The sequence below is a fragment of the Microcebus murinus genome, chromosome 12 (assembly GCF_040939455.1).
Source record: "Microcebus murinus isolate Inina chromosome 12, M.murinus_Inina_mat1.0, whole genome shotgun sequence".
NCBI classification, from domain to species: Eukaryota; Metazoa; Chordata; class Mammalia; order Primates; family Cheirogaleidae; genus Microcebus; species Microcebus murinus.
The window spans coordinates 13,865,535-13,937,623 of NC_134115.1; the positions used below are offsets into that span (position 1 = coordinate 13,865,535).

A 72,089-nucleotide genomic window follows, 5' to 3' on the forward strand; every position below is an offset into this window, starting at 1 on the left:
CTGATGGGTGGTGCTCAGAGTCTTCTGCCAAATCCCTGCAGCATAAAGTCCAACAGTGGGGACAGAGGAGAGCTGCATTCTCAAGAAGGCTAAATTTGTGGGGGAGAGAGTGTGCCATCTTGTGACACTGGGAATATCAAATTTAGGGACTTCTAGTTCAAGGTGATGAAATGAAGTGTGAAATCTAAATCTATACCCCACAAAACCTAAAACAAAGAATGGCAAATATGAAAAACTAGAAGTCAATCCCAACAGCAATCTAACAAAAGAAAGGGCTTCTGTTCCACCACAGGGAAAGGTAGAAATTTCCAGGAATCCCCTCAGGTTGGGGTAATGTCTTATCACAGTTTCTGCCCTGCATTTGATGTAAACAGTACAGAAGAGAGGTTAGAAGCAAAATTCTGGAAACAAGGTCATAAATAGCTTCCAGCTTGGAGAAATGCTACCTAGGCATGGCTTGGATAGGGCTGAGAACTCACTAGAAAACTTCCACACAGGGCAAACTTCCCCCAACTACTGCCATTTCCCACCACAGCAGAGTAGTAAAAGCAGAAAGGTCACAAAAGTACATGCAATTATCCCCCCAAATTAAATAACAATGAGTCAAATAAAATTATCTAAGTCAGCAGGAAGTAGAATAGAATCAGAAAAGAACCAAGTAAGACCACGCTGCCCAGATTTTGTAGGTTTACTGTAGGGCCCCAGCCTGCTTCCATAAATCTTTCCAGTCTTCTGGTCCAAGTGCACCTAAGGCCATGCTGGAGAGGGGAAGCAAATGGAGAGCAGGGAAACACACCCAGAAGCCTCTCTCTCCCCAAAGACAGCTGGAGCTGGGGAGAAAGAGTTCTCAGAAAGCGGAGGTACCCCGGAGTAGAAGAGAGGTGTTGATGGTGTCTCTACCCCAACCAGGCTGCAGGAGGCTGGATGCGGGACACTGGAGGAAAGTTCGGGAAAGCCAGCTCAGCCCCACCATCCACACGTGAACCTCCTGAGGCAGAAAACACAGAGGGAATCCAGGGAAAGCTCAGAGAAACCCTAGAGCTCAGTGAGGAAGAGAACCAGGTTTCAGAGAGCATGGGGAAGGCAGCCGAAAAAACTGAATTGAGACAGATTTACCCAGACAGAATGGGCCATTTTAAGCATGAGCAACACGGAAAAAATAATTTGGTATTTACACCCACAGTACAACATAAATAAATGAATTGTTAAATGATTAAAAGAAGAAAGAGGGAAGATAAGAAAGAAATAAGAAATATAATGTGAAATGGCACCCATAAAGATCTATTTCAGAAGGAAAGAACCAGCTGAGATAAAAATTTTGGATCAAAACATCCCCAGTAGGCCAGGCGCCGTGGCTCACGCCTGTAATCCTAGCTCTCTGGGAGGTCAAGGCAGGAGGATTGCTCAAGGTCAGGAGTTCAAAACCAGCCTGAGCAAGAGTGAGACCACATCTCTACTATAAATAGAAAGAAATTCATTGGCCAACTAATATATATAGAAAAAAATTAGCCAGGCATGGTGGTGCATGCCTGTAATCCCAGCTACTCGGGAGGCTGAGGCAATAGGACCACTTGAGCCCAGGAGTTTGAAGTTGCTGTGAGCTAGGCTGATGCCACGGCACTCACTCTAGCCTGGGCAACAAAGTGAGGTTCTGTCTCAAAACAAAAAACAAACAAACAAACAAACAAATCCCCAGTGCACACTTGGTAAATGTAAATGAAATTGCAAGAAATATAATAGGCTCACTGTAAAGATAAGTCATTAATGAACAGGTAAGTCTAGAGGCCTTCCCCATGAATGCAGAAGGAAAAAGGCAAGTAAATGAACACAGTTAAAGAGGAGCTAACACTAATAGAGAGCAGGCTCATTGAACATAAAAACAAATTGTTGTCCATGCATAGGGACCCTATGAAGGTAACAGGAGGCTTTTCAAAGACACAATAGAAAAAGACTTCTCTAGACCTGAGGAAGAACAGATTCTGAAAATCTCAAGAACAAACCGTGATTTCCCCCAAATCTGCACATTATCTACAAAGACACAGGGACTAGTTATGTTTTTAAATATAATTATAAAAATTAACAATTCTTCATGCATTCTGGTAGGACAAAACAAAAAAACTGGTAAGAGCAGAGAAAAAACAACAGCCTGGATTCTCTCATCCCAAGAAAACAATGAAGTAGCATATAACACATTACAAGTGTTGCGGAAAAGAAGCTGAGAGCCAGGATACCACATGCAGGCAATATTTAATTCAAAGATAAGTCATGAGGTGGAACAGCTCACACAGGAAATAATTCAGAAACATATTACTGTCTTAGTCTGTTCAGGCTGCTATAACAAAATACCAGAAACTGGGCTGGCATCTTTCTATTCAGTCTTCAAAATTTAACCAGAGGTCACCTCCTCCATGAAGTCTTCCCTGATGAGCCTTCCCACTGAGAGTGAAATCACTTCTTGCAGTGTGTCCAGTTCATGCATGCCACATTGTGTTGTAGTGACACTTCCTTACTGGAGCTCCCTCAAAGCACAGCTATAGTATTATCAATCTGCCCCCAGTGTTACCAGAAAGCCTGAGAAAGCAAATGCTCAGGAAATGTTCTCCTACTGGAGCAGATTAATAAATCAACTTGCCAGTGGAATTCCAATAGCCCCAACATGAGGGAGACAAGCCTTTCAAACACAATGCTCAAAAAGAGCTGCTTGGCACTGCATTTTTGTTTGAGAATTCTGCCCTCAGCCTTGGAGAATTGTTCTGTATAGTCAGAGAAGGACTGGGAACAAAGGCCTTTAGGTTTCTTACTTTGCCACTCAGTAGCCATTATTTACCTGTGGCAACAATACTTAAATTTTGCTTTAGTGGAAGCAACTCTAGGTCCCTGGGCTACAGATGAAGATGACTCCACCCCAGAATTTCCCAGCTACTATGGCCAGTGACAGGTTTAGAAATGCCCACAGCCAGCACACACAGATCAAGGAGACAAGCCCAGGCTTGGGCTTGAGCAGAGCGGTGTGCAGGAAGAAGTTAAGTCTGTCTAGCTGAGCTCAGTTGTGGAACTAACACAGAGGAGGCAGAACTAGGAGATGGACCCTGACCCTAGGCCTGGACCTTTTTAGCTGTATGAACTAACAGATGCCCCTTTTCATTTACGCTTGTTTGGACTGGGTTTTCTGCCACCTGCAACAGAGAGTCCTAACAGATTCAAGTAGTTAAAGACATGCTGGGTTGACCCCAGTACATGCATACAGACCTGCATACACATGTAGTCATATAATAAGGTACAGATAAGTACAACTGTCTTTTGTGCTCTATTATCTTTCAGGGCAGTCAGGGTCAACAAAATCTGTTGTGCTGCCCAGCTGCTGACATCATTTTGCCCAAATAAAGGGCTACAGTCACTGGAAGCACCAAGAAAAACAGGGGAAGAAGGGGAGGAGGGAATGGTTTAGCTTCTTCCCTGTGAATAGAAATGGTCCCAAAGACTCTGGAGAGGAAAGGATTTTAGCCCACAGAGCAAAAGGCTGCTCTGCCTGTCCCTGTACAGGTATGTTGTGGACGGGCCAGATGATGCAGGTGAGACCTGCGAGGCACATAAGCGTGGCAAACAGGATCAGCGAAAAACTGATCCTCATTAAAGTTGATTTTTCCAAATAAGAAATGTAAATTGATACTTTCATTATAAATTATTACATTTTTTGACATACTCCTTTTAAAGTCATATATTTCTTCAGAAATTTTTGTCATTTTCAATCACATGTCCTGCAACTTAAGCAGATAAACACAGATCTTCTTCTGACTTCCAGACTTTCTCAGTCGGGCCAATGGGGTAGAGTCACGGGAAAGGGTGGGACAGGCAGGGGGCCGTCACATGTGGAAGGCTGCTGCTACTGTGGCTGCCCGAAGACAGAGCCACGAAAAGAAGTGCCTCTGGGGAAGCGGATTTGGCCTGAGGTGGTTGCTCTGGTGACAATCTTTGTTGAAGTAGCTGGAGTTCTCTGCTGAAGAATAGTGCTGTGGAATTCAGAAAATAAAAAACCATTACAAACACAGAATATAAAAATTCACCATCACAATGTATCTATCATACACAGTACAGAAAATCAGGTATAATCAATCCAGATCCAAGATGTATTTTACAGAGCTTAGGAGCAAAAGGTAAGTTAAGTGGGAAAGGGTATTAAAAGAATAGTATGTAATGAGATAAAGCCTCCTAGAGTTTAAGGGAATAGTGAATATATATTTTTAAGGACAAGGTTAATGTCAGGAAATTCTAGGGCAGAGAATGGCTAACTCAAGCTTTTCCCCTTTGCTTCCCTCTCAAATTGTCTAAACACAGGGAACTGTGCCAATATGAAAGAAATAAAGAACATGCAGGCATACTCGAACAGGCAACTAAAAAGTTTTAGAAACACACAAATGATATGAATATAAAACTCCACATGCTGAAAGCAACTTGGGGAAGAGAACAAACGTCTTATACCCTATTTATGTGAGAGGGATGGTGTCCTCTAAGCTATGCATAAAACAAAGCCTATCGTAAGATATGTCCAATTCAACTCTAAGTGGTAAAGTGAATACATAACATGACCATATGTGCTCTCAAGCTTTTCCTAAAATACACTGACATAGTTTAAATGAGCTATTATAATAAGGTCATGGGTATAGAAGCTAGTCATTACATAACACAGTATCCTATGTTGTTTTAAGATAGTTTAGAATCTTTTTACCCAAAGGAAATTTACAAAGAATTTTTTATAAAGACTCCTTTTATCCTTTATAAAGAATAGTCAAAATCCCTAAGGAGTCAATAAAGACTTTTTCTTCAAAAAGGAAAAACTTGTTAGAAAAAATTAACTGCTTACAGACACAGAGGTGACAGTGGCTGGAAGTCTGCAGTTCCACCTGGCACAGACAGCTACTGGACACAACTACCTGCAGGAGTCTCACCAGGACCACACTATTCCTGAATTCCATCTAGCTCAGTCATCGTGACCTCGGAATTCTAAAGGTATAGTTTCTTTCATTTAAGGAGAAGCAGGGATTTAGAATTCAGATCTTATTATTCTAGTGTCTTTTCTGAAGAAATCCTTTCAAAGGATTTCTTAGAAGCCGTAAAACTTAGGAAACCAGCAGGTTCTTCCTTTCCCCCACTTCTCATATCCAGACCAACCACGACATCTTGTTGGTGTCAGCTTCCTGACAGCCTTTCAGCTGGCCCGTCCTCTCCATTTCTACTGCCAACGTCTCCGCGCAGAGCCTCAGGCCTCATCTTCACTGGGCTCCCTGCCTCTGCCCCCACCTCCAGTCTATCCAATCAACGGCCCAGTTAACTGGACCTTGTTGCTCATCTGCTCAAAACTTTTCTAGAAGCATGCTGAATCTTCAGGATCAAGTTCAGACTTCTCACCCTGACATGCAAGTCACACATCCTTGGGGCACTGCAGTCTCATCTCTGCCATCTCACCAGGCTTTGCCTTCCATGATGGCTCTGGAAACTTGACTTTCTGGCCCTCCTGGTGATGTGCGGTCCCTTGGTAAAGCACCAGGTCAGAAAACGCTTGCTGAGGCTATTCTCTGTGCCTGAAGGGCTGGCATCTTTCTGCTCACTCTTCAAAATTCATCCAGATATCATTTTCTCCTTGAAGTCTTCCCTCATGCACCCTTCCACTGAGTTAAATCACTTCTTGTGTGATTTTAGTTCATGCATGCCACATTGTATTGCATTGCATTCTTTGCTGGAGCTCCCTGAAAGCACAGCTATAATATTGGTAATGTGCCCCAGTGTCAGTAGAAAGCCTGACTAAGTAGGTGCTCAGTAAATATTCTCCTGATAGAACAGATTAATCATCTTGCCACTGGGATTTTGATAGCCCCAACATGAGGAAGACAGTCTTTAAAATAAATTGCTCACCAACATTTATTGTTTTGGGGCTTTTTGATAAAAGCCATTTTTACTGGAGTTAAGTGATATCTCACTGTGGTTTTGATTTGCATTTCCTTGATGATTAGAGATGTTGAGCATTTTTGCATAGGTTTGTTGGCCATTAGTCTGTCTTCCTTTGAAAAGTTTCTGTTCATGTCCTTTGCCCACTTTTTGATGGGATTATTTGATTTTTTTCTTCCTAATTTTCCTGAGTTCTATATAGATTCTAGTTATCAGCCCTTTATTGGATCTGTAGCATATTTTCTTGCATTCTGTAGGTTGTCTGTTTGTTCTGATTACAGTGTCTTGGCTGTGCAGAAGCTTTTTAATTTAATTAGGTTCCATTTGTTTATTTTTGTTGTTGCGGTGATTGCCTTTGGAGTCATCTTCATAAATTCTTTCCCTAGGCCAATGTCTATAAGAGTTTTTCCAACATTTTCTTCTAAAATTCTCATAGTTTCATACCTTAGATTTAAGGCTGTGATCCATGAGTTGATTTTTGTGAAAAGTGAGAGGAGCGGATCCCATTTCAATCTTCTACATGCTGCTCTCTGATTTTCCCAGCACCATTTATTGAATAAGGATTCTTTTCCCCAGTGTATGTTTTTGTCTGCTTTGTCAAAGATTAGATGGCTATATGAGGATGGTTTTATATCTGGGTTCTCAGTTTTGTTCCACTGGCCTATGTCTCTGTTCTTGTGCCAGGTACCATGTAGCCTTGTAGTACAGCTTGCAGTCTGGTAAATTTATGCCTCCTGCTTTTTTCTTTTTGCTTAAGATTGCTTTTGCTATATGGGGTCTTCTCTGGTTCCATACAAAGTGTAGAATTATTTTTTCTAGATCTGAGAAAAATAATGTTGGTATTTTAATAGGGATTGCATTGAATATGTAAATCCCTTTGGGTAGTATAGACATTTTAACAATGTTGATTCTGCCAACTGATGAGCATGGTGTGGTTTTCCACCTGTTTACATCCTCTGCTATTTCCTTCCTCAGTATTTTGTAGTTCCCCCTGTAGAGATCTCTCACCTTCTTAGTTAAATATATTCCTAGGTATTTTATTTTCTTGGCTGCTATGTGAAAGGTATTGAGTCTTTGATTTGGTTCTCAGTTTGACTGCTGTTGGCATATAGGAATGCTACTGATTTGTGTACATTGATTTTGTAACCTGAGACTTTGCTGAATTTGTTTATCAATTCTAGTAGGCTGGAATCTTTGGGGTTTTCTAGATATAAGATCATATCAGCAAAGGGCAATAGTTTGACCTATTCTGCTCCCATTTGGACACCCTTGATTTCCTTCTCTTGTCTGATCACTCTGGTTAGGACTTCCAACACTATGTTGAATAGAACTGGTGACAGAACCATGTCTGGTTCTAGTTCTAAGTGGGAGTGCTTTCAATTTTCCCCCGTTCAGTATGATGTTGGCTGTGGGTTTATCATATATGTCTTTTATCATTTTTAGGTAAGTCCCATCTATGCCTATTTTGTTAAGTGTTCTTATCATATAAGGGTGCTGAATTTTAGATAGAAACACCCATACACTGCTGGTGGGACTGTAAACTAGTACAACCTCTGTGGAAAGAAATATGGAGATACCTCAAAGAGCTACAAGTAGAAATACCATTCAATTCAGCAATGGCATTACTGGGCACGTGTCCAAAAGAACAAAAGACATTCTATTAAAAACACATCTGCAATAGCATGTTTATAGCAGCACAATTTACAATTGCAAAGATGTTGCACAATCCAAGTTCCCATCAATACATGAGTGGATTAATAAAATGTGGCATATGTATACCATGGAATACTATTCAACCACAAAAACAATGGTGATCTAGCACCTCTTAAATTATCCTGGATAGAGCTGGAGTCCATTCTACTAAGTAAAGTATCACAGGAATGGAAAAACAAGCACCACATGTATTAACCATTAAATTGGTATTAACTGATCAACACTTATGTGCACATATAGTAGTAACATCCACCAAGTACTGGGCAGGTGGGAGGGGAGAGGAAGGTGGAGGGGATGGATATATTCATACCTAATGGGTGTGGTGTTCACCATCTGGGGGATGGACACACTTGAAGCTCTGACTTGGGTGGGGCAAAGGCAATATACGTAACCTAAACATTCATATCCCGTCATATGCTGAAATTAATATATATATATATATATATATATATATTTTTTTTTTTTTTTTTCCTCTAGGATCCACCTTGACTTTTCTCTCTCCTTCTCAAGGCGGGGTTTGATATTATAAAATAACACTTAAACTTAAAAGTAAAAATAAATAAATAAAATAAAATTGCTCAAGAAGTATTGGTTGGCTCTGCATTTTTGTTTGACAATTCTGCCCTCTCCCTTGGAAAATGGATCTATTCTATATACTCAGAGAAGGACTAGAAACAAATGCCTTCAGTTTCCTTTGTTTGCCACACGGTATCCATTCTTTTCCTGTGGCAACAATACTTAAATGTTGCTCTAGAGAAAGCAACTCTAGGTCCCTGGGCTGCAAATGAAGCTCATTCTACCCCAGACTTTCCCCAGAAACCTGGGCCAGTAACAGGTTTAGAGATACCTGGAGCCAGCACACACAGATCATGGAGACCACCCCAGGCTTCAGTGCTAGTAGAGCCACATGCAGGAAGAGGTCAGGTCTAAACATGTAGAGCTCAGTTGTAGAACTATCACAGATGAGGCAGAACTAGGAGAAGGACCCTGACTCTATGTATGGACTTTTTTAGTTGTATGATCTAACTGAGGCCCTTTTTTATTTTAGCCTGTTTGGACTGGGATTTTCTGCCACCTGCAACAGAGAGACCTTAAGTGATTCAAGTAGTTAAAGAAATGCTGGGTTGTTCCCAGTACGTGCATACAGACTTAAATATACACATGTACATATAATTTTAAGGTACAGATAAACACAACTGTCTTTTGTGCTCTATTATCTTTGAGGGCAGGTCAGAGGTCAACAAAATTTATCCCTCTCCCCACTTGCTGACATTTTCATAAGGAGCTCGGGTCAACGGATACAGCAAAGAAGATGGGAAGAAAGCAAGGCAGGAGTGCTTTAGCTTCTTCCCTGTGAATACAAGTGGTTCCAAATACTCTGGAGAAAGAAAGGATTTTAGCCTTCCACAGAGCAAGAGTCTGCTCCATCTGTCCCCATGCAGCACAGTGCCAATGGCCACATGGTGCAGATGAGACACATAAGCATGGCAAGGAGGGGACAAGGAGGCACATAAGCATGGCAAGGAGGGGATGGACAGATGTCTCACAGTGAAAAATTGATCCTCATCAAAGAGACCTTTCTAAATAGGAAAAGTTGATATTTTCATCATAATTATTAAACTTTTGACATACTATTAATAATTTTAAAGGCAAATGTTTCTTCAGAAATCTTAATCATGTTATATCACAAGTTCTACAAGGGAAGCAGCAAAACAGATTTGTTTTTCTGACTTCTACAGTAGGCCTAACACCTTGATGCAGGAAACAGTAAATGTAGCAACTATCTGCTGAATTTTAAGTCTGTACAATCAAACTCACAAAAATCCTATTTATAACAGACAGCCCCAATATCATGATGGCTGAATATTCTAAAGCTTCATCAAGTTGGTTGTTATGAAAATTTGAATAATATTTTGAATAATATTTTTCCCCCAGAAGTGTTCAAAATGATGGTTATATTTCACAATCTAGCACACAACAATCTATATAAGTAAAACAACTGCTGTATTACATTTGAATCTTAATTTGAAGAAACAGCAATGCTTTTGTTAAAATTCAGTTGTATAAAGTTGAATTTCTATTAATCTCCTTAATTGCTTTGTATTAGTAACTGATTATCTTTTTTTAAAACTCTAATTCACTTGAAGTTCTTAAAGGACAAGCACTGTGGATTTGTTAGCTAGAACATCTAGCCCATATCAGACCATTTTGATACAAAATGATTTGGCTGCTGATTAAAAGCATAGTCAGTGATGGAACAAAAGCAGACTTAAAAATATAGTCCAAAAGACACAAGTGTTAACTGTCATCAGTCCTCCTCTGCTTGGTCTGTGGCTTAGTGCAACGCAGGTGGATGCATGGATAAAATAATAATGAAACCACTTGACAATTTTAAAATTTTGCCAAGGATATCCAATATGTGAAACTTCTTTGAAAAAATTCTCTTGTGTTTTATCCTAACACCATCACATTTCTTTTTTGGGAGGTCTTTAGGTGAATGTAGTCTGAACAGCCTCATGCAGATATCTAAAAGCATATGAAAAAGTGGGGCGGAGCGGCCCTGCTGTGTAGGTTGTTCAGCAACATTATCTTGAGAGATTAGGTATACTTAGTGTAAGCTAAGAAAACTCTTCACATTCTTGTCTGAGCAGTTTAAAATTAAGAATGAAAGCTAAATTTTGTTGAGCACTGTCAGGTATGTGCTCAGTGGTGTACAGAATCATACAATTAAAGATACAATCAAACTTTCAAAAGCCTAAGCCTAGTTCATATCGACTGATGGTTGGAATCAGGCCACGTTTGGAAACGGATAACAGAAGTAGAACAGTAGCATCACAAGGATTCCAGCAGAAAGTAGGCTGACCGTCAGCACACCTGGTTTCAAGATGAGTCTTATGCAGAAATCTACTCAGAGGTGCTTGTGCCAAAGCAACGATTTGCCAAAAGCTATGCTTCCCTGTCCCTCATAACAATGTTAACTTTATTTTTCCCTCATTAAAGGCTCCTTTAAAGCGCATGGAGCTTTTAGTTCAAACTCTTGCACAGTTTTTATCAGCCATGATCATTCTCATGTTGGAATTCTGTATAAACATTCACATATAGAAGAAAAAAGTCCAACATATTGAAGGCTGAAAATGGAACTTAATGCTTAAATGTGCTTGTTTCAGAAATTAACATAGGTCCAGGCATCCTGTCACTCACTAGTATTTTAAATTAGTGAAGGAATACAATATATAATTTGGAGAGAAGAGAAAGCAATAATCTGCCTAAGAAGTAATCTGTTCAGAGAAGGTGTACTCCATCTAATTGAAGACTCAAGCATCATTTTTTGGAGACCAGGTCTTGCTCTGTTTCTCCAGCTAGAATTCAGTGGCATCGTCATAGCTCACTGCAACCTCAAACTCCTGGGCTCAAGTGATCATCTTGCTTCAGCCTCCGTAGTAGCTGGGACTACAGGCCTGCACCAATATGCCCAGCTAATTGTTCTACTTTTGGTAGAGGTGGGGTTTTGTTCTTTCTCAGGCTGGTCTTCAACTCCTGACCTTAAGCAATTCTCCAGCCTTGGCCTCCCAAGTGCCAGATTTACACATGAGCCACCACACACAGCTACAAGCATTATTTTTAAGTGACAAAAAGTTGTCACACTGTCTTATCTGAAAGTAAAAATATGACCACTAGTAGTTCAGCCCTCAAACCCAATTATTTTCCAGTCTTTCAATTCATTTTTCAGACAGGAAAAAAAAGGAAAATCCAGACATTATTAAAGCTGTGGGCACGGTCTTATAAGTTTTTGAACTGAGGCTCTATTCAACTAAAGATAAAGACCACACCTTTAGAAGCAAAGTATTTCAATCATTCACGGTAAGGGAACCAAGGAGGCCCAGGTCAGAACCTGGAGACATCAGCTTCTGTAAGGGAGGTGTCTGCAGGGGGATCACAGAAAGGAAATGACTCCAAATAAATTAAAGAAGCCTTAAAAACTGTTTTCAAGTGTGAAATGAGTAACTGTAAGAAAGGGGAATTAGAAGAGCGCAGGCATAATGTGCAGTGCCTGGAGTGTGTGCACCCACAGACACAGGACGGGCACCAGAGGACACCGCTGGTGTGCACACCTGTAAGAAGTCTGACTCTGCAACTCACAGTCACATATCCTGAAGTTCAGAAGGCGCTCGGTAGAGCACTTCAACAATGTAGACGCTTTTGTAAAAATAAGAAAGGACATGAAGTGACAGTTCTCTAGTCCTGTAGACTGAAATTTGCCACATTAGACAGTCCTAATTAAGTCTTCTACCAACATCTTCTAAGTCACTTTTGAACTAGAAGACATGATGGAGAATAGAACTATAATAAAAGAAAATCTACCAAAGAATAAACCACTAATAAGAAATAACTACATAATCATTATCGGCAAACTATCTAGCCCAGTTACCATACTCAATTAAGCTCTTAATAGTTTTTAATCATAAGGAAAAAAATAATGTTAAAACACATAGGCATCAGAAAAAAGAACACTGGGAATGTAAATAATGCTAAAGTTCACGGAGTAATAAACATAATCTTACATAACAAGCCTTACTCCCCATAACAACTTCAGTAGTCTATGAAATAGGGAAATGATAAATAGTTTGGTTTTAGGGAGGAAGGAGGAAAGAAGAATCTGTGCTTAGACTGTCATATTAGTCAGTGATCAAACATTTCGTTTGACTAAAGAGAACAAACAGAAGGCTATGATTAAGGAAACAGAAACCTCACAATGCAATTTCAGCAAGTAAATGGCAGAAGAAAATACAAAAACAATTTTGGTGCTAGACATGACCAAACAATGTTCAAATTAGGAGGACAATGCAAGCTTATTTTTATAGATTTTTACTCTAGGACTCACTTAGACTTCTATCTCTTTATTTCTATCTTTGAATTTAGTTGGTACGAGACTCTTCTGAAAACAAAGAAGGAAAATCCATGTCAGCCTGGGAAATTGGTTTTATACAGAATAAAACATATTTAACTACTCTCTACCAATCCACTTTCTGTCTTTTTCTCCTCTCCTCTCCCCACAACTAACCCTACCCTCATGTTCTCCGAACCTACCTAATTCTACTTTACCAATTCTATTGATTTCCTATTTCATATCCTCAAGAAAGTCATCCGCATATGATGCTGTCTTTATTGACAGATTACTTTATTAGTATTTGAAATCATGTTCATTCTATGTATGCATGCTTGGCCCTCACGCAGATTAAAACCATTGAAAAGATTAGGCTCTCCATTTCTCTTGGATGCTCAAGTGTCTCTCTTTCTTAGGTAGAGACTGTGTTACTACGTGGCCATCTGGACCCTTTGGCAAACTGAACACTCACTCTCTCTACCTTGCTCTCTATGTCTCCCAGAGGTGTGGCTCCTGCCTCAAGTCCTCATTCTGCTCCCCCCCAGCCTTTGCTCAAGTTATTAATGTACACAAGATAATCTCTATTTTCCTATTCACTGTTCTACAATGAAACCATGGCTTACTTACTACATACCTCCTCTAAGAAATTTCTCTGGTTTAACTCCATCCTTTTAATCATCATATACAGCCAGCCAGCCAGGACAACAGTGCCTAGGACATGAATTTGGAATTCTAGCATCTTGCTAAAAATTAGCACTCTAATTTAACTTACCTTCAGAGAATACTTACTGTTATTACCTGAATTTTGATTTTAAAAGTGAGAAATAAATAATATGCTCCCATTTCTCTTGTGAAAAAACAAATGTCTTACAAACAGGTAAAATTTTATACCTTTTTTTTTTTTTGCCATTCTGAATCACTGAGTATCTATCATCTGCAGTTCTCTCACTGCAGACATATGTATTTCGCCTTGCCATTCCTCCAGGTGCTTCTATAAAAACAGGCATTTTTGTCTTAAACTATTTGGTAAGTATTAGCACAATGAAGAAAAAAAAGATGTCATCTACATAAAAAGGAATACTCAGTCTTTAAATTAAACTGTACTAAAACATTCATAGTAATGGCCAAAAGATCAGAAAAGGGAGCGAGGACAGCAACCTCTGCCTTCTCTTCTGGTAGAAAAGAACATGAAAAACAGCTAAGATAGGGTGACTATCATAGCGATTTATAATAACCAGTAAAGTAACAATTCACAGACTACTGAAATCAAAGTTGTTGAGATCACTGCTCGGCCTAACCTTAGCGAGAGGAAGACTGCTGCTTGAACTACAATCATTAGCGTGCAGCTAAGAGAAAATGAGAAAAACAACAAATCACAACACAAACCCAAATAGTTTATTAGGAAACTAAACTTCTCATAACACACAGACCTCTCAGAAACAGTTCATTTGGAGAGATGTGGAATCACAGTGTTTAAAAGTGACAACCATAAACTCAGACAAAATTATTTTTCTCACTGCTGGAAAAAGTCACAAAAGGTGATGTATCTATGATCTTCTTTCCAGGCTTTTCCAAATAACTTTAAATGTTCTGTTTATTTATTAAGGGTTATTATCTCAAAGTTAAAATAGTAGCTTATAATGATTATGGGAGTTAGATTTGGTATTTGCAGGTAAATTTAAAAAATGATATATTAAATATATTAGATATATCTAAATAGTAAAAACTAAGAAAATAGTTTAACATAAACTGATAATTTACATGAAAGGTATTTCAGCTCTTCCTCTCTGATTACTCTTACGTCAAGAGATTTTTCCCTTTAGTAACATAGTTTGTAGTAATTTCATTGTGTTGCCATTTTCTAGGAGAATGTTCCATTTCTTCTTCTTTATACTCCATTCTCAACAAAATATCTAAAAAAGAAGGGTAAAATACAGTTTATGTGTTTTGTTTGGGTAAGAAATCATTCTGTTACAGGATAAAATAATTTTGTTTATTTGACCTAAAAGATCACACATTTTCTAACACAAATGAGCACTAGTTTCTGAGTTACTGGGTGCTATTGTAGGAAACTACATTTAGTTAAGTTCCTAAACATGACAGAACAGATAAGTTGATTCATTGTATAACTTGTGCTTAACGTTCCATTATTCACATTTTAGGCATATACATGAATCAAAACAGAAATATGTTACTTATACAAACACAGGCACACTTAAGGATATAGGCACAGAGTAATTGCCAGTGCATTTCTGATCACAGATGTCTACTTCTTCAACATATGGTCTAAGTTTCTCTTCATGCCCTTTATTCAGCCACTGGTCTTTTATAATTTTGTGAAAAGGTGAACTGTTCACTAGCAGTATAAAATAATATATTCTGATAATAACAATATTTAGGAAAATTTATTTGCAACATTTCATTGACTATCTTCAAAGTATAACTTAAATTTTTTTTTAATGTCTCAATTCCTGCTTAAAAAGTCCCAAGCAATTCTATTTCTTCCTGATTGAGCCTAGGGAGGCTGTGTGTTTCTAAGAATTTGTCCATTTCCTCCACATTTTCAAGTTTATGTGCATAGAGGTTTTTATAGTATTCATAGATATTTTGTGTTTCCATGGCATCAGTTGCAAATTCTTTTTCATTCCTCATGTAGCTTATTAGAGTTCTTTTTTCTTCTTAATCTAGCAAGAGACACGTCAATTTTATTTTTTCAAAGAAGCAACTTACTATTTTATTAATCTTCTGTATAGTTTTTTTGTTACAATTTCATTTGGTTCTGCTCTGATCTTTGTTATTTCTTTTCTTCTGCTGGGTTTGGGTTGGTTTGCTCATCCTTTTCCAGTTCTTTGAGATAATTCATTAGATTCTTGATTTGTGTTCTTTGTGTCTTTTAAATGTAGGCATTTATGGCTATAAATTTTCCTTTTAGGACTGCTTTAGCCATGTCCCACTGATTTTGATAACTTGCATCTCCTTTACCATTTAGTTCAAAGAATCTTTTGATTTCCATCTTGATTTCCTCCTTAAAACAATAATAATTTAGCAGAAGGTTGTTTAGTCTCCATGACTTTGTGTAGAGATGAGAGTTTCTGTTGGAGTTGATTTCTAATTTTATTGCACTGTGGTCTGAAAAGATGCATGGTATATAATTCCTGTTTTTTAAAAAAAATTTGAGACATATTTTGTGGCCTAGGATATGGTCAGTCTTAGAGAATATCCCATGATCTGATGTGAAAAATGTATATTCAGTGGTTTGGGGGTAGAATGTTCTATAAATATCACTCGGGCCCATTTGTTTTGAGTTCTGTTTAAGTCCACTGTTTCTTTGTTTATTTTCTGTTTGGAATATCTGTCCTGTTCTGTCAGAGGGATGTTGAAATACCTGGCTATTACAGTGTTGCTGTTTATTATTTTGTTTAGATCAAGTAGGATTTATTTTATGAATCTGGGCACACCTGAGTTAGGTAAATAAATATTTAGAATTGTTATGTCTTCTTGTTGAATTGTACCCTTCACCATTATATAGTGGACCTTCTTTGTCTTTCATTACTTTTGTTGATTTGAAGACTAAGTTATCTGAAATCAGAACTGCCATTCTAGCTTTCTTTTGGTTTCCGTTTGCTTGAAATATTGTTTTCCACCCCTTCACCTTGAGTCTGAATACATCCTTGTGGGTTAAATGTGTTTCCTAAAGACAGCAGATACTTGACTTGTGTATATTTATCCATTCTGCCAGCCTATGTCTCTTTAGTGGGAAGTTCAAGCCATTCACATTTGAGAGAATTGATAAGTGGGGCAGATTTCTGTTCATCCTGTTGAGTTGAACTATGTTGCCTTGTTTTTGCTCTTGAGCCATTGTGGTATCTGGTCTTTGACCTTTAGCTTGTGGATGATTTTACATTGGTGAGTGTTTATTGTGCTGATCCATGCATGACACAATTGCAGGGATATGGAAATGGCCCAAGTGACCATCAATACATGAGTGAATTAGGGAAGTGTGGTGTATGTATACCATGGAGTTCTGCTCAGTCACAGAGAGCAGTGGTGATCTAGCACTTCTTGTATTGTCCTGGATAGAGCTGGAGCCTATGCTACTGGATGAAGTGTCACAAGAATGGAGGGACAAGCACCACATGTACTCACCATCAAGTTGGTATTGACTGATCTACATTTGAGTACATATAGTTGTAACATTCATCAGGTGTCAGGTGGACGAGGGGAGAAGGGGATGGGTATATACACACCTAATGGGTATAGTGTGCACTGTCTGGGGGACAGACACACTTGAAGCTCTGACTTGGGTGAGGCAAGGGCAATGTATGTAGCCTGAACATTTGTACCCCTGTAATATGCTAAAAAAAAAAAAAAAACGTAAAAAAAAGTCCCAAGCAATAGTTCAGTAGGCCACACAAACCAAGCTAAGTTCTAAAAATATTCTAAAAACTCTCCAAAGTTATTACTTATTTCCACTAATGGGATTACCTGAAGAGCAGTTCATTTAAGTGGATTTACCACTAGAAAATGTTTCAGAAGTTTTTTACACTCTGCTGACATATAGAATGGGATGGTATATATCTCTTTTGTTATGTTTGCTTATAGTTCCTTTGGGGAGGGAGACAGGAAAAAAAAGCAGTGAGTCAACTTTTAGGTTAAAAACAACAAAAAAATCACTGAAACCCCTAAACCGATATAACATTAAAAATATAGACCCATGTAAAACTCCTTTTAGTTTTGATGCAACTGCTTCCTATACCTTAAAGTTTTCCTTATCAAAGGGAAGGGTGTCAATGACAAGCAGGTAGAGGCTCCAGACATCAACCTCAGGGCCATTACATTTCTTGCACTGGAAGAGCTCGGGGGCTGTGTATGGAGTAGTGCCGTAAAAGGTTTCCAGTTGAGTGCCCAAAGTAAATTCATTGCTGAGGCTGAAATCTGTTATTTTGATGTTATACTTATCATCTAATAACAGATTCTCCGGCTAGAGGGAAAACATCAAGACAAAAATAAAATTTACACTGTGAAGACACAATCAGCAAAATTCAGACTACAGGAAACTCTGTAAGATGAATGACACAGAGTCTTCCACAACAATGTCAACAACAAAACAAATTGTACTAAAGACAAAAGAGAGATGGAAGGACAACCTATAAAATAAGAGAAACAAGACAATTATGAAATATATCAACCAATGTCAACGGATGGACCTTATTTGGATCTGCATTCAAAAAGCACACTGTGAATCAGGGAAACATAAACTCTATCTGGGTATTTAATGATATAAAGAAATGGGCTGGGCATGGTGGCTCAGACCTGTAATCCTAGCACTCTGGGAGGCCAAGATGGGAGGATGGCTTAAGGTGAGGAGTTCAAGGCCAGTCTGAGCAAGGATGAGACCCCATCTTTACAAAAAATTGGAAAAATTAGCTGGGCATGGTGGTACACACCTGTAGTCTCAGCTACCCTGGAGACTGAAGTGGAAGGATCATTTGAGCCCAAAGTTTGAGGTTGCTGTGAGCTGTGATGATGCCACTATACTCTAGCTCAGGTGACAGAGTGAGACACTGTCTCTAAAAAATAAAGAAATAACTATTCATTTTATTTTAGCTACAATAATAGAATTGGAGCTATTTTTTAAAAACAGAATTCTTATATTTTAGAGATACATATTTGAAATATTTAAAGAAGATATGATGTGGTCTGAGATTTGTTTTAGAATAATCTGGGAAAAGGTGAGGGTGCAGATTAAATACCACTGACTGTGAGTGAGTAAATACTAAAGCTGGTGATGGGCACAGTATTCTCTCTGCTTCTGTATATGTTTGAAAGTTTTATGATAAAATAATTAAAAGCATGGATCTTTCAAAAAAATAAAATTTAACTGAAATTAGGCATTTCATAAAAAAAGCTTTTGTAATGATATAAAATTAGTATCTCCTAATTAATGAAATGAGAAAACTGTTTTTTAGAGGGGAAAAAAGGGGAGATAAATTAGAACTCCTAATTTTATAACATTAATAATCAATAATAGACAAGAAGTGCTAGAATAATAATCATTAATTCTTATACTAATTTAAACATCAAATGCCCCAAGAGCAAGAAAAGTTTTGACAGGCTTTTTTCATTTGTTTGTTAGAGACAGGATCTCACACTGTCATCCAGGCTGGAGTGCAATGGTACAAGCACAGCTCACTGCAAAAGCAACCTCCTGGACTGAAGCAATTCTCCTGTCTCAACCTCCTAAGTAGCCAGGACTACAGGTGCATGCCACCATCCCTGACTAATTTTTTATTTTATTTTTATTATATAGATAGGTTTTGCTATGTTCCCCAGGCTGGTCTTGAACTCCTGGCCTCAAATGATCCTCCCACCTTGGTCTCCCAAAGTGCTAGGAATACAGGCCTGAACCACCACTCCCTACTTATTCTCTTAATACAAAATCTTACCCATTTTCTGGACCAAGATGAGTAATATTTCTTTTAGAGGGAGATCTCCCTTGTTTAAAATGAAATTATCTAGGGAGTTTCTTTTATACCAAGCTCAACATTTTTATATGTTCTTTACACCAGATTTATATTAAATACTTATGGATTAAGCAAGAAAGACTAAAATAACTCTTTCTTTTAAAAAAATCTGAGTGTTTTGGACTTCCACATTTAGCTATGAAGGAGTGACTGGTTTTGTATTTTCTCTTTAACCATGAACAATTTAAATTCTGAACAAAATATATGAAGCAAATGTTTTTAAGCATTGGATGACAGAAAGCATGGGCTATAATCCTTTAAAGAAGGGGAAGAAGTGAAGTGAACTCCAAGTTTTCCTCTGTTTCTGCCCATGGATGCTCTCTGGACTGCAGAAGATAGACCACAAGTTGAGAGTAAGAGGCTTCTGAAGCAGCTGAGAAGGTTGGAATTTGTGGGACAAGGAACCACTGAGGAGGCACTGCACTCATGAGAGAAACGAGGAGAGAAATGTTTACAAGGTAGTTCCTCTTGGCCCCTTGGCTGAGGTTGGATGGTATGTACACAGGGCATGGATCTGCAAGACCCAGCAAAAGCAAAAAGTGATAGGACTGGAAGGAGAAGTAGACACGTCCAAATTATAGCTGGAGATTGTAATCACTCTTTCACCAACTGATAGAACAAAAAGACAAAATAAAATCATCATGGATATGAAACGTTTGCTCAGTACTATCAGCCAACTTGACCTATCTGACATTTAGAGAACATGAACCCAACTGAAGAGTCCACATTCAAGTACACCAAGACAGACTACATGCTGGGCCATAAAATGTATCTCAAATTTCAAAAGATTGAAATCATAGAGTATGTTCTCTCTGACCACAGCAGAATAAAACTGGAAATGAGTCTAACAATGAAATATCTTTAAAAAATAAAGCCCAGATATTTTGAATATTAAACAATAGACTTCTAAGTAACGCATGGGTCAAAGAAAAAACCCCAAGAGAAATTTTTAAATGTTTCAAACTGAATGCTAATGAAAACACAACATATCAAAATATTTGAGATGTATGTAGCTAACACAATGCCTAGGGAGAAATTTAAAGCCTAAAATGATTATTATTAGAAAGGAAGAAAAGTTTAAAATCAATGATCTTAGTGTACACTTTAAGAGGTTGGGGGAAAAAGCAAATTAAAAAGTGAGTAGAAGAAAAGAACTAATAAGAGTACCAATAAAAAAGATAAGTCATAGAAACAATAAAACAAATTATTAAAGCAAAAAGTCAATTCTTTGAAAAGATTAATAAAATTAAGAACCACTGATAAAGAAAAAATAGAGAAGAGACAAATTACAATTATCAGGTATAAAGAAGAAGACATCACAACAAATCCTATAGGATAAAAGATAGTAAGGAAATATTATAACAGGCTTTATGCCAATAAATAGGACAAATTAAGAAAAATGTACAAATTCTTGAAAAGAACTACTTTTACCAAAACTGATACAAAGAGAAATACAAAATCTGTACAGCTCTATAATGGCTAAAGAAATTGAATTGGTTCTCATAGGAGCATGAACAAATAAAAATGAAGAAAAATTTAAATAATATTAAAAAATATAAAAAACAAAAGGAAGGAAGGAAGGAAGGAAGGAAGGAAGGAAGGAAGGAAGGGAGGGAGGGAGGGAGGGAGGGAGGGAGGGAGGGAGGGAGGGAGGAAGGAAGGAAGGAAGGAAGGAAGGAAGGAAGGAAGGAAGGAAGGAAGGAAGGAAGGAAGGAAGGAAGGAAGGAAAGAAAGAAAATGAATTGGTAATTTTGAAAAACCTCTCAAGAAGAAAACATAGGTCCAGGTGATTTCACTTGTGAATTCTGTCACAAATCTAAGGAATAGGCCAGGTGGTGGCTCACACCTGTAATCCTAGCACTTTGGGAGGCTGAGGTGGAAGAATCACTTGAGGCCAGGAGTTTAATACCAGCCTGGGCAATAGAGCAAGATCCCACCTCTACAAAAAAATGGAAAACTTAGCCAAGTGTGGTGACGAGAGCCTGTAGTCCCTGCTACTCAGGCAGCTGAGGCAGGGGGATTGTTTAAGACCAGAAGTTTGACATTGCAGTAAGCTCTGATGACGCTACTGCCCTCTAGCCTGGGGAACAGACTGAGGACTGTCTCCCAAAAAACAAAAACAAAACAAAACAAAAAACCAGTTGATTGGTTTAGTATTCAAAAGTCAATGTAATTCACCATATTAACAAAATGAAGGGGAAAAGTTATATCTCAATAGATACAGAAAAAGCATTTCAACAAATTCAATATCCTAGGCCAGGTGCGGTGGGTCACACATGTAATCCTAGAACTCTGGGAGGCCGAGACAGGCGGATTGCTCGAGGTCAGGAGTTCGAAAAATTCAATATCCACTTATGAAAAACTTCAGCAAACTAGAAAGAGAATTTTGTCAATCTGATAAAGAAAATCTACAAAAAATTATAGCTGACTTTATACTTAATGATGGAAAGACTGAATGCTTCCTCCTGTGACTGTGAATAAGACAAGCATCTTTACTCCTGTGATTCTATGCGGCATTGCATTGGATGTTCTAACTAGTTTAATGAAGGAAGAAAAAAACTTTAAAGATTTGAACAGAAGAAGTAAAAATGTCACAAACATGATTGTCTGCATAGGACAAGATTCCTAAGGAATCTAATAAAAGAAAAAAACTATTAGAAATACTAAGTGAATTAGCAAGGTTGCAGGACAAAAGAGAAATAATAAAAAATTTCTATTTCTATATTATGGCAAAGCACAACTGTAAGTTAAAAAATCAGTGTGATTTAAAATATCATCAAAAACCATGAAATTTTAGGGATAAATTTAATGAAATAAGTGTAAGACCTATATGCTGACAACTAGAAAGCACCACTGAGTGAAATTAAAAACCTATTTAGGATATATATATACATGGTCAGAGACCGACAGACTCAGTGTTCTTAAGATGTTAATTATGCTCCCCCACTTCAAGTTATCTATAGATTGAAAGCAATCCTTATCAAAATCCCAGCAGCCTGTATGTGGACAATGACCAGCTGATACTCAAATTTATATAGAAACACAAAGAACCTAGAATAGCCAAAATCATCTTGAAAAGGAAAGTCTAAGTTGGAAGATTTATACTTCCTGATTTTAAGATTTATGGTATTACTACAGGAATCAAGATGGTGTACTATTCTTATAATAATGATTGAACAGAATATCAACTTCAGAACTAGATCTTCACATACATAGTCAACTGATTTTCAAGGATCAATGCAGGATAGTCTTAAAGGTTGCTGGATCAAAATGAACATACATACATATAAAAAACCATACGAGCTTTGCCTTATACCATTTATTAATATTTCACTAAATTATTTTCTTGACTCAGTTTTACCATTCATTTCTCTGGAATTTTCCAGGTACTTTGTGATATCATCTGTAATTAGAGGGAGTTTATTCTTTTACCTTTCCTTACTCTTACAGCTCTAATTAATTTCTTTTTATTTTTTTTATTTCAGCATCTTATGGGGTTACCAATGTTAAGGTTACATATATTGCCCATGCCCCCCCCCTTTGAGTCAGCTTCAAGTGTGACCATCCCCCAGTCGTCGCACATCTCACTCATTATGTTTGTATACACCCATCCCATTCTCCCCCCTCCCACCAGCCCCACACTTGATAAATGTTATTCCTACATGTCCACTTAGGTATTGATCTGTTAATACCAACTTGCTGGTGAGTACATGTGGTGCTTGTTTTTCTGTTCTTGAGATACTTCACTTAGTAGAATGGGTTCCAGCTCTATCCAGGAAAATACAAGACGTGCTATATCACCATTGTTTCTTAAAACTGAATAGTACTCCATGGTATACACATACCACATTTTATTAATTCACTCATGGGTTGATGGGCACCTGGGTTGTTTCCACAGCTTTGCTATTGTGAACTGTGCTGCTATAAACATTCAAGTGCAGGTGTCCCATTTGTAGAGTCATTTGATCTTTCGGGAAGATGCTCAGTAGTGAAATTGCTGGATCAAATGGTAGATCTATTTGTATCGCTTTAAGGTATCTCCATATTGCTTTCCACAGAGGTTGAACTAGTTTGCAGTCCCACCAGCAGTGCAGGAGTGCTCCTATCTCTCCGCATCCAGGTCAACATTTACTGTTTGGAACCTTTTTGATGAAGGCCATTTTTACAGGAGATAACTGATATCTCATTGCAGTTTTGATTTGCATTTCCTGATGATTAGACATGTTGAGCATTTTTGTGTAAGTTTCTTGGCCATTATTCAGTCTTCTTTTGAGAAGTTTCTGTTAATGTCCTTTGCTCACTTTATGATAGTTATTTGATTTTTCCTTGCTAATTTTCCTGAGTTCTAAATAGATTCTAGTTATCAGCCCTTTATCGGATGTGTAGTTTGCAAAAATTTTCTCCCATTCTGTGCATTGTCTATTTGCTCTCTTGACAGTTTCTTTGGCTGTGCAGAAGTTTTTTAATTTGATCAGGTCCCATTTATTTATTTTTGTTGCTGTTGTGATTGCCTTTGGGGTCTTCTTCATAAATTCTTTGCCAAGGCCAATGTCTAGAAGAGTATTTCCAACGTTTTCCTCTAGAATTCTAATAGTTTCACACCTAAGGGTCAAGTTTGTTAACCAGCTTGAGTTGATTTTTCTGAGAGGTGAAAGTTGTCGGGCCTGTTTCAGTCTTCTACATGTGGCTATCCAGTTTTCCCAGTACCATTTATTGAATAAGGATTCTTTTCCCCAGTGTATGTTTTTGTCTGCTTTGTCGAAGATTAGTTGGCTATTGTTTTATATCTGGGTTATTTGTTCTGTTCCACTGGTCAATGTCCCTGTTCTTGTGCTAGTAACAACCCGTTTTAATTACTAGAGCCTTGTAATAAATATAGTTTGAAGTCTGGAAAATTGATACCTCTTATTTTGTTTTTATCGCCTAGGACTGATTTTGCTATATGGGGTCTTCTCTGGTTCCATATGAAGGGTTAAATTATTTTTCCTATATCTGTGAAAAGTGATGATGGTATTTTAATAGGGACAGCAGTGACACTGTAGATCACTTTCGGTAGTATAGACATTTTAACAATGTGCATTCTGCCGACCCATAAGCATAGTATGTTCTTCCACTTTTTTTTATTTTTTTATTTTGGCATATTATGGGGGTACAGATTTTAAGGTTTCAATAAATGCCCATTTCCCCCCTCCCCCCACAAGTCTGAGTCTCCAGCATGACCATCCCCCAGATGGTACACATCTCACTCATTATGTATGTATATACCCGCCCCCCGCCCCCCTCCCACCTGCCCAATACCCTATTACTGTAGTACCTATGTGACCATTTAGGTGCTGTTCAGTTAATACCAATTTGCTGGTGAGTATAGTGGTGCTTGTTTTTCCATTCTTGGGAAACTTCACTTAATAGTATGGGTTCCAGCTATAACCAGGAAAATATAAGATGTGCTATGTCACCATTGCTTCTTAGAGCTGAAGAGTACTCCATGGTATACATACATATACCACATTTTATTAATCCATTCTTGGATTGATGGGCACTTGGGCTGTTTCCACAGCCTTGCAATTATGAATTGTGCTGCTATAAACATTCGAGTGCAGGTGTGTTCTTCCACTTTTTATATCCACTACTATTTCCTTCTTCAGTGTTTCATAGTTCTCCCTATTGAGGTCTTTTATCTCCTTAGCTAAATATATTCCTAGCTACTTTATTTTCTTTGTTGCTATTTTCAAGGGAATTGAGTCTTTGATTTGGTTCTCACTTTGACTGTGGTTGGAATATATGAATGCCTCTGATTTCTGTGTATTGATTTTGTATCCTGAGACTTTACTGAATTCATTTATCAATTCAAGGAGTCTCTTGGTTGAATCCTTGGGGTTTTCTAGGTATACTATCATGTCATCAGCAAAGAGCGAGAGTTTGATCTTCTGCTCCCATTTGGATGCCCTTAATTCCGCTCTCTCGTCTGATTACTGTAGCAAGGACTTCCAGCACTATGTTGTATATAAGTGGAAATAGTAGACAACCTTGCCTTGTTCCAGTTCTAAGTGGGAATGCTTTCAATTTTTCCCATTCAGTATGATATTGGCCTAGGGTTTGTCATATATGGCTTGTATCATTTTTAGGTAAGCCCCATCTATGCCTATTTTGTAGAGCATTCTTATCATAAAAGGGTGTTGAATTTTGTCAAGTGTTTTTTCTGTGTGTATTGAGAGGATCATATGGTCTTTGTCTTAGCTTTTGTTTATATGGTGAATTACATTTATAGATTAGCGTATGTTGAACAATCCCTGCATTCCTGGGATGAAGCCCACTTGGTTGTGATGGATTATGTTTGTAGCAAGCACCTGGATTCGATTGGCTAGGATTTTGTTGAGCATTTTTGCATCTATATTCATAAGGGATATTGGTCTGTAGTTTTCTTTCTTTGCTGCATCCTTTATTGGTTTTCGTATCAGGGTTATGTTCGCTTCATAAAATGTGTTGGGGAGAATTTCATCCTTCTCAATGTTGTGGAATAATTTCTGCAGGACAGGCACCAGTTCTTCTCTGTAGGTGTGGTAAAATTCAGGTGTGAAACCATCTGGTCCAGGACTTTTCTTTTTAGGAAGATTTTTTATTGCTCTATCAATTTCAATACTTGATATTGGTCTGTTCAGGAATTCTATTTCTTCCTGATTGAGCCTAGGGAGGCTGTGTGTTTCTAAGAAATTGTCCATTTCCTCCACATTTTCCAGTTTGTGTGCATAGAGGCTTTTGTAGTATTCATAAATTATATCTTGTACCTCTGTGGCATCCGTTGTAATTTCTCCTTTATTGTTCCCGATGGAGCTTATTAGAGATTTTTCTTTTCTGCTCTTCTTTAGTCTAGCCAAAGGTGTGTCAATTTTATTTTTTATTTTTATTTTTATTTTTTTTTGAGACAGAGTCTCGCTTTGTTGCCTAGGCTAGAGTGAGTGCCATGGTGTCAGCCTAGCTCACAGCAACCTCAATCTCCTGGCTCAAGCAATCCTTCTGCCTCAGCCTCCCAAGTAGCTGGGACTACAGGCATGCGCCACCATGCCCGGCTATTTTTTATATATATATATATATATATATATATATATATATATATATATATACACATATATATTAGTTGGCCAATTAATTTCTTTCTATTTATAGTAGAGACGGGGTCTCGCTCTTGCTCAGGCTGATTTCGAACTCCTGACCTTGAGCAATCTGCCCGCCTCGGCCTCCCAGAGAGCTAGGATTACAGGCATGAGCCACCATGCCCGGCCTAATTTTGTTTATTTTTTCAAATAACCAACTTTTTGTTATATTAATCTTCCATATAGTTTCCCTGTTGTCAATTGCGTTTAGTTCCGATTTGATCTTAATGATTTCACTTCTTCCGCTGGGTTTGGTGCCAGTCTGTTCTTTTTTTGCCAGCTCTTTGAGACGATTCATTAGATTCTCTATTTGTGATCTTTTCAACTTTTGGATATAGGCATTTATGGGAATAAACTTTCCTCTAAGGACTGCTTTAGCTGTGTCCCACAGGTTTTGCTAACTTGTGTCTCCTTTGTCATTTAGTTCAAAGAATCTTTTGATTGCCATCTTGATTTCCTTGTTTATGAAGTGATCATTCAGCAGAAGGTTGTTCAGTTTCCTTGACTTTGTGTAGAAATGAGAGTTCCTGTTAGGGTTGATTTCTACATTTATTCCACTGTGATCTGAAAAGATACATGGTATAATTTCTATTTTTTAAAATTGTTGGAGACATGCTTTGTGTCCTAGGATATGGACAATCTTAGAGAATCACCCATGAGCTGATGAGAAAAATGTATATTCAGTAATTTTTGGGTAGAATGTCCTGTAAATGTCAGTCAGGCACATTTGTTCTAGAGTTCTGCTTAATCCATTATTTCTTTGTTAATTTTCTGTTTGGAGGATCTATCTTGTGCTGTCAGCAAGGTGTTAAAGTCTCTGGCTATTATGGTGTTGTTGTTTATCCATTTGTTTAGATGAAGTAGAGTTTGCTTTATGAATTGTGTACACCTAGGTTGGGTGCAATTATATTTAGAATTGTTATGTCTTCTTGTTGAACTGTACCCTTCACCATTATATAGTGACCGTCCTTGTCTTTTATTATTTTGGTTGATTTAAAACAGGGGTCTTCAAATACGTCCCATGGGCCACATGCAGTCTGCTCAGGATATTTATCCAGCCCACCAGGTGTTTTTGCTGCCACTGCCTGTCCTGCTTCACAGCCAACTGGTCACTGGCCCACAGTGCGCATGTGTGGAATGTGCTCCGCACTCTCCCACGGCCCTCCAATATCTGAGGGACAGTGAACTGGCCCCATGCTTAAAAAGTTTCAGGACCCCTGATTTAAAAAGTTATCTGAAATCAGCACCACCACATCAGCTTTCTTTTGGCTTCCGTATGCTTGAAATATCGTTCTCTATCACTTTACCTTTAATCTAACAGCTTCCTGGCAGGTTAGATGTGTTTCCTGAAGGCAGCAGATACTTGGCTTGTGTTTTTTTATCCATTCAGCCAGCCTAGGTCTCTTATGGGGAGTTCAAGCCATTCACATTTATTGAGATAACATAGTTGTGGCAGATTTCTGTTCATTATATTGGGTTGAACTTTGTTGCTTTGTTTTCTCTCTTGAGCCATTGTGGTATCTGGACTTTGATATTTAGCTTTTGAGTGTGTTTACATGTGTGAGTGTTTATTGTGCTGATCCATGGGTAACACTGTTTTGAGTACTTCTTGAAGGGCTGGTCTTGTCTTGGTGCATTCCCTCAGTCTTTGCCTATCTGCGAATGTCATGATTTCTCCTTCATATACAAAACTGAGTTTTGCAGGGAACAAGATTTCTAGGCTGGGCATTATTCTGTTTCAGAAGAGTGAGAATGGGGCCCCAGTCTCTTCTTGCTTGTAAGGTTTCAGTAGAGAAGTCTGGCGTTATTCGGATTGGTGTTCCTTCATATGTTACTTGCTTCTTTCGTGTTACAGCTCTTAGAAGGGCCTCTTTAGTTGACATTTTGGTCAGTCTTTGACTGCATGTTGTGATGTCTTACTGTTTGCACTGAATCTCCCACGGGTCCTTTGAGCTTCTTGAACTTGTATCTGGAGATTTTTAGCAAGGCCTGGGAAATTTTCCTATATTATATCTTCAAATAGTTTATCCAACCCTTGAGTGTTTTCTTCTTCCCCTTCTGGTAACCCTATAATCCTCACATTCGGTTTCTTCACATATTCCCACATCTCTTATAGCCTTTCTCTTTTCTCTTGTTTCTCCGCTCTATCTCTGTGACTGACTTATTTAATTGGAAGGTGTTATCTTCAATCTCTGAGATTCTTTCTTCTGTTTGATCTACCCCGTTCTTCAGGCTTTACCTGTGTTTTGTAGTTCCCTGAATTGATTCTTCATTTATACGAGTTCAGTTTGATTTTTCTTTATTATTTCCATTTGTTTAGTTAATTTTTGTCTATGTCCTGGGATCTTTTTGCGTTTTCTTTGTGTTGGTTATCCAGTTGTTCTTGCATGTCATTGAATTTTCTTACAATCATGTTCTAAATTCCTCTTCTGTCATTTTAGTTGTCTGATTGTGGTTGATGTCCATTTCTAAGGGGGTTGGTGTTCCTCTCTTGGGGTGTACTTTCTAATTGAGTCGTCATATTTCCTGAGGTCCTTCGCTGATTTCTTCCCATCTGGATCAGTTGTTGCTTCTTGCCTTTAGGTTTTCGTTTCGATAATGACATGCCCTGTTTAGTCTCTGAGTCAGTACATAGTGTTTCTGGGTCAGATTCAACCACACCCTGTATGATGAGTCTGTAGATGCCATAAAAGGGTGAGCAGAATGACCTCCCTGTCAGTAGGTGGCGCTTGCTGGGAGGAGCAGGCTTTGGTGTTGTTTTGGGGTCCTGTATTTAGCTCTTGTTACTCTGGAGAGGCACTCTAGTGCCTCAGGTAGTGGGTGGGGCCCTGGGACTTCCAGGTTTGTCTTTATTCTCCACCTTAGTGAGGGTTGGTCTGGGAGTGAGTCTGGGCAGAGCTGGGTTGGGTAAGCCTGCCCTCAAGTGCCATAAATGCTGTTAGCAAGGGTCAAAGGTCTGTTCTCTGCTTCTGGGAAAAGCTGTCAGGGAGAAAGCCAGAAAGTCTGCATGTGGGGGTGAGGCTGCCTGTGACCTGCAGTCTGGAGCGGGCCTCGCTCCTTTCCACCTTCGTCAACTCTGAGGCTTCTCCTGGGCCTCTGCCAGCAGGCCAGACCTCACACCACCGGGTCTCCCCGTGCTGTGATTCGGGCCCGGAGTTTCCCTGAGCAGGATCACCACCTGGGCTGGGCACACAGCCCCCCTTGGGAGGAGGGTTGCCTTCAAGGTCGCTGATCTGCCCTGAAGGCACATACACCTCAGTAGGCTCGTTCTCGAATATCCCTTCTATGCCCTGGGCAATGCAAGACCTCGGTGCATGGCATCTGGTCTGCAGGTCTGACCTCTGGGCCTCAGAAGTCAATCCCTGACCCTACCAGGGAGAGGAGAGCCAGTCCTAATTCACCCATGAGCAGCCCAAGCTGGGTCGATGTCTCTCAGCCTCAGGATCTGCCCCTTTCTCCTGGAGTCACCAGGCCAGAGCACCAGGGAGGGCTGGTAGGTAGGGAGCTCATCATCTGAGTACCCCTCAGTCAGCTGTAGGGCCCCAAAAGGGAAGGTCCTGTTCTCTGGAGATGCCTCCAGCTGGTGGCTATATTGTCTCTCTTGGTGGCCACGGATAGGGAAGGGAAATATAGCAATATGGCACCTGCTTAGCAGCTCGGGTCTGTGCACACAGAGGTGCCCCGACGGAGTTAGGAGCCTGGTGCCACGTCTGCTACAGGCTTATCACTCACAGGCGGCAGCTGTCTCTGGGTCGGTGTCCACAGGTCTCTCCAGATGCTGGGGAGACCACCAGCAGTCCGAGATGCAAGGGAGGGGAAAGTTAACTCCTCCACCTACCCTTATTACTGGTCTCCAAGCTACTTGGGAGCTCACTTCTTCCAGTTCTCCTCTGCAACCTCCTCCCATAGAGTCTCCCATAGTCTCAGGTACCCCAGGCCCTTTGACCCTCGTCCCATGTATGCTCGTCTGCCTACTTATCTCTTCTACTTTCTTCTAAAATCTGTCTTTTTTGCAGAGACACTCTGGCTGGTGGTTTTCTTCACCTGCCATCTTGCTCCCTTTGTCTCTAATTCATTTCTCTTGTCAAACTACCTGGCTGTCACCTACAGGAAAATGTTGCAAAGTAGTGGAGAAAGTAGGCATGTTTGCCTTGCTCCAGATCTTAGTAGAAAATGCCTGTGTTGGTTCTCTATTAAATAAAATACTAGTTTTATAACAAAGCTACATGTATTTCCTTTTTTCACACTCTGTCACCTGGGCTAGAGTGTAGTGGTGTCATCATAGCTCACTGCAACCTCAAGCTCCTAGGCTCAAGCTCACCTCCTGCCTCAGCCTTCCAAGTAGCTTGGGACTACAGGCACTTGCTACCATGTCCAGCTAATTTTTTTCTATTTTTAGTGGAGACGGGATCTAACTCTTGCTCAGGCTGGTCTCCAACTCCTGGCCACAAGTGATCCTCTCTCCTCAACTTCCCAAAGTGCGAGGATTACAGGTCTAAGCCACCATGCCCAGTCTCTCATTTCTTCTTAATCAAGTTACTTAATATTTTTTCTATTTCATTTCTAAAAGCAAATATTTTTATTAATTAGATTTATTGTTTTCCTAGCCTTCTCTTCATTAATTTCTTTTATTTCCTTCCCAATTCTTCTTGTTTACTTTGTTCTTTTTGTTTTCTAAACTGGAAAATTAACTCACTTATCTTAACTCTTTCACTTTTATTAATAGGTGTTTTTTGCGCAGACTTCCTCTAATCAATGATTGAAATACATCCCTTATACTGAGATATGTAGTGTTTTCAATATCATTATTTTTTTTAACTCTGTAATTTCAGCATGTATTTCTCCTTTTGCCTAGAAATTATTTAGAAGTTTTAAAATTTCCAAGTGAAGGACTTTTCTGACTTTTGTTAGTAAATCCTAGGTTTACTATATTGTATTACTAACTAGAGTGTTATTTGTAATATTTCCATTTTACGAATGTCACTGATGTTTCCTCTGTGACCTAATACATAATCAACTTTTATGAATATGCCATATAGTCTGCATAACCAGGGAGCAAATTTTATGTACATATACCTCCATAAGATAAAAATTTTAAAGTGTCCTTTGTCACATTTAATGCTTTGGGGTTTGAGTTCTATTTTTCTGATGTCAGAATTGCTACTCCTGTTCAATTTTTGTTTCCATCTCCATGATATGCTTTTGTCCCATAGTTTATTTTTAGCTTCCCTGAATCACTTTAAAATATGTCTCTTATCTCCTCAAGGTTTTTGTTTTTATAAGTCAAACTGAAACTTGTAATAGGTTACATAAGACTAACATACTTGGTCTCAAATTTTCTATTTATGCGTATTGTTATATTACCTTATTATAAGATGTGTATTTATGTTTCAGAAATTGGAGAGCAGGGATTGGTATTTCTTCTACTTTTGTTCTAGTTTTTACCTCTGCACTTAAATTTTCACAATACGCTTAGTTTTCCACTTTCTTATTTAACCTTTTACTATTGTTGAAAACTTTTTTTTTCTATAGCCCTACTATTTGAAGGATATCTCAGTTGAATATAAAATCCATAGTTCACAGTTTCCTTGAGTTTTAAAAAAGATACACCTCCATTGTTGCCTTGCTTTTTATGTCAGTTTCGCAACATCTGATGTTTTTTGTAAGTTTGCCTTTGTAAGTTATGTGTTCTTTTTGACTGGAAGACTTTATCTGGAAGTCTTTAACTGGAAAATTTTATCTCTTAAATCTAATAGTTTTACTAAGACATATCACAGAGTTGATATTTATGGGTTAATTTTTCCAGGTACCTAGTAAGTCCTTTCAGTTTGTATATTTGAGTTTTTTTCCATTTCTGGAAATTTTTCTTAGATTGTATTTTTTTTTTTTTTTTTTTTGAGACAGAGTCTCGCTTTGTTGCCTAGGCTAGAGTGAGTGCCGTGGCGTCAGCCTAGCTCACAGCAACCTCAATCTCCTGGGCTCAAGCGATCCTTCTGTCTCAGCCTCCCATGTAGCTGGGACTACAGGCACGCGCCACCATGCCCAGCTAAATTTTTTTTATATATATATATTAGTTGGCCAATTAATTTCTTCCTATTTTTATAGTAGAGACGGGGTCTCGCTCTTGCTCAGGCTGGTTTTGAACTCCTGACCTTGAGCAATCCGCCCGCCTCGGCCTCCCAAGAGCTAGGATTACAGGCGTGAGCCACCGCGCCCAGCCTGTATTTTTAATTATTAATTCTGTTCCATTGCTTTTTCTTCCTCAGGAACTCTGATAATATGAACATTATGTCTTCCATTATGAACATTTGCCTGTCTTCCATTCCCAATACTTTCTCTAATTCATTTTACCTTTCTATGTCATTTTCAGTTCTTGGTTGTTTTCATACCTTTCTTCATTTCCCTTTATTAAATTTTTATTTGAACCTATTCTCCCTTGAGTATCTCATACTTTGTTGACTTATAATTTGTCTTTTTCTTCCATTTCTTTCCTGCATTTCATTTTTTTCATTTCTCCCTTTTTCATCATTTCCACTCTTAGTTTTTAAATTTCTAATCCAAAGTGTTTTAAAACCCTCAAATGCTTGTTTGAGTACACTGAGGTCTGTGTGGAGTGTAGACTTACAGGTTTCCTTCTGTTTCCCGTTGTTTTCTGGGGAGAGGGACGTAGTTTCCCAGGGAGATTTGTATAAACAGTTGTTTGCTTACTTGGAGACTTCCTGTTTTAAAAAAAAAACCAAAACAAAAAAAAAACCAGTTGTTTGCTGATTTTCTGCAGTAAGTTCTCTTTGGATTTTATTTCCTTTTGTTCATTTCTGTGACACTTGGGAGGACGGGGGTGGTAGTTTACAAGATTATCCAGTTTAATGTCATCCTCACAAAGCCCATATATTTTAGAGTTGTTTGCATTTTCTTAAATTGGTTGTGGCTGTTTTGGAGTTGTGAGCTCTCCAATTCTGTGGTTATCTTTTTCTTGTGGGACTCTCAACTTTCTCCTTTTCATCCTTTAATTACTGGACCAGTAAACACTGCTTTCTTGGTCACAAAGTGAGGGGGATGGGCAGAATAAGCTACAGAAATTGCTATCGTATTAAAAATAATGTTGCTGAAGCTTTGGGGATGATATCTAAGTTTCAGTACCACCTATGTAGTAACAATTCTCTCTCCTACTCCTGGGAATTAAAATCTTCAGTTTAAGAAGTCAGAATTTCAAAAGTCCTTGTTATTGATTAAAGAGAGCAGCATGGATCAAAGAATCAATCTGTACCAATTACCTTTTTTCCTGTTACATGCATAAAATGAGTCAAGTAGCACCTTTATTAGACAGGAGAAAGAAAAAGTGCTAGAAATGTATTTATTTTATGTCATAATGAAGGAATCATGTGCTTAGGATTTTTTAAAAAAGTTTTATTTTAAGAAAGGAAGTTTAGACAAAGAGGAGAGCATAGATAGAGTTAGGTTTTTGCCACAAATCTAATATTTTTGCAGGACGATTAAGGTTAATACCTGTCATGTTTTAAATACAACAGCTTTATAATACATTGAAACAATTCCACCTGAAGAATGCTATACTAATTCCTTTTACCTTAGATTATATATATAAATCTTCCCACATATCCTATGTTTGGAAGGACTAGAGGACAGCCAACAAGATCTAGCTGTCCTAGCAGTAGAAAGCAGTCAGGGGAAAAAATGTGTTAAGCAGTCTTAAAATTACTATTCAGCATGGCTTAATAAAATAACAATTATTATATAATTAATTATACATTATATAAAATTAGTAACAATTCATGTTATTTACTATAGCAAAAAAGTCTGCTTTGTTTATGATAATCACCAACCTTCTTTTTTCAGTCTCTCTAAAAATTACTTTCTGAGTCTTGATAGTTTCATATATTCCACTCATTCTACAAATATTTATTGACTCGCTATTAGGTGCCACAGTTCTAGGAACTGGGGATATAGTATTAAGTGTGACATATATAGTTTATGGAACTTGCAAGTGTAGCTAAGACAAGAGAAAATTAAACAGGTATATTACAAATATGATAAGTATTTCAGTAAGGAAGCCTGGGATGTTATAGGAGCATATAAGAGGAACTAAATGGAGTCCTTAGTCCGGTAGCTAAGACTTGAAGGATGAGTAGAAGTCAGCAAGAAAGAATGAGTGTTTTAGGCAAAGGCCTGGAGTGAGAGAGCATATTTCCAGAACTGAAGCACAGTGCAGAATGGCTGGAACACTGCAGAGACAGAGCTGAAAAGATCCCCAAGGTCCCCTCTATAGAGGCCTTTATAAGCCATTTAAGGATTCAGAACTTTAGCCTATGGGCCCTCAAAAGGTTTTAAGCAAGGGAGTAATATAATCACAGATACATCTTAGAAAAATCCATCAATCAATAATAAAAGATCACTGATGAGAGCAGGAAGTATAGTATGCTTAAGGGCAACACACAGATGGGATTTTGGACTCTCAATGAGCCTTCAAGGACTTCAGAAATGTTAGAATTCAAGGCAGTATAAATACATCTAATTCCTAAGGAATCTGGAAAGGAATCTTAGGGTCTTAAAGAGGTGGTAGGTTTCAAATGGGAGAGGTCATGTGCATCCTGAGCCATTTGAAAGAGAAAGTCGTTGAAAATGCATCTGGAAAGGCAGATTTGGGATATATGTGGAAGACTTCAGATGTCTAGCTAAGGATTTGGAAATATTTTCATACAGGAGAAGTAGAGCGCCATTGACAATTTCTAAATAAAATAGCATACACAGGTAGCATAATGGAAAAATCAGGAGAAAAACTGTACTGAACAAGGACAGAAGCCTTTCACAGTGCCCCAAGTGTTGCTAATGTAAATGTTAGCAGTGAGGATCAGGTGAACAGATTTGGAAGTTATTACAAAAGAAAATCAAGGTATAGTTGAAATAACTAATCCAATATTTGAAGGGGATAATAGGATAGGATCAAGAATGGCAGAACACAGGTGGGGTAGTGTTAGTGTGAAAATAGTGAATTTAACTATACCGTGCACAATTGTTCTATTGTATTATCCCAGAGCAGTGCTTCTCAAAGTGTAGTAGGCAGACAGGAATTGATCTGTGAGCTATATGTTATCCAATCTGTACAGAAAATGAAAGCTAAGTGTTTAGAAATGTTCATTATAAGTTGATAGTAATTTTATGTCCATTGAATTTAATAATAAAATTTTGAACTCACATTGTCTGTTTTAATTTCTTTTTAATAATTCTTGTATAGTATTTTATAAAAGTATGGATCTCCCAAAGAGTAAAAATTTTAAAAACTGGTCCTTTACCACAGATAGTTCGAGAAACACTACCAGAGTATTTAGTTTGCACTCCAAATTTAAGTAGATTAACTCTACCTTTGTAAATACACATTAAAAAATAAACACAAATTTGCCTATGGACTGGATATTAGAGATTATGTATTTGTTAATTTTCTCTGGTTTACTAATAACATGCTTATTATGTAGGAGAATGATATTTTGTAGATATGTAGGAGCTATCTGCTGATATATATTGGGGTAAGTTATGATGTCTACAACTTGTTGAATGGTATAAGCAAAAGAAAAGACACATAGCAGGTAACCCATGCACATACAGCTAAAGCAAATATGGCCAAATTAACAGTGGTTGAATTTAAGGAGTGGGTATATGGATAATGATACTATATTTTCAACTTTTCAAACATAATGTAGAAAAAAAAATGTTTAAATAAATAGTACATAACAAATGCAAAGTCCTACATACCCCAAAGTCACCAGGTCAATATCTTCCTGATGACTTCTGGACCCTTGTCTTCCTCAAAGCATTTCAGTTTATCAAGACTAAAACAAAAAGGGAAAACAATATTTTAAGGTCAGCCATGAATTTTGTCCAAAAAAAGTCAGGGTTGTGCTCTAAATACATCGCTGTATTAAGAAGTCAAATAAAATCCAGCAAGCAACTCAGAGGAGAGGCCAAAACTCAAGGCAATGATTTCTATGCTCATATTTTATGAAAAGGATATATGGCCCATGAAGGCAACTAGTATCATTAAATAGAGAAAGAGATCATAAAAAGTTATTTGTATATTTTCAATCCAAATAAGGCACTTTTTGGGAAAATTTCAGTAATAGCATACCCAGGAGACCCCCACAAGAAACCACAGTTAATCAAGGTTTTAACTTCCAATGCTTAAACCTCCCGAGCCTCAACCATTTCTCAGATTCCTCCATCAAAGTGCCTGTCAATGGCAAATACCCGTCGCTGTTACCTTGATCGCTTTTCTTTCTTAACAAGCACGTTTTTAAATTTTTTTATTTCAAAATATTAAGTGGGTACAGATTATTTTTTGATACATGGCTTGAGTCGGGGTTATAAATGTGCCTATCATCCGAAGAGCGGTCACTGTACCAGTAAGGTGCGTTTTGCCCTTCCTCTCCTCCCCCCTGCTCGATTTCCAATGACTTTTACTTCCCTCTGTGTACTTGTGTGCCCATCGTTAACAAGCACTTATAAAATTAGAGAACAGGAAAACTATCCTTTGATGAAGCTGTCTTCTTCCTCGCAGAAACTGCATGGGGGTCCTGGGACTCCTCCCGGTGTTCCAGGAAGGCCCCGGCGGGTGAAAGCCTTGAAAGGGCGATCCCACTACCCCAGGTCTAACCCCCAGGTCCTCCCGGGGGCGAATCCCAGAGGACAGCAGGAGCTAGGCTGCACCCCTCTCGTCCACAAACTGCAGGAGCCGCTCGGCCCCGCACTCACCAGCACACCGCCCTCAGCCCAGCCCCCTGGCCACCGCCACATCCTCCTGGTCCCAGTCAGCGACCTCTCCACGACCCGGCAGCGCGGAAGCCCGCGGTTCCCATGGCGAGAAGTCCCCGGCCCGCGCAGCCAACCAGGCACAACGCCCCAAAGGCGCCCACGTGGAAAGCGGGCGTGTTTAGTTCCGGCTGCTGGTGCTCTGCAAAGTTGCAGCTGCCAGTGCCGGCGACCGGGTCCTACCTGGTCAGAACCCCGCCGTGACCGCACGTTGAGCGGCCATAGCCGCTTTCAGCCGGTTTCGTTCCACTCCCTCCCTTCCCTGCAACTGCCAGACGATCCAGGCCTCGCGGAGCCTGATGGGACTTGTAGTCGTCTGCGGAGCCCGGCCTGTGAGCAGTGGGGCGGCGCAGGCGGGCCTACACACACTACATTTCCCAGCAGGCCCCGGGCGCGGCACCGAGGGGCTCCGCGGGGCTCCGCGGGGCTCCGTGCGGCTCCGCGCGCAGGGGGCATACTGTTCTCCCTGCCCGGCCCAGCAGAGAGGTGTTGGGGATCTAGCCCGCTGCAGCGGGTTAGGCTGGGTTCCCGAGCCGCTGAGTTCTCGGCCCCTGCAGTTACGTAGCAACGCCCCCGCCGGTAGGGCGGCCTCGCCACGCCCTGACCACACCTCCTTGTTCTCTTGGTCCAGAGGCTCCAGGACTTTCTTTGGCTCCAGGGTTAGTTGGATGCTCTGCTACCCACCTGCCCTAGAGCCTGAGAGACAAGGGGGCCGAGGGCCGACACCAGGGTCACAACCAGCCCTTCAGATCCTGTCCTTTCAGAACCTCCCCAAAAGTCCCAAGTTTGCTTGCATGTATATACACATACTCATTGCTGTGTACTGTATGTGTAGTGTTTCTCTACTCTGTATCACACAGTGTACATCATTAACCCTAACGTGTCTTTTTAAAAATCACAACATCTCCAGGTAGGGATTATCATCCCAGTGTTGCTGTTGAAGGAGTTAACTGCTAGGAAATAGAAACAGGATCGGATCTGATCTCAACTGGCCTAGCTTCAAATGGAGTGCTCACCATCTCTCAGAGACCCCAAAGGACATGACAGGACAAACAGAAACAGCCTGTCTACTTACGTATTAGGATGTAGTCATATGCCATATAATTCACTCATTTAAAGTGTTCATTCAATGGTTTGTGGTATATTCACAGAGTTGGACAACCATCACCACAATGTATTTGAGAACTTGTTTTCCCACTCCAAAAAAGAAATCTGGGTGGAGCTTGGTGGCCCACCTGTAATCCCAGCACTTCGGGAGGCCAAGGCTTGAGCGCAGGAGTTCAAGGCAGCAATGAGTTATATTTGCACTACTGCAACCAATCACCCATGGTTAGTGACGGTAGTACATTAATGGTAACTCTTGTGTTGAACCATTTGAGGAACTGCCAGAATTTTTTTCAAAATGGCTGTTCCATTTTACAGTCCTACCCTGAAGAGTTCTGATTTTTCCACATCCTTGCCAAAACTTGTTATTATCTGAATTTTTTATTATAACAACCTTACGTTTTAAGGATCTTGTGTATTAAAAAAGAAAGGAAGACATGCACAGGTTGTAAAATAAAGAAATATTTTAAATGTTTATATTAATAAGTTTAACACCTCTAATTATAGGAGTGCTATGCAATAAAACTATGCTATTCAGAAGATTAAAAACCAATCTTGGGATTGAATCAATATGGCAGATGAGAAACACCACAAGACAGAGTGGCTCTGCAGAAAAGACAGATTCTAGCAGAAATTAGAAGAAAGAAGCAAGAAGACGAGCCTACATCGGATGAGGGTCGGAAGGAGGAGTACCTGAGACCCCAGGAAACTCCACGGGAGGAGGCCGTGGAGAAGAACTGGAGGCTGGGACCCCCGGGGCAGCCCAGAGACCAGCAGGAAGAGTAGGTGGATAGGCCGTTTCCTCTCCCCTGCATCTCAGACAGCTGGAGGGCTCCCCAGTGGGTGGAGAGACCTGCAGACACCAGCCCAGCGATGGCCGCCACCAGTGAGTGGTAAGCCTATAGCGGACACGGCACCAGGCTCCCAACTCCCTTGGGGCACCTCCCTGTGCACAGACCCCAGCCGTGCGGCAGGTGCCATATTGCCTCATTCTCCCCTCCACCAACTCTATCCACAGCTGCCGAGAGAGACAGTATAGCCACCAAGCGGAGGCACCTCCAGGGAATGGGACCTTCCGTTTTGGGGCCCTACAGCTGACTAAGGGGAACTCAGACTGTGAGCTTTCCACCCGCCAGCCCTCCCAGGTGCTGCTGGCACAGTGATCCCAGGACAACGGGGCAGATCCTGAGGCTGAGAGACATAGACCCAGCTTGGGCTCCCTGTGGGTGAATTGGGACTGGCACTCCTCTCCCTGGTGGGGATATAGTTTGAACTCTGGGACCCAGAGGTCAGACCTACAGACCAGATCCTGTGCACCAAGGTCTCGCATTACTCAGGGCACAGAAGGGATATACGTGAACAGCCTACTGAGATAAGTGTGCCTTCGGGGGCAGATCAGCATCCTAGAGGGCAACCCGCCCCCCAAAGGGAGGCCGTGCCCCTAGCCCAGGTGGCATTCCTGTGCAGGGAACCTCCCCGCCAGCATCACAATCAGGGGAAGCCTGGTGGCGTGTGATCTGGCCTGCTAGCAGAGGCCCAGGAGTACCTGTGGAGTTGGGGACGGTGGAAAGAAGCCAGGCCCACTCCAGACTGTGGGTCTCAGACAGCCCCACCCCCACAAGCAGACTCTCTGACTGAGCGGAGCCATTCCAGCCCTTCCCTGACAGCTTTTCCTGGAAGCAGAGAACAGAACTTTGACCCCTGCTAACGACATTCGACATTCGAGGTGCCTGAGGGCGGCTTACCCAACCCAGCTCTGCCCAGCCTCACTCCCAGACTAGCCCTCACTGAGGGGGAGAAAAGGACACACCTGGAAATCCCAGGGCCGCATCCACCACCTGAGGCACTGCAGTGCCTTGCTACAGGAACGAGAGCTGATAAGAGGACACAAAAACAACGGCATAGCCTGTTCCTCCAAGCAAGTGCCACCTACTGACAGGGAAGACACCCTGAACACCCTTTTCACAGCACCTACTGACTCATTATACAGGTGGTCGAATCTCACCCACAGACACCACCTACCGGCTCAGAAACTAAACAAGGCGTGTGAATACCCAAATGAAAACCTAAAGGAAAGAAACAACAACTGATCAACATGGGAAGAAATCAGCAAAGGAACTCCGGAAATATAAAGAACCAAACGGAAAACACACCGCAAAAGAGGAGTACCAGCCCCCTAGAAACAGACACCAACGCAAATCAGGCAACCAAAATGACAGAAGAGGATTTTCAAATCATAAGAAAATTCAATGACCTGCAAGAACAACTCAATAACCAACACAAAGAAACCACAAAAAGCCTCCAGGATCTGGAACAAAACTTCACTAAAGAAATCAACACAATGAAGAAAAGTTTAATCAAACTCCTGGAAATGAAGAATCAATTCAGGGAACTACAAAATGCAGTAGAAATCTCAAGAACAGGGTAGATCAAACAGAAGAAAGAATCTCAGAGATTGAAGATAACACCCTCCAATTAAATAAATCAGTCACAGAGATAGAGCAGAGAAACAAGAGAAAAGAGCAAAGCCTACAAGAGATATGGGATTATGTGAAGAAACCTAATGTGAGGGTCATAGGGTTACCAGAAGGGAAAGAAGACAACACTCAAGGGTTGGACAAGCTATTTGACGATATAATAGAGGAAAATTTCCCAGGCCTTGCTCAAAATCTCGATATACAAGTTCAAGAAGCTCAGAGGACCCCTGGAAGATTCAATGCAAACAGGAAGATGTCACGACATGCAGTCATCAGACTGACCAAAATATCAACTAAAGAGGCCCTTCTAAGAGCTATCAGACAAAAGTAACATACAAGGGAAAGCCAATTCGAATAACACCCAGCTTCTCTAATGAGACTTTACAAGCAAGGAGAGACTGGGGCACCATTCTCATTCTCACTCTTGTGAAACAAGACAATGCCCAGCCTAGAATCTTATTCCCTGCAAAACTAAGCTTTGTATATGAAGGAGAAATAAAGACATTCTCAGATAAGCAAAGTGTCAGAGAATTCACCAAGACAAGACCAGCCCTACAAGAAGTACTCAAAACAGTGTTATGCATGGAACACCATAATAAAATCTCATGAATATAAAAACAACCAAAACCCAAAGATTAAAGGCCAGATAATACAATGGCTCAAGACAGAAATCAAACCAACAACATCCAACCCAACAGAATGACTACTAATCTCCCTTACCTATCAGTTCTCTCAATAAACGTGAATGGCTTAAACTCTCCACTCAACAGACATAGGCTGGCTGAATGGATAAGAAAATACAGGCCAAGTATATGCTGTCTTCAGGAAACACATCTAACCTACAAGGATGCATATAGACTAAAAGTAAAAGGGTGGAGATCAGTATTCCAGGCAAGTGGAAGCCAAAAGAAGGCTGGTGTGGCAGTTCTAATTTCAGACGATTTAGTTTTTAAACCAACAAAAGGAGTGAAAGACAAAGAGGGTCATTATATAATGCTGAAGGGCACAGTTCAACAAGAAGAGATAACAATTTTAAATATATATGCACCCAACTTAGGTGCACCCAGTTTCATAAAGCAAACCTTACTGGATCTAGCAAATTGATTAATAGCAACTCCATAACCAATGGAGATTTCAACGCCCCACTGACGGCACAAGACAGATCCTCTAAACAGAAAATGAATAATGAAATAATGGACTTAAACAAAATTCTAGAACAATTGAGTCTGACTGACATCTACGGGACATTCTACCCAAAACCCACTGAATATACGTTCTTCTCATCAGCTCACGGGACATTCTCTAAGATTGACCATATCCTAGAACACAAAGTAAATCTCAAGAAATTTAAAAAAATAGAAATCATACCATGTACCTTCTCAGATCACAGTGGAATAAAAGTAGAAATCAACCCTAACAGAAACTCACATTTCTAAACAAAAACGTGGAAATTAAACAATCTCCTACTAAATGATTACTTCATAAATGAAGAAATCAAGATGGAAATAAAAAAATTCTATGAAGAGAATGACAGTGGAGATATAAGTTATCAAATCCTCTGGGACACAGCTAAAGCAGTTCTGAGAGGAAAGTTTATCTCCATAAATGCCTATAACCAAAAGTCAAAAAGATCACAAATAGACAATCTAATGAAATGACCAATGAGCTGGAAAAAGAAGAACAGACCAGCCCCAAACCCAGCAGAAGAAGTGAAATCAACAAGATCAAATCAAAACTAAGTGAAATTGAAAACAGGGAAGCTATTCAGGAGTTTAATAAAACAAGAAGTTGGTTCTTTGAAAAAATAAACAAAATTGACATGCCATTGGCTAAGCTAATGAAAAGCAGAAAAGAGAAATCTCTAATAAGCTCCATCAGGAACAAAAAAGGAGATATCACAACTGATCCCAAAGAGATACAAGATATAATTTATGAGTACTACAAAAATCTTTATGCACACAAACTGGAGAATGTGGAGTAAATGGACAAATTTCTAGAAACACACAGCCTCCCTAGGCTCAACCAGGAAGAAATAGATTCCCTGAACAGACCAATCTGAAGAGCTGAAATAAAAATAGCAATTAAAAATCTCCCTAAAAAGAAAAGTCCTTGTCCAGATGGTTTCACACCCGAATTTTACCACACTTACAAAGAAGAACTAGTACCTATCTTGCAGAAACTATTCCACAACATCGAGAAGAACGGAAACCTCCCCAACCCCTTTTATGAAGTGAATATTACTCTGATACCAAAACCAGGAAAGGATGTAACAAAAAAAGAAAACTACAGACCAATATTCCTACTGAATATAGATGCAAAAATTTTCAACAAAATCTTAGCTAACTGAATCCAGACGCTTATCAAAAAAATAATCCTTCACGAACAAGTGGGCTTCATCCTAGGGATGCAGGGATGGTTCAACATACGTAAATCTATAAATGCAATTCACCACATGAACAGAAGCAAAAACAAAGACCACATGATTCTTTCAGTGGATGCAGAAAAAGCTTTTGACAAAATTGAACACCCTTTCATGATACGAACACTTAAGAAAATAGGAATAGAAGGGACATACCTAAAAATGATACAAGCCATATATGACAGACCCATAGCCAACATCATACTGAATGGGGAAAAATTGAAATCATTCCCACTTAGAACCGGAACCAGACAAGGCTGCCCACTATCTCCACTTCTATTCAACATAGTACTGGAAGTCCTGGCTATAGCAATCAGACAGGAAAGTGGCATTAAAGGTATCCAAATAGGGGCAGAAGAGATCAAACTTTCACTGTTTGCTGATGATATGATATTATATTTAGAAAACCCCAAAGATTCAACCAAGAAACTCCTGGAACTGATCGATGAATTTAGTAAAGTCTCAGGATACAAAATCAATACACAGAAATCAGAGGCATTCATATACGTCAACAACAATCAAATTGAGAACCAAATCAAAGGCTCAATTCCCTTCACAATAGCAACAAAGAAATTAAAGTACCTAGGAATATACTTAACCAAGGACGTAAAAGACCTCTACAGGGAGAACTATGAAACACTGAGGAAGGAAATAGCAGAGGATGTAAACAGATGAAAATCCATACCATGCTCATGGATCGGCAGACTCAATATCATCAAAATGTCTATACTACCCAAACTGATCTACAGATTCAATGCAATACCTATTAAAATCCCATCAGCATTCTTCACAGATATAGAAAAAATAATTTTACGCTTCGTATGGAACCAAAGAGGACCCTGAATATCAAAAGCAATTCTAGGGAACAAAAACAAAATGGGAGGTATTAATATGACAAACTATACTACAAAACTGTAGTAATCACAACAATCTGGTATTGGCACAAAAATAGAAATATTGACCAGTGGAACAGATATGAGAATCCTGATATAAAACCATCCTCATATAGCCATCTAATCTTTGACAAAGCAGACAAAAACATACACTGGGGAAAAGAATCCCTTTTCAATAAATGGTGCTGGGAAAACTGGATAGCCACCTGTAGAAGGCTAAAACAGGACCCACACCTTTCACCTCTCAAAAAATCAATTCACACTGGATAACAGACTTAAACCTAAGGTATGAAACTATTAGAATTCTAGAGGAAAATGTTGGAAACACTCTCCTAGACATCGGCCTAGGCAAAGAGTTTATGAAGAAGTCCCCAAAGGCAATCACAGCAGCAACAAAAATAAATAAATGGGACATGATCAAACTACAAAGCTTTTGCACAGCCAAATAAATAGTCATGAAAGTAAACAGACAACCTACAGAAGGGGAGAAAATTTTTGCATCCTACGCATCCGATAAGGGGCTGATAACTAGAATATACTTAGAACTCAAAAAAAATCAGCAAGAAAAAATCAAATAACCCTATTAAAAAGTGGGCAAAGGACTTGAACAGAAACTTTTCTAAAGAAGACAGAAGAATGGCCAACAAACGTATGAGAAAATGCTCATCATCTCTAATCATCAGGGAAATGCAAATCAAAACCACAATGAGATATCACTTAACTCCAGTGAGAATGGCTTTTATCAAAAAGTCTCCAAATAACAAATGCTGGCGTGGATGCGGAGAGAGAGGAACACTCCTACACTGCTGGTGGGACTGCAAACTAGTTCAACCTCTGTGGAAAGCAATATGGAGATACCGTAAAGCGATACAAGTGGATCTACCATTTGATCCAGCAATCCCATTACTGGGCATCTACCCAAAAGATCCAATGACACTCTACAAAAAAGACACCTGCACTCGAATGTTTATAGCAGCACAATTCATAATTGCAAGGCTGTAGAAACAGCCCAAGTGCCCATCAAGCCAAGAATGGATTAATAAAATGTGGTGTTGTATACCATGGAGTACTATTCAGCTGTAAGAAACAACGGTGATATAGCACATCTTATATTTTCCTGGTTAGAGCTGGAACCCATACTACTAAGTGAAATATCCTAAGAATGAAAAAACAAGTACCACATATACTCACCAGCAAACTGGTATTAACTGAGTAGCACCTAAGTGGACACATAGGTACTACAGTAATAGGGTATTGGGTAGGTGGGAGGGGCGAGGGGGGCAGGTGTATACATACATAATGAGTGAGATGTGCACCATCTAGGGGATAGTCATGCTGGAAACTCAGACTTGTTGGGGGAGGGGTGGAAAAGGGCATTTAAAATCTTAAATTCTGTACCTTAAAATCTGTACCCCCATAAAACCTTAAAATCTCTACCCCCATAATATGCCGAAAACAAAAACAAAAACAAAAACAATCTTAGTGGATGTTAAACGGTATCTCATTGTGAGTTTGATTTGCATTTCCCTGATGTTATTGAGCATGTTTTTATGCTTATTGATCATCTGCATATTTCTTTACAGAAATGTCTATTCACATCCTTTAGCCATTTTTAAATAAGGTTATTTGTCTTGTTACAGGAGCCCTGGTTTTTATCAGTGCATTATTGTAGAAAACATTTTTTTTTTGTCTGCCTAGCATTGTTTCTTAGATCTGACCTTCCCTACTCCTTTTGGTTCTCTGGGGGTTGGCAATCATAAAATCCTTCCTACTCTGGCCACAGTGATTGATGCAAGGATGCGCAAGTGACTCAATTAGAAGCAATCAGAACCTTCCGTAGGATTTTATCTATCTGCTAAGAAGCTCTTTATCAGTTCTGAGAACTTAAGGACGTGTCCTAGACACAGACTGTGCCTGCCAGTGGAAAAGTTAGGAGTGGTAAAGGTAAGAGTTTGAGTAAGCAAAGGCAGAGAATGGAAAAAACAAAATGCCAAGTAACTTGCAGCTATTGAGACTGAGGCCATCTCCTTCCCCATACTGGACGTTATGTAATGGAGGCAAAATTTTACCTCTACCCTGATAGGGGTTTTCACCTGGGCCTGAAAATTAAATTGACAGAAGACAGAGCAACAGTAGAAAAGCATAAAAATTTATTTAATACAAAAGTTTTAGGTGACATAGGATTCTTCGTGAGGAAAGGAAGACCCAAAGATGAAGTTAGAATTTAATACTTACTTGCTGAATGGGATGAAGAGTAGTAATCATGAAAATGTGACAAGGGGCTTGGGATAGGGTAGTCAATTGGGTAGAGAAGTGACTAGGAAGATAAGGGTTAGTTTAACAAGGGGTTTTTGTACATATTTCCCTCAGCCTCAACTTTCTATCCTTGATGGTAAAAATGATACTTTCCTTCTGGTATAGAGAGGACATCTTTCACGTGGGAATTTCATCTGCTTTTAAGAAAGAGAAAGAAGATCAGAGTGGTCTTCTTGCACTTATTGTTTTTCAAGTGCTTTTAAATAAAAATACTCAATATGCCAGAGTAACATATTTTGGGGTGGCATGTTGTTAACTCCTTCACTAGTAATTTTTTTAAATCATGAGCTAGTTTGAGTTGGATTCTCTTGCAACCTGAAGACCAATAGTCTTCACAGGTCCTGAAAGATTTGATCTGAATTCCTTGACAGGGGGAGCTCTCACTCCAGAGAATGAGGTCATGCTTCAGGCAGAAGAAAAATTGGGTCTAATATATAGCTAGGATTTCGTATTACAATATTGGCTTCAGGCATGGAGACCACAGAGGTTCCTGAGCAGCAGTGGGGAAGGGCAGGATCAGAATGACCATAACAGGGGAAGGTGGCTCACTGTCACTGAGATGTAGGGTTGGGGAAGCAGCAGATGGTAAGGCATGGATTGCAGGGATGAGCGGGGAAAGGATAGTCAATGGTAAGCACCAGCAGCAGTTACAGCAACATGGCAGGCAGTTGGGTCCTACCGGCAGCTGCCCCTTCTTGGGATAAGGCCATGGCAATGGCAGCTTTTGGCCATGTGGCAAATTTTGTAAAACATGGGGATGTTGCTAGGTAGGCCTGGCACTAGGACCAGACAGTGGCAGAAAAGAGGTGAGAAGATTCCAAGGTCCTGGAATGAGTATAGTCCCTATAATTCTGGGTGAGCTTTGTATGATTCTTGAAGGAGGGAAAAAAAACCCTAAGGTTTCCCAATCGTGGGTATTGGAACCAACCACTGGGTTGGGGTAGTGATGTGGGATTTAAAGTCAGGAATCCTGAGTAATGGCTCAAATCAAGAAGATGATGGAGTACTATCTGGCTCTGGATTTCGCAGCTTTGCTTATTGAAGAAAAGAGTTAAGAATTGGGGAGTGGGAATAGGACATGTGAGCTCTTGAAGTTGGCCTCCGAGCCTCAGTTTCTTTACCTATGACATTTACATGGGCACAGCAGGTGATGGAAATGGGAAATGCTTGCTGGGGAGAGTTGTGGCAAAGTGGGGAGAATCAGCCTCTGTGTAAAGGAGGCCACTGTGGTGGTGCCAGGCGAGATGCAGGCCTTGTCTACCAGAAGTTCTAATGAAGCCAGACAGCTAGTTTTGTTTTAATTTTTTGTTGTTTTAGAGATAGAGTTTCACTTTGTCAACCAGACTGGTGTGTAGTGGCACGATCATAGGTCACTGTAGCCTCCAACTCCTGGGCTCAAGCAATTTTCCCACCTTAGCCTGCCAAGTAACTAGGACTACAGGCACCCGCCACCATGCCAGGCTAATTTTTTTTTTTTTTAATTTCAAATGTGGATCATATCAGGCTAATTTTTAATGTTTTTTTTGTAGTGATGGAGTCTCGCTATATTGCTCAGGCTAATCTTGAACTCCTAGCCTTAAGTAATCCTTTCACCTCGGCTTCCTAAAGCATTGAGACTACAGGTGTGAGCGACGGTCTCCAACCTTGTTTTTCTTAAGTGTGAGGTCTTCTGATTGTAACATGTTGGCAATTAATTTAAATAAAATTTAAAAACAATATTCAGTATTCAGGGCAACATAGCATACTCCATCTCTAAAAATAATTAATAATGATCATAATAAACTGTATTCGGGCCAAACATAATGCAGACAGGCATCTGACCTATGGCCCACCAATTTGTGATATCTGATCTGTATTGTGATTTCTGATCTATTGTGTCTTTAAAATGCATCCAGCTCCCACTATGTAATTCCACATGTGAAATTCTTTCAGTTTGTTTTCCAAAGTATTCTGCCATGGCCCCAAGGCCTTCTTTCTCATAATTAGACTGTAGGTACTTGGGAGCCTCACTGGGATTAAAATCATGTCTGTATCCCACCCATTTAAAGGTTGGCTGTTCAAGTTGTATTTCCACATAGTTCTCTCTGATGTCTACATCTTTCCTATAGATAAACATTTTTTTTAATTATTATTTTTTTTTATTTTGGCATATTATGGGGGTACAGATTTTAAGGTTTCAATAAATGCCCATTTCCCCCCTCCCCCCACAAGTCTGAGTCTCCATCATGACCATCCCCCAGATGGTGCACATCTCACTCATTATATATGTATATACCCGCCCCCCTCATCCCCTGCCCAATACCCTATTACTATAGTACCTATGTGACCACTTAGGTGCTGTTCAGTTAATACCAATTTGCTGGTGAGTATATGTGGTGCTTGTTTTTCCATTCTTGGGAAACTTCACTTAATAGTATGGGTTCCAGCTCTAACCAGGAAAATATAAGATGTGCTATGTCACCATTGTTTCTTAGAGCTGAATAGTACTCCATGGTATACATAGACCACATTTTATTAATCCATTCTTGGATTGATGGGCACTTGGGCTGTTTCCACAGCCTTGCAATTATGAATTGTGCTGCTATAAACATTTCAGTGCAGGTGTCTTTTTTGTAGAGTGTCATTGGATCTTTTGGGTAGATGCCCAGCAATGGGATTGCTGGATCACATGGTAAATTCACTTGTATCGCTTTAAGGTATCTCCATATTGCTTTCCACAGAGGTTGAACTAATTTGCAGTCCCACCAGCAGTGTAGGAGTATAGAATTTTTTTATTTCCATCTTGATTTCCTCATTTATGAAGTAATCATTTAGTAGGAGGTTGTTTAATTTCCACGTTTTTGTTTGGAAATGTGAGTTTCTGTTAGGGTTGATTTCTACTTTTATTCCACTGTGATCTGAGAAGGTACATGGTATGATTTCTACTTTTTTATATTTCTTGAGATTTACTTTGTGTCCTAGGATATGGTCAATCTTAGAGAATGACCTGTGAGCTGATGAGAAGAATGTATATTCAGTGGATTTGGGGTAGAATTTCCTGTTGATGTCAGTCAGACCCAATTGTTCCAGGGTTTTGTTTAAGTCCATTATTTCATTATTCATTTTCTGTTTGGAGGATCTGTCTTGTGCCGTCAGTGGGGTGTTGAAATCTCCGGTGATTATGGAGTTGCTATTAATCAATTTGCTTAGATCCAGTAAGGTTTGCTTTATGAAACTGGGTGCACCTAAGTTGGGTGCATATATATTTAAAATTGTTATCTCTTCTTGTTGAAGTGTGCCCTTCACTATTATATAATGACCCTCTTTGTCTTTCACTACTTTTGTTGGTTTAAAAACTAAATCGTCTGAAATTAGAACTGCCACGCCAGCCTTCTTTTGGCTTCCACTTGCCTGGAATACTGATCTCTACCCTTTTACTTTTAGTCTATATGCATCCTTGCAGGTTAGATGTGTTTCCTGAAGACAGCATATACTTGGCCTGTATTTTCTTATCCATTCAGCCAGCCTATGTCTCTTGAGTGGAGAGTTTAAGCCATTCACGTTTATTGAGAGAACTGATAGGTAAGGTAGATTACTGTTCATTCTGTTGGGTTGGATGTTGTTGGTTTGATTTCTCTCTTGAGCCATTGTATTATCTGGCCTTTAATCTTTGGGTTTTGGTTGTTTTTATATTCGTTGAGTTTTTATTATGGTATTCCATGCGTAACACTGTTTTGAGTACTTCTTGTAGGGCTGGTCTTGTCTTGGTGAATTCTCTGAGACTTTGCTTGTCTGAGAATGTCTTTATTTCTCCTTCATATAGGAAGCTTAGTATTGCAGGGAATAAGATTGTAGGCTGGGCATTGTTTTGTTTCAGAAGAGTGAGAATGGGGCCCCAGTCTCTCCTTGCTTGTAAAGTCTCATTAGAGAAGTCTGGTGTTATTCGAATTGGCTTTCCCTTGTATGTCACTTGCTTCTTTTGTCTTACAGCTCTTAGAAGGGCCTCTTTAGTTGATATTTTGGTCAGTCTGATGACTGCATGTCGTGACATCTTCCTGTTTGCATTGAATCTCCCAGGGGTCCTCTGAGCTTCTTGAACTTGTATATCGAGATTTTGAGCAAGGCCTGGGAAATTTTCCTCTATTATATCTTCAAATAGCTTGTCCAACCCTTGGGTGTTGCCCTCTTCCCCTTCTGGTAACCCTATGACCCTCACATTAGGTTTCTTCACATAATCCCACATCTCTTGTAGGCTTTGCTCTTTTCTCTTGTTTCTCTGCTCTATCTCTGTGATGGTTTTATTTAGTTGGAGGGTGTTATCTTCAATCTCTGAGATTCTTTCTTCTGTTTGGTCTACCCTGTTCTTGAGACTTTCCATTGTATTTTGTAGTTCCCTGAATTGATTCCTCATTTCCAGGAGTTCGGTTAAACTTTTCTTCATTGTGTCTATTTCTTTAGTGAACTTTTGTTCTAGGTCCTGGAGGCTTTTTGTGGTTTCTTTGTGTTGGTTATTGAGTTGTTGTTGTAGGTTGGTGAGTGTTCTTATGATCCACATACGAAATTCCTCTTCTGTCATTTTGGTTGCCTGATTTGGGTTGGTGTCCGTTTCTAGGGGGCTGGTGCTCCTCTTTTGGGGTGTGTTTTCCATTTGGTTCTTCATATTTCCTGAGTTCCTTTGCTGATTTCTTCCTATGTCGATCAGTTATTGTGTCTTTCCTTTAGGTTTTTGTTTGGGTATTCACACGCCTTGTTTAGTTTCTGAGCCGTTAGGTGGTGTCTGTGGGTGAGATTCGACCACTCCCTGTATAATGAGTCAGTGGGTGCCGTGATAAGGCTGTGCAGGATGCCGTCCCTGTCAGTAGGTGGCGCTTCCTTGGAGGAACAGGCTATGCTGTTGTTTTGTGTCCTGTTATCCGCTCTTGTTCCGGACGGAGCTGGGTTGGGTAAGCCTGCCCTCAGGCACCACCAATGCCGTTAGCAGGGGTCAAAGTTCTGTTCTCTGCTTCCAGGAAAAGCTGTCAGGGCGGGGCTGGAATGGTCCCACTCAGCCAGAAAGTCTGCGTGTGAGGGTGGGGCTGTCTGAGACCCGCAGTCTGGAGCAGGCCTCGCGTCTTTCCACCCTCCCCAACTCCGCAGCTCCTCCTGGGCCTCTGCCAGCAGGCCAGACCACACGCCACCAGGCCTCCCCAGATTGTGATGCCGGCGGGGAGGTTCCCTGCGCAGAAACGCTGCCTGGGCTGGGCGCATGGCCTCCCTTTGGTCGGAGGGTTGCCCTCTAGGACGCTCATCTGCCCCTGGAGGCACACACACCTCAGTAGGCTGTTCACAGATATCCCTTCTGTGCCCCGGGCAATGCTAGACCTTGGTGCACGGGATCTGGTCTGCAGGTCTGACCTCTGGGTCCCAGAGTTCAAACTCTATCCCCACCAGGGAGAGGAGTTCTGGTCCCAATTCATCCACAGGGAGCCCAAGCTGTGTCTGTGTCTCTCAGCCTCTGAGTCTGCACCGTTCTCCTGGGAACACCGTGCCAGCAGCACCTGGGAGGGCTGGCAGGTAGACAGCTCATAGTCTGAGTTCCTCTTAGTCAGCTGTAGGGTCCCAAAAGAGAAGATCCCGTTCCCTAGAGGTGCCTCTGGCTGGTGGCTGTATTGTCTCTTTGGGCAGCCGCGGGTAGGGTCGGCAGAGGGGAGGAGGAGGCAATATGGCGCCTGCCGCGCGGCTCGGGTCTGTGCACACGGAGGTGCCCCAAGGGATTTGGGAGTCTGGTGCCGCATCTGCTACAGGCTCACTGCTAGCTGGCGGCGGCCGTCTCTGGGCTGGTGTCCGCAGGTCTCTCCACGTGCTGGGGAGCCCACTAGCAGTCCCGAATGCAGGGGAGGGGAAAGGTGATTTATCCACGTACCCTTCCCGCTGGTCTCCGGGCTGCTCCGGCGGTCTCAGCTTCCAGTTCTCCTCTGCAGCCTCCTCCCGTGGAGTCTCCCGGGGTCTCAGGTACCCCTCCTTCCGGCCCTCATCTGCTGTATGCTCGCCTTCTTGCTTCTTTTTTCTAATTTCTGCTAGAATCTGTCTTTTCTGCAGAGACACTCTTTCTGGCGGTGTTACTTGTCCGCCATCTTGATCCTCCCCAAGATAAACAATTTATTTTATTATTCTCCCCTGGCTTCAGTTTTTTTTTCCCTGAGTGTAGAATTGATCTAGATTTTTTAAAAATGATTTTGAATAAGCAATAGCGTCACATATGACCTAAAAGATACAAATATAATACAGTGAAAGACAATTCTCTCTTACTTCTTTTTTCCCCAGCCATGTAGAGCCCCTTCCTGTAGGTAACTATAATCATATTAGCAGGTTTTTGTTTTTTATTCCAGATAAATCATACATAGATACATATATGTATACACACACGCATATACACACATACAGACACACACATATATCTTTTGCACAAAGTGGTAGCACACTAGATATACTGTTCTATAGTCTATACCTCATGTCTTCTACTTTAGGATACATCTTAGACATCCTTTTGTATTAATATGTAAAGAGTGTCCCAAATTCTTCCACTGTATGGATCTCTCAACTTTCTTTAACTAGTTCTCTATTGAAACACAGTTAGGTTGTTGTCTGTCTTTTGATATTGCAAATAATACAGCAATGAATAATTTTATAGGAAGCCGTTTTTATCACATATATCTGTGCTTTGACCTCAATTAAAATTTTTATTTAAACATTCTTGGCCAGGTGCGGTGGCTCATGCCTGTAATACTAGCACTCTAGGAAGCCGAGTCGGGTGGATTACTCAAGGTCTGGAGTTCGAAACCAGCCTGGGCAAGAGTGAGACCCCGTCTCTACTAAACATAGAAAGAAATTAATTGGCCAATTAAAAATATATATAGAATAAATTAGCCGGGCATGGTGGCACATGCCTGTAGTCCCAGCTGCTTGGGAGGCTGAGACCGAAGGATCGCTTGAGCCCAGGAGTTTGAGGTTGCTGTGAGCTAGGCTGACACCATGGCACTCTAGCCCAGGCAACAGAGTGAGACTCTGTCTCAAAAAAAAACCAAAAAAAATTCTTCTTCTTTTTTTTTCTTTCTTTCTTTCTTTTCTTTTCTTTTTTTTTTTTTAGCTAAGGTCTTACTCTGTCACCCAGGCTGAATTGTAGTGGTGCAATCACAATGTTACCAAAAGCTCAGCACTTGTACCTGGGGCCACATCAGAAGAACAAGGACAAGTGGCTTGAGGAAAAGGAAAGAAAAGTTTATTAATTTTCCAGCAAATGAGAATGGCAAATTATCATCTTACAGTATCATTGTCCTCCCTTTTAGCAGAAATATAGACCTTTTCAAAGGGGGTTTTCAACTTTGGGCTACTGCTGTTCCACTGCAGCATCTCCGGTGAAGACGATTCTCCTGACTTCTGTTCCATTGAGCCAACTCCTGTGGTTTAAGATACTAGAAACAAAGAACTAAGAACATTCCTCTGCCCTTCTGATTACTGGCCTCAATCAGGGATGCAAGTTTTACTTCCCAAAAGAGTGGTGAGGGGTGTTAAAGAGACAGCTTACAAAATATTTTGCTCTTTTTCAGGCCTTTACCTCTATTACAACAGCTCACTGTAACCTCGAACTCTTGGGCTCAAGTAATCCTCCAGCCTAAGCCTCCAAGTAGCTTGGACTGGAGAGATCAGCTGATCAGCTCTCATTCCTAAAGGCAATTGATAGAATAATAACCATTCACTTATAACCATTCCAAGACCTGACATTAATTATAAGGAATTCTAACAACTCAGATGGAAACCTGGTGGAGATGGGACATCATCACTCACCCACAAGCAAAAGCCCCTAAGGAAACTAAGTTTAGCCATTATTGTATTGGCTTAATTATTGTAAATTCTTTGAAGGCAGGAAACATGTCTGCCAGTCCCTGGAAGTCACCCTCAACTCTCCTTCTCACTGACCCCCATATCTGTCACCAAGTCCTGTCGATTTTACCCCATAAATGTTTCTCCGATCTTTCCATTTCTCTCCACCTTTATCACCACCTCCATATTGCAAGCCTCGTTATCTCTGCCGGATTACTGCAATAGGCCTCCTTGCATCATTTCTAATCCTTCTCCACTCCCCTCTAATCCATTCTCCACATGTCAGTCAGAGTAATCTTTGCAAAATGCAAGCCTAATCATGCATGTCATGTTTGAAATCACTTGGTGCCATCCAGCTGTTCTTTGTGTAAGGACGTGGTCTGTCTCATGGCACCACCAATGGGAACAAAGGCACCGAATTAAGCCTTTTATAACTCTGCATCTTCTCTCTTAGTGGCATGGTGGGGAAGATGAGCCTAACATATAATCTGGTGACTCAAACTACAAGTTGGCCACAAATTAATAGTTCATGTATCATCCATTTAGCATCTGGAGACCTTTCGGTATTGGGAAATAGAGACCTATTTCTTTCTTCTTAATAGTTATATGCTATTTCCTTGTGAGGATATTTCACAATTTGTTTAACCAGCCTCAATCCCACTTAAGGTGTTTCTAATGATATTGGTACACATTCTTATACATATATCTTAATTTACTATTCTTTTTCCAATTTATTTTAACTATTTCCATATCAGTGTTGCTGTTCTTATATCTTTCATATAAGTTTTTGAATCTGTTTTTGAAGCTTCCAGAAATATTCCATTGGGATTTTGCTCAGAATTGCAAGAAATTTATAGGGTATATGTAAATAATGAATAATGACAATATGAAATATGATTCTCCACAGTCTGGCATAAGTGGTTGTACATGAGTAAGGATTTTTCACAAGAAGACAAATAAGAAAGTGCAAATCAGAAGCATAACTTGAAAAAATACAGTTTTATTGAATTGGGTAGCTATTAGATTATTCAGTTACTAAAAAGATGCCTGTTGAGCAATTCCTATGTGATGGGCACTGTGCCACATGCTGGGATTTAGACAATATCTCTTTATATTCTAGTGTGTGGACCAGACAATAAGTATATAAACATGCACATACGCACATATCTGCAAACGTATCACATGGTGAGAGGCAATAAGTAAAGAAGTAAACAGCAAGAGGAGATAAGAGCTGGGCACTGCTATGCTTTGGGTGATCAGGGATGAGTGCCCTGAGGAAGTAACATCTAAACTGAGCTCTGAATGACAAGAAGAATCCAGCCCGGCAAAGACTCAAGGGAAGAACCTTGGCAGAAGAGCAGCCACCGCAAAGGCCTCAAGGCAGGCATGGGACTGGCACTTTTCAGGAACCAAAAGACACGTGCAGTTGCTGAGGGAAGTGCAGTGAGAGGTGAGGACAGACAGGGGCGCAGGAGCTCCAGGCCAGGCGTGGCAGACGTGTGCAAAGATGGCCGCCAGCAAGTCCTCCACTGCTGGAGGGAGCACAGTCTGCTCCTTCACCAGAAGACAGAGTCTGTTCCTGTGCACTTGGATCCAGCCCAGCCATGCGACTTTAATCAGTAGGATAGTGGAAGTGACATTGTGTAGATCCAGGTCTAGGCCATAAGAGGCCTGGAAGCATCTGCTTTCTCCTATTGGTGCACTGAGCCCCCACGTAAAGACATTCGCCTACCCTGCTGTAGAGAGAGGCCACGTGGAAAAAGAGAGAGGGGCCCAGAGGATGAGAGACCACAGAGAGATGACAGGGAGGCGTTGCCAGCCCTTGAGGTGTTCTGACTGTGCCAGCTTCTGACAGATAGTGAAGCCGTCTTAGACATCCAGCCTGGGGCAGCCTGCCCCAGCCGACACCATGTGGGGCAGAGACAAGCTGTCCCCACCGAGCCTTGCCCAAATTGCAGAATGGTGTGCAAATTAATGGTGCTGGACGTTTTAGGCCACTCACTTTTAAGGTGGCTTGCTATACAGCACACATGACTGGAAGAGCAGAGTAGGGTGTTTGGATCTCATTCTGAATGCAGTAGGAAGCCACGGAGGGGATTTGAAGTAGGGTGTGTGGTGATCTGGGGCAGCTTGTAGAAGCCAGCCTGGATGCGGTGCGTGGAGTGGGTTGAAGTGGCTTTGGCAAGGCGGCCACCAGGCTTATGTGCATGTCCGTCCGCTCCGCCAGCCAAGCACCGCTTACTTCTCAACGATAGAACAACATTTGGCTATAGATTCTCAAATGTTTACTGAACCAGAATGAATCCAAAAAAGCTCCTTAAATTTTGCATTAAATTGTAGCAGTCTTTTGTTCCAAGTCTTATATTTCTGAATCCTAATAAATATCCCAACCTTATAGGAATAGGCTATGTTATTAGAAAGGGGCTTGCCTTTCATTTCTAGATGTTTAAGTCTTTATTTGAGCACCTCCCAACCTATCTTGAATTGATGTCAGTCCTAATCAGTGTCAGATATTAGAATATCTCAATTACTCCATAATTCTACTTTCTTCACGACCTAAGCATTGTGGATCTATTATAATAACAGAGCTGGATTTCGACTGCCAATACATATTGCACCTTATTAGGATATAACAAGGTGCAAGGGCCTTGTTATATATAACAATAATATATAATAATTATATAATAATATATAATAATAATATATAACAATTATTATATAATATATAACAATATATATTCTTACCCTATAATAAGGACAAGAATGTAACTTGCCCTTGCCAAACAACTTTAGCAGGCTTTTCATTTCTACATATCTGACTGAAATGAGACAGAGAATGCCTTGACACCATCACTTCTTTCTCCCTGTCCAAATTATGATCCTTCCCAAGGCCTAGATCCAAGATCCAGTGATCCCCAGTTCATTCTCTTCTCTCCACACCTCCATTTTTACCTCTTCTCTTCTCCTAGAACCTGAAAATCCAGTCCTCTTCTGCCCTCCCCTCTTGAGCACTCAACCTGTCTCATCCCTACGGTCTCTCTGCCCTTCCTGCTCTCCCTGGTCCCACCCCCACAACACAGCGCCCCCTAGCAGCCACCTCAGCCAGTGCACCCAGACTTCAGTTGACTCCAGGAAGGGCAACCCCCGGGGCTGTTGCTGCTTCTAAAGTTTGATTATTTGGGGCAGAAGGGGAGAGACGAAAAAAGCAAGAGAACCAATGTGAACGGGCAATATGCAACTGCAACAAATGTTGGGAAGGAGAGCTATACAGTAGCATTAGAGGCTGGCCAGAGATCGGGAGGCTCTTCCCTGAGGAGGTTATGTTTAAGCTGAGGGATGAAGGATAAGTGGCAGTTTCCCAGGCAGAGAAGGGTGGGCATGGCATCTGGCAAGGTCCTGTGGCAGCATCTGAAACGCCAAACCAAACAGGAGGCATGACAGCATGTTTGGGTTTCAGGGAAAAATATCTGCCCAGAATTCACTTTTTTAAAATATATATATTAGAAAAATATTTAAATAACACATCAAACTTACCACACTGTTATATTGAGGTTATAGTAAATAACCCTATGACAAAGGCATATGCCTACATTATTTTAAAATATTCAATTTAGAGAAAATGGATGGTATGAATCATAGCAAAAAGTAAATTCATGACTGTACACAAATGATTGACATTTAGAAATATAGTTCTACTCTATTCATTAAAGATAATTTGCCAAAGTGTTTTAAAATGAATGTTGTATTTTTGGAGTAACTTTAGATTTATGGAAGAATTGCAAAGATAGCATGAAGTGTTCTTGTATACATCTCACCCAGTTTCATTTCCCTTAACATTATCATCTTAAGTTACCATGGTATATTTGTCAAAACTAAGAAACTAATTAGTATATTTGTCAAAACTAAAAAAAACTAAGAACTAACTTATTCACATTTCACCAGGTTTTCCATTAATGTCTTTCTTCTATTCCAGGATCCCATCCAGGGCACCCAGTTGCATTTAGTCATCATGTCTCCTTAGTCTCCTCTGGCCTGTCAGTCTCCCAGTCTTTCCTCATATTTTCATGACCTTGACCATCTTAAGGAGTTCTGGCCAGGTATCCTGTAAAACATACAAATATACCCCATTGTGGATTGTCTAACGCTTTCTCATTATTAGAGTGGTGTCAGAGTTTTTGAAAATAAGTCACTTGTTAACACACTATTCTGAAGTAGAAATATATCAGTGAAAGTTTCCAACACCAGTATCAGAGATGGATGTTTTTATAGCCTTTGAATTGAAGGGGATATATACCACCACAAAATATGCCGCTTTGGCGTAAGGATTATTTTGAACTGAAGGCAATTTAGAAACATCAGATGCACAAGAAACTCTCTTCCTTCCCCCTTTCTGCCTAAAAGAAGAATTAAATTTCCCTTTGTGAAGGTGTTCCCCATCCTCTTTGCTATATTAGGAAGAGAAGACACCTCTTATTATTGGAAATGGCAATGACTTAGGTCTTCCTAGAAAACCTTACGACAATAAATAATCCTTGTCTTTTATTAGTTTTCCTTATAAATTTACCTTGTCACAATTTACCACACCTAGAAGCTCAAACACATTTTTCTTTGTCTTGTCACTTCTCCACATTTTATTGCCTTTGGTTAAAATGGTATATAAACTCCCAAGTCTAACTGCTTTTTGGGATTGCTTATTTTCTGGGAGGCTCCCCGTGTACATATGAAATAAACCTTTTGTTTTGTTAATCTGTATTTTATTGCTTTAATTCTCAGGCCCCAGACACTGAAAAGGTTTTTTTTTTCCTCCCCTACAGAATCCCACATGCCTTTAAGGAAAAATTTTCAAAGCTCACTGCTGAACTAATTACAACAATTGGTATAATTTGACAACTATCATTAATTTTCACACTATTGTTTTATAAATTTTCTAATCGATAATTCACAAGCATGTGAAATAACTAAATCATCTAAAAGGATGGTGCCTTTGGGTGAAAGAAGAAAAGTAATTAAATCATGAGAGGCTATAAAGTGTGTAATATAAAAGTAAAACTCACAAGTTCATTGGTTGCAGGCAGGTTCTACTAAACAATGACTAAAAGTTTTGAAATGTTTAAGTTCACTGAGACTTTCTGTCTTTTGTTCTTAGAGGAGAAACTTATATTTGTGTGTGGAGGGGGTTCCCTATACAATAGGGGTTTATAGTCTTTCTTTTTCAGGTGTGAGCATCTGGGGAGGGGTGGTGAGCAAGTTGCCTGGCCAGAGTAGGGAGGACCGCAGCTCCCACCCCCATGCAGAACCTGTAGGTCAGAGCAAGAAAATGTCATTCAATGTCATATAAACCATTAATTTTTGTAAGAGACTAGAATATGCCACATTGGCATAGGATTACTATGAGCTAAATGCAAATGAGAAAAAAACACAGTGCAGAATGATGACCTCCCAGAGCTTCCCTTATCTGACTAAATGCAGAAGCCTCTGAGAAATGAGGACTGCCATGAATGCCTTCCCTGAGCAAGTTTTATGAATGTGGAAAAGATGAAAACCCAGTGTCGAGAGGGCCCTGCACAAACAGACCTCACTCCATTAGTGTCCCCCATATAGGTCCCTTGCCACAGTTATCTGTCCTTGGAAGCCTAAACCCCTTTTCTTTTGTGTTGCCACTTCTCTAAGATTTATTTTCTTTGCTAAAATGCTGTAGAAACCAAAGTCCTAACCACTCCTTTGAGCTACTCACCACTAAGGCTTCTCCTATGTGATGTGCACAGCATGCGTTAATCAACTGTTTCTCTCGTGCTGATCTGTCTTTTGTCAGTCTAATTTGCAAGGCCCCAGGCAGAGAAGCTGGGAGAATAAAGGAAAAATTTTTCCTTACTTAGAGTCTCAAACCTCAGCAAGCATCAGCTGTCACCTGGAGAGCTTGTTACAACAGATTGCTGGCGCTCCCAAAGAGTTTCTCATCCAGCAGGTCTGGGCTAAGGTCTGAGAATTTGCTTTTCTAACATGTTTCTGGTGGTGCTGATGTTGCTGATTAGAAAGAACACTGCTAGGACGAAGTCCTTCCCTAATTAACTCAGGGGAAGAGGTCAGATGACACCTCCGTGGAGTCTTTCTGCTTTTTCTCTCATAGAATCCTGTGGTCTTTTCAGTTTCCTGATGTTTGGCACCACTGGACCAGATGCAGACAGGAAAGCTACAAACCATGTGGTCAGAAGCAAGGGCCACCCTTTGTGTTTGTTCAGGTCCCTCTGAAAACAACGCCTGAAGCAAGGACTTGGGTGCTGGTGTTTTATTTGGCAGTGATCCCAGCAAGCAGGAGTGGGGAGAAGGGAAAGCAAGATGGGGAAGGAGGGAGCGCCAACATCAGAGTGCCCTATCGGGGTCCCGCAATCCTCCTGGGATATCTGAGAAGCTGAAAGCCTTCCAGAATTGTCCATGGGAAAGGCGGTGGCCAGGGTGTTATCCATCAGCTAGAGCCCACTGGTCAAGGGTTGTTTTAGAGGCATCAATTCTCCCACACTTCCAGGCCAAGCCAGCTCCCACAAGCACCATGTGGCAAAGGCCAGGGCAGAAGGTGTGTGATCGAGTTGTGACACTGTGAGGCTGATCTCCCATGGCACTGTCCAGCGCAGCAGGAGTGGAAGTGAACTCATGGGGCATGGCGCAGGCATGAGTGGCATCTGCCACCTGGCTGTAGGCTCAGGTGTGCATGAGGGCTGGGAAGGCCTGGATGCCGGCAGGTGCAGCACAAACTCCTTCTAAGCCCTTAAAAAGAACACTCTCTGATTGCACATCCACATTTGCGGCAGCACTGTTCACACAGCTAAGAGGTGCGAGCAACCCAAGATGCGAGCCGCCCCACAGATGAATGGATACACAAAATGCGGGGTACACGTACCATGGAACGTTATTCAGCCTTAAAAAGCAAGGAAATGCTGACACATGCTACAACACACGTCAATCTTGAGGACAGTTTACTAAGTGAAATAAGCCAGTCACAAAAAGATAAATGCTGTATGATTCCACTTATATGATTCCACATATACTCTGTATGCAGAGTAGGCAAATTCACAGAGACAGAGAATGGTGGTTGCCAGGGGCTGGGGGGAAGGGAGATACAGAGTTGTTTAATGGGCATAGAGTTTCATATTTTTGTGAAAAAAAAAGTTCTGGAGATTGGTTGGCAGTAGTGTAAATATACTTAACAATGCTGAACTGTACATTTAGGTGGTAAATTGTATGTTGTGCTTATTGTCAAAATAAGAAATAAGTTAAAAAATTTTCTCATGCACAAAGCCTGGTGGGGCCCAGAGCTCCAGGACACAGGGTTGTTTCTCCTTAGGCCCATGACTTTAAATAAAGTCTTATCCTCAGAATAATGGCCAACAAACATATGAAAAAATGCTCAACATCTCTAATCATCAGGGAAATGCAAATCAAAACCACGATGAGACATCACTTATCTCTAGTGAAAATGGCCTTTATCAAAAAGCCCAAAAACAATAAATGTTGACATGGATGCAGAGAGATAGGAACACTCCTATACTGTTGGTGGGACTGCAAGCTGGTGTAACCTCTATGGAAAGTAATATGGAGATACCTTAAAGAGATACAAGTCTATCTATCATTTGATCCAGCAATCCCATTACTGGGCATCTACCCAAAAGAACAAAAGACACTCTATAAAAAAGACATCTGCACTGGAATATTTATAGCAGCACAATTCACTATTGCAAAGATGTGGAAACAACCCAAGTGCCCATCAATACATGAGTGGATTAATAAAATGTGATATATGTATACCACAGAGTACTATTCAGCTATAAGAAACAACAGTGATATAGCACCTCTTGTATTTTCCTGGATAGAGCTGGAACCCATTCTACTAAGTGAAGTATCCCAAGAATGGAAAAATAAGCACCACATATACTCACCAGCAAATTGGCTTCACTGTTCAAGACCTAAGTGGACATATAGGAATGACATTTATAGGGTGTCAGGCAGATGGGAAGGGGGAGGAGGAGATGGGTATATACATACATAATGAGTGCAATGCGCACCATCTGGGGGATGGACATGCTTGAAGCTTTGACTCAGAGGTGGGGGGAAAGGTCAATATACATAACCTAAACATATGTACCCCCATAATATGCTGAAATAATTTTAAAAAATCTTATCCTTTCAAAGGAGAGGAGAGCCCTGCCTCTCTGACACAAGTCCTTCTGCTTCGCAAATAACTTTTGCTCACAATTGAACATGAAGTGAGACTAGAGATCCCCTTTCCACAAATTGTATTATTTGAAGGCACTTATGATTCCTCTCTTTATGGTTCTTTATAGCAAATTTAACCAAGCTCCAAAGTATAGTTCCCAGGGCTAGCAGCATCAGCATCACCTCATAACTCACTAGAAATGCAAACCAGAATCCTTGGAGTGGAGCCCGAAGATTTGCTCCTTATTAAATCTGTGTTTTTACAAGCCATTCAGGTGATTCTGATGTACCACTAATTTTTGTAAAAGATAGCCCTAGGCAATGATATTTAGGATATGCATTTTTTAAAGATAGTAACTGATTGATTTTTTTTCACCCTGCTGTGATTTGAATGTGTCCCTCAAAGTTCACGTGTTGGAAACTTGGTCCTCAATGTGGTGGTACTGGGAGCTGAGATCTTTAACAGGTGTCTAAATCATGGGTGCTCCACCCTCATGAATGGAATGAATGAATGCCATTATTATGGAAGTGGGTTATCTCAGGAGTGGGTCTCTCCTAAAAGGACAAGCTTTTACCTCTCTTGCTCTCTCTCTTGCCCTCTCTTTGCTGTTCTGCCTTCTATTAATACCATGGAATGATGCAGCACAAAGGCCCTCACCAGATGCTGACCCTCTGATCTTGGACTTCCCAGTCTCTGGGACCATAAGAAATAAATTTCTGTTCATTATAAATTACCCAGTCTGTAGTATTGTGTTACCACAGCACAGATGGACTAAAACATATCCCGATTAAAAAATTAAAAGCTTTCCTGTCATTATATTTACTGTAAATGTTATCACTTATTCACCATTAGGATTAGTTTCTATGTTCTCTTTGCAAACAAGCTAGCAAAAAGTGTCTCATAAACACTTGCAGGGTGCCTCAGCAGATAATAAACTATTTCACAGTATAATCCAAACTCAGAGACACCTCCAGACAGTTTTTCAGAAAGCCTCTCCTTGCTGGATGTTCATTTCTTTATCCTGTCTTCACTTGTGCTGTCCCTCTCTCCTGATGACCAGAAATAGGAGATAGGGCAAGGGCCCTAAAAGTCTTGTCACTCTTCTGTTTACAAATACTACTGTGGACTAAGAGTCAAGAAATACATTTTTTTTTTCCACCTCAACTCAGGACCAACCCAAGGAAGCCCACCTATGCTCCTCTAACTAGTCCCATGGGATGCCCGTCTCTGATTAGCTCACCATGCCAACAGCCTCTGATCAGGACACCTTCAAAGCTTCCCTGTTAGCACCACACAGGGCCCCTACTCTCCGCCTGCCTTTGTCCCTCTGCCACCTCACACCATATACAAAATTAACTCAAAATGGATCATAGACCTACATGGAAGAACTGAAACTATAGGATACATAGAAGAAAACAAAGAGGTAAATCTTCATGACCTTGGATTAGATAATTGTTTCTTATAAAGGTCACCAAAAGGACAAATGACAAACAAAAAGTAGATAAATTGTATTTCATCAAAACTAAAAACTTTTGTGCTTCAAAAGATTATCATCAAGACAAAAAGATAATGTAGGGGATGAGAGAAAATATTTGCAAATCACGTATCTGATAAAGAACTTGTCTCTAAGATATATAATGAAATTTAACAACTCAATAATAAAAAAGTCAAATAACAGTTAAAAATGGACCAAGTGTCTAAATAGATATTTCTTCAAAGAACATATACAAATGGCTAATAAGCACATGAAGAGATGCTCAAAATCACTAGTCACTGGAGAAATGCAAATCAAAACCACAAGGAGATGGCTAAGATAAAAAAGACAGACAATAATGAGTATAAGTGTTGACAAAGATATGCAGAAATTAGAACCTTAATACTCTGCTGGTGGGAATGTAAAATAGTACAGCTACTGTGTAAAACAGTCTGGTAGTTCCTCAAAAAAGTTAAACATAGAGTTACCATATGGCTCACCAATTCCATTCCTAGGTATATACTCAAGAAAAATGAAAATATATATCCACACAAAAACTTGTACACAAATGTTCACAGCAGTATTATTCATAATAACCAAAAAGTGGAAATAAGCCAAATGCCCACCAGCTGATGAAAAGATAAATAAAATATGTTATATGCACATAGTGGAATATTGGCCATTAAAAAGGAGGGAAATACAGAGACATGTCACAATATGAATAAAGCTTGAAAACATTATGCTAAGTAAAAGAAGCCAGTCTGGCCGGGCGTGGTGGCTCACACCTATAATCCTAGCACTCTGGGAGACCGAGGCAGGAGGATTGTTTGAGCTCAGGAGTTTGAGACTAGCCTGAGCAAAAACAAGACACCGTCTCTACTAAAAATAGAAAGAAATTAACTGGACAACTAAAACAAACAAACAACAACAACAACAAAATATATATATATATATATATATATATATATATATATATATATATATATATACACATAAAATTAGCTGGGCATGGTGGCACATGCCTGTAGTCCCAGGTCCCAGCTACTCGGGAGGCTGAGGCAGAAGGATCACTTGAACCCAGGAGTTTGAGGTTGTTGTGAACTAGGCTGATGCCACAGTACTCTAGCCTGGGCAACAGAGTGAGACTCTGTCTCAAAAAATAAAAGAAGAAGCCAGTCATAGAAAGCTATGTAGTGTATGATATCACTTATTGGATGTACTCAGCATAGACAAATCTGTAGAGACATTCACAAAGTAGATTCATGGTTTGGGGGCTGAGGGGAACAGAGGAAATCAAGTTTCTTTCTGGAGCAATAAAATGTTCTGAAATTAGTCAGTGGGGATGGTGGCATCACTCTGCGGATGCACTATACCCCAACAAATTCTATCCTTTAAAAGGGTGAATTTTATGGTATGTGAATTAAACCTAGTAAAACTGATATTTTTTTTAAATATCAGCTGGAGAATGTCACAGACGCTGGATGAAAGAGAGATGACAGCGCAGGTGGCCCACATGAATGGAGCTGAGCTGTGGCTCTGGTTCTCTAGCTCCATTCCAAGAGCTGTAGTAAAAGTCTGGTTTCTACAGAGGTATAGACATAGCTAAAGTTAACCAGCAACTGTTTCACAGCTTGCCTTCCTGTAATTGCTTACTCTTTACGAGTCATGCATCCGTGACTGACATAAGATTGCTGACTTCCCCAATTGTTTCTATAGATCACACCTCTATCGTAAAACCTAAGATGGTCTTTGGGATATCTTCCAGACTCTGCATTTGGGGGGACCAACTGACACCAACCAGATCTGTGGCCATACTTAGGAGCTGTCTCAACAGGTCCTGAGACCATCTTTCCAGGGGCCATCTCAGTACAAGAAGACAATTTCTGCTTCCTAATCCTATGAGTTCACCCACAACAGATCAGATCCAGTTCTCTAGCCCTTTGTCTGCCAAATTACCTTTTAAAACCTTAGCCCCCAAATTCTTGGGGAGATGGATTTGAAAAATTCCTCCCATCCCCTCATTCAGCACCCTGTGATATTAAACTCTTTCTCTGGTGCAACCCCTGCTGTCTCCATGTATTGGCCTCATCCTGTGTACTGAGCAACAAACCTGGTTGGGTGGTAACACCATTGGGCTCAGGCTTTGGCCCAGTAAAGAAGCAGCCAACTGTACTCATTATCCCATACATGGAGCAGATTTGTCTTGAGGGTTCACGTTTACAATCAACATATTCATGCAGGAGGGACATGGCCAAGTTTGAAAGTATATTAGCGAGTCTTTCTTGAAGATTAACTGCTTTCTGAAAGGATGGCATTGCTAGTAAATCATCTAACATAAAAACATCACTGCACACAATAGTGTGCTGTCCCCCATTGCTTACTTCTTGCTTGACCATCTGTGGCTTAACTTACTGTTTTTAAGAACTTATTTTGCAGAACTGGAAAAGTACTAAGATAATGAAGGGGTACATATCTCCATCAGCATCTGCTATACTGCATTCTGAAAAGTCAGATAAAACCAGCCCAATAGAAAACAACTGCTCTGGAAAATAACTGCTTTCTGTTACCATTTCATAACAAGTGCTCTGGAAAACAACCACCTTTCATTATCATTTTGCAACTACAAGTGCTCTACTCTTTATAACTCCAATAAAATCCCAAGCCACTCATCCTGAGAGCCAGCATTCCTTCTTCCTTTCATACCATGCCCTTTCCTCCCTTTGAAAGTAAAATAAACTCCTTACTTCAAAATCTGTCTTAATCTTTGAGTCAAGAATTCTTTCTCAGCCCATGGTACAAGCCCCGTAACACTCTCAAAAAAGACGAATGTTCACTTGAAGGCTTTTCCACATTTATTGGCTAAAAAATAAAGATTCCTGATAAGTTTTGCCTTGAAATCCTGATGTTTTTCTACTTTGGTATTAGATCTTAAGCATAAATTATTTAGATTAATATTTGTTCATCTGATTTCCTGCTATCCAGCAAGACTCACTTGTGTGTGAATATGTAATTTTGTTGCATGTTATTTCTTCAGGAAGAAACCTTTATTTGAAGATGAACTTTGTGACTCTCAGGACAAGATTCTTTAAAAACTAATTTCAAATGTTTGTCTTTCCAAAGTAACCTTCACCATCAGTAAAACAAACTCCCATGAAAAAAACTCCCCATTTGCATGACACCCTTTTGTTGAGCTCATTTAGTTCAGCATGTATTGTGTGCTTAGGAGAAAATTGGTTTTCTGCTAAGGACAAATCATTTTGCACATTATGCCTTGATTATATGAGATAATGCCTAGGTTCTTTGGGGCTTATTTTATTCGAATATATGCAATTTAATAAAAATCTGAATGCATAGCAGCAGGGAAAAAACCCATAGCTCCTTTTCCTTTTTATTTTTCTTTTATGTGATAACAAATTGTTCAAAAATCTTAGTAATTTGAACATGTGTTGCTATAAAGGATATTTACAAGTTCCCAGTAGAGGTTGATATTCCCACATGTAAGACCTGCGTTGGCTCCTTCAGGCTGCCTGTGCCTCTATCAATGTCCCTCTGCCCTCCCCCCTCCTCCCACCTTGGCCACTGCCTTCAGAATCCAAGGCTCACCTCTTAGACTTCCCTGTTCCCCAAGCTGAATGAGATATTTCTGAAATCCCATATTAAAGCCTATGCAAGTATCTCTCTGGGTACTTATCATAATGTATCATAAATAGCAAGAATGTTGAACTCCTTGAAGGTAAAAACTTTCCCTTTCTCTTCTCTGTAATCCCAGTAAGAAGTGTAGAGACCAAGGCCCTTGGCCTCCTAAAGCTTTGCTGAAAAATCAGTGACATGGGGCAGATTGATTAATAGGAGCAAAGGGCATACAAATGTATTTAACATGTATACACAAGGGCCTTTAGAAGACACTTCCCTATGAAGTTCAGAAGTTTGGATTGTGGCACAATAGGTTTTAATGGCAAGGTGGGTTATGAGAGGGAGGGAGGAAGAGGCTTGGCTAGCAAAGGGGTCTCGTTATGTAAATGACACTTTACAGTTAGCAGCCCTCAAAGGAAATAAATGGTAAATGTTTCTTTTCAGACCTTTAAAGGTGTCAGTTAATCTTTCTAAGATCAATAAGGAAAGACCTGGCTGCACTAATGGAGATTCTCTACAGATATAAATTTCTCCCCACAAGGGAGTTTTGCAGCATTACTTCTGCCTGCTGGACTTGAGGCAGCCATTTCAAATATGACAAAGAAATGTATTTGGAGGTAAAATGTTCTGGTTTCCTTTAGGAGCATGGTTCCTGGTTCAGAGCGGGTATTCCATTCATGATTGCCCAGTGAATGAATGAATGACTTTAAAGAATGCTTTCCTGTGCCACTCCGCAAAAGGCTTTTATTGTAGCCCTTTCAGACAATCTATTCTCTGCTACTTATTGTGTGCCCCACATGTGTGATGAAAGTAGGTATGTTCTCCATAGTGAAGAGCACTGATTCCCAAAGAACAATGCAGATTCTGACACTGATTCATGGTAGATCGTTTACCAGTCAGCTGTACAATGAGAAAAATATGGGCGTGTGTGGAGTTTTCATGGTGCTTGTTAAATAGGAGGCCATTGCTTTGGACTGAGCTTCTGCACTGGGCCCCAGCAGACCAAACCAAAATGGAGTCACTCATGCTAAGTGCCACATAATCAGACGGAAACCTTCAAGAAGCATGAAAATCCCCAGACATACCTGTTTTATCTAAAAACAGAAGATTCACACAACCAATCAGAAAGGGCCCAATTAACCCAAGTTGGCATGATACAGAAATCCCCTCTGCTTTAACCCTTATTAGGAAAATAACCTGAAGAAACCTGATTTTAATAATCTCATTTTTTTGTATTATTCTGTTTCCTTATTTCTGCTCAAGCTACCTTACAATAAAACATCTCTTCTGCCTTGCCCAACAGAGCTCCTTCTATTTGCAAACAGATGCTGAACAATTCATGAATTGCTAATAAAAGCCAATTAAATTAGATCTTAAACTAAATTTGTTGAAATTTTGGGTTTTAGCAAGCTAAATTGATACTTTTTGTTTCTGAGTTATTCCCTTTCCTACTTTTTTAGTATTAAAATACTTTTCTTTTATGAACTAGTGATGTAACTATAAGGTAGAGTCCCACACATGCACAATATAGTGACATATATATAACAATACAGGATATTGATATCTTATTATATATTAATATATGATATGACTATGTATATTGATATTAGTATCTTACATTGTTTAGAGTAATGGCCAACTGCTTTGGGGGCCAAGAAGTTCTCCAAACTCAATGTCTTGAGAAAAGAGCTTATTCTTTTCTCACACAATTGTCTCACAAAGAGTAGACTGGGTTGGTGGGACAGCTCTTCTCCATAGAGTCATTCAGGAACCCAGATTCCTTCCATCTTGTTATCTCATCCCCTCAGGTGGGATGTCCTTGTCTGCATGGTCAAATATGGGTCATGGACACAGTTGTATCCACATGCATATCCACACATCTGTCCGTGTGAAACAGAGAAAAAAGAGAACTCCTGAGAGTCAGTTTGTCCTTTGAGTTGGAGATGACTTAAAAGTTACATACTGGCCAGGCACAGTGGCTCATGCTTGTAATCCCAGCACTTTGGGAGACCAAGGCAGGTGGATTGCTTGAGGTTAGGAGCCCAAGACCAGCCTGGACAACATAGTGAGATCCCATCTTGTTAGGGTGATGACTGGTTCTTAACCTCCAACCTAAAGAATCACAGCTGGAGGGATAGTAGATGGAATAATTATTAGCAAGCCGCAAACCCACAAGTCACACAAGCAGAAAGTGCATCCCGAAGAAGAGACAGGGTGGTCCCTGGGAATGAAGATGACCTTGTGGAATATAAGATTTGTTCTTTTTATTATGGATGAGCAAATTGTAACTTCTAGGGTGGAAACTGCTCCCTGTGTCATGGTTTTCTCTAAACCTCTTTGAAAACCCGCTGGAGACCAGGGGGGTGAAACCACAATGTAGCCACGTCATAAGGTTACGTTCAGGCCCCTTTCTCCTACTACTGCATATATTTTGTGCAGAGGAAAGTCACAACTTCCCATTGTTGTGTTTAGTCACTCCTTTTCTTATTGATTAAGCCCATGGAGTCATTTCTTTAATCTCGTTTGGTTGACCATTGAAGGCTGAGGGACACTCCACCCTTCGCCCACCTCCTTGCTGAGGTGTCCTCCTCCCCTAACTGCACCCTAACAATCTCTACCAAAAAAAAAAAAAAAAAAAGAAGTATGCTTTTGTATGCTCATTCCTGCTCATGGTCCATCAGACTGACTTAGTCACAGAACCACATTCAGTTGCATGAGAGGCTGGGAAATGTGTTCTCTCTCTTGGCAATTGGGCAACAAGTTTAAATTCTACTGTTACGGAAGAAGCAGAAAACAGATCACGGCTGACAATTCTCAGTCTCCACTGTCAGGGTAAATAGAAATCTAAAAAGCATTTAAATTTTCTCTGGTGCCAAAAAAGAAAGAGAGCATGCACACATACACATTTTTCTAAGAGCAGTTCCCTTAGAAAACATGTAATTGTAAATTCTTTCTTTGTCTCTTTGAAATGCATGTAAATCCCTTTAAAAGCTTAATAAGCCTCATGCTGAGTTTTGCATGCCAGGAAGGTGAAAAATTCCTGGGGTGTTTGGAGCCAGTTTTTGAAATGTAAATATAAAAAAGAATGACATCCTGTTTCCTTGTCTCTGAGTGAGTTTAGCCTTGGTGCCTATGTTTAAGTTGTAAATTCCTACTTGTTGTAAAGATATTATAAGTTTTCTTTTTCCCTTTGATAAAGGTAATTAACATGTAAATCATGGATTGTATCTGCCTGGCTGTATAAAAGAGTGGGATTTCTTTCTGTCTTTACAATCTCTTTAGTGGACTGTGATGTATATATCATGGTCTGGTTTAATGCTTAATCAGTAATATACTTATTTCATTATTTTCTATAATTTCTGGAGAGGATTTGTCTGTTGGCCAGAGATTTTATTTTTCCAATACTACCACCACATAATAATAACCTTATTTGGTAAAAGTTCTCAACCTCTTGTCAGTTCTTCAAACTATACTGACCCTCAGGTCTCAAAGCCTGGGAACTCTCAGTGTAGACTATGTCCAAGTGTTATTTATATATAAAGCAGCCAGTCCAGACCCATATATACTCTTATCTATTCTTCAGCATCTTCCTCAATTGCAGCTCTGGTCTCCTTGGCAGGCCCTTAGCTTCTGATCCATTTCTAGCTTCCATTCCTATCATTCCACAGCCTTAGTTTTTGCAGCCCCAGTCCTGGCCCCTGAAATGCCAGGAGAGTATCTGGCCTTGGACAGACCTGATGTGCTCTGGCCCCCTCACATAGGCCTTGTACTCAAGAAGCACACACTTATGAATGGGACCAGAATATGCCACCCCAAAATATGTCAGTCTGGCATATGGATTATTTTGTGCTGAAGGTAATTGAGAATCAATAGATACAGAAAGAAGCCTTTCTGGAGTTTTCCTTGTCTGACTAAAAGCAGAAACTTCTGAGAAATGAGGATTGTCATATATCCCTTTTCTCTCCAGGGGAGTTTGATGTCCATGAAGAAGATGGAAAGTTGGCACTGAGTCTGCACAAAGAAACAATCCTATCTTCCATTAGTTTCCTGGGATATTTATCTTCTGACAATTTACTGCCCCTGGAAGCCCAAACCCCACCCTTTTCTTTGCCTAGTCACTTCTCCACAATTTATTACCCTTTGTTAAAATGGTATATAAGTCCCTGAGTTTAGCTGGCTGGTTACCGAAAGGTCAGTACTTGTCCCCAAGGCCACATCAGAAGAACGAGGACAAGTGGTTTGAGACGGAAAGGGAGGTTTATTAATTTGCTGCCAAGGGAGGAAAATGGCAGACCCCCATCTTAAAGTACCAATTTTCCTTATTTGCTGGCAAATTAATAAACCTCCCTTTCCTTCTCAGACCACTTGTCCTCCTTCTGATGTGGCCTTGGTGACAAATGCCAAACGTTTCATAACAGAATTTGGCATCCCTGGGTGGGCCATCAGCGCCCCAGAGGAACGGCACTCCTCAACTGCTGGCAGAGGCAGGGAGCAGCCCTGAGTCAAGCCCTGGGCCTTCATCAATAGGAGCAACTTCTTTTCAAGGTGAGAGTATAAGTGACAGCCCCAGCAGCTGTTGGAGCCTGTGTTAGCTCCGGGGTACTTCCATGTCTTTCTCCCTGAAATTGATGCCGGACAGAGGTGTGCAGGATCTATGTCCCACTAATGATATTATACAAATGACTATTAAT

At 40.2% G+C, this 72,089-nt stretch overlaps 1 long non-coding RNA gene across 3 annotated transcripts; it reads right to left on the bottom strand.

Annotated features, from left to right (window-relative positions):
- Window positions 1-1,555: 1,555 nt before the first annotated feature.
- Window positions 1,556-37,334, bottom strand: LOC105883783 (uncharacterized). Of its 3 annotated transcripts, none has more exons than XR_012922072.1 (4): window positions 37,218-37,333; window positions 35,982-36,058; window positions 14,303-14,454; window positions 1,556-4,010 (listed from the first exon to the last, which is right to left on the bottom strand). It is a non-coding gene; the product is annotated as an uncharacterized LOC105883783 (long non-coding RNA). The 3 variants fall into 3 exon arrangements; XR_012922073.1 differs by lacking the exon at window positions 1,556-4,010 and adding an exon at window positions 17,298-17,522 and having other exon boundaries at window positions 13,915-14,454; window positions 37,218-37,334; XR_012922071.1 differs by lacking the exon at window positions 1,556-4,010 and having other exon boundaries at window positions 13,915-14,454.
- Between the last annotated feature and the right edge of the window lie 34,755 nt (window positions 37,335-72,089).